Source organism: Lycium barbarum, chromosome 6 (genome assembly GCF_019175385.1).
Source record: "Lycium barbarum isolate Lr01 chromosome 6, ASM1917538v2, whole genome shotgun sequence".
Lineage (NCBI taxonomy): Eukaryota > Viridiplantae > Streptophyta > Magnoliopsida > Solanales > Solanaceae > Lycium > Lycium barbarum.
The window spans coordinates 1,085,037-1,145,183 of NC_083342.1; the positions used below are offsets into that span (position 1 = coordinate 1,085,037).

The 60,147-nt window shown below is 33.5% G+C and overlaps 5 protein-coding genes and 1 non-coding gene across 19 annotated transcripts in view; 2 read left to right on the forward strand and 4 right to left on the reverse strand.

The window, feature by feature from the left end:
- Positions 1-3,347, reverse strand: part of LOC132600382 (allene oxide synthase 2, chloroplastic-like) — a 3,734-nt gene extending 387 nt beyond the window's left edge. The window contains exons 1-3 of the mRNA XM_060313494.1: positions 2,581-3,347; positions 1,082-1,508; positions 1-245 (exon numbers count right to left, since the gene is read on the reverse strand). The exon at positions 1-245 is cut by the window's left edge and continues 387 nt beyond it. Coding sequence (XP_060169477.1) covers positions 1-245; positions 1,082-1,508; positions 2,581-3,307 — 1,399 coding nt within the window. The 5' untranslated portion in view covers positions 3,308-3,347. The remainder of the gene's footprint in view (positions 246-1,081; positions 1,509-2,580) is intronic.
- Positions 3,348-8,765: 5,418 nt separating this feature from the next.
- LOC132600383 (OVARIAN TUMOR DOMAIN-containing deubiquitinating enzyme 12-like) lies at positions 8,766-19,042 on the reverse strand. 14 transcript variants are annotated; one of them, XR_009567187.1, is made up of 14 exons: positions 18,656-18,755; positions 17,957-18,008; positions 15,380-15,720; positions 15,123-15,295; positions 14,797-14,870; positions 13,764-13,818; positions 12,720-12,794; positions 12,549-12,622; positions 12,419-12,467; positions 11,747-11,831; positions 10,989-11,045; positions 10,302-10,388; positions 10,149-10,202; positions 8,766-9,024 (listed from the first exon to the last, which is right to left on the reverse strand). XR_009567187.1 is itself a non-coding variant. In XM_060313500.1 (13 exons), exons 3-12 carry the CDS (start codon positions 15,705-15,707, stop codon positions 10,309-10,311), a joined length of 1,050 nt encoding a protein of 349 aa, XP_060169483.1. In that variant the 5' UTR covers positions 17,957-18,008; positions 18,890-19,042; the 3' UTR covers positions 9,701-10,202; positions 10,302-10,308. The 14 variants fall into 14 exon arrangements, 10 of the variants coding, with proteins under 10 accessions (XP_060169483.1, XP_060169486.1, XP_060169481.1 ...); XR_009567186.1 differs by having other exon boundaries at positions 8,766-9,065; XR_009567189.1 differs by having other exon boundaries at positions 10,149-10,205.
- A 6,387-nt stretch (positions 19,043-25,429) lies between these two features.
- LOC132600384 (ABC transporter G family member 28) lies at positions 25,430-38,873 on the forward strand. The gene is made up of 14 exons (XM_060313506.1): positions 25,430-26,132; positions 27,744-27,820; positions 28,175-28,441; positions 28,774-28,837; positions 28,934-29,080; positions 29,283-29,317; positions 29,999-30,072; positions 30,981-31,870; positions 32,312-32,608; positions 34,394-34,879; positions 35,447-35,595; positions 36,575-36,864; positions 36,949-37,079; positions 37,856-38,873. The coding sequence occupies exons 1-14, from the start codon at positions 25,915-25,917 to the stop codon at positions 38,010-38,012; spliced, it is 3,282 nt and encodes a 1,093-aa protein (XP_060169489.1). The 5' UTR covers positions 25,430-25,914; the 3' UTR covers positions 38,013-38,873.
- A 382-nt stretch (positions 38,874-39,255) lies between these two features.
- On the reverse strand, positions 39,256-45,024 carry LOC132600385 (ATPase GET3B-like). Its single transcript, XM_060313507.1, has 11 exons — positions 44,242-45,024; positions 42,986-43,197; positions 42,625-42,687; positions 42,419-42,529; positions 42,218-42,292; positions 42,029-42,097; positions 41,887-41,952; positions 41,288-41,365; positions 41,112-41,210; positions 40,120-40,254; positions 39,256-39,550 (listed from the first exon to the last, which is right to left on the reverse strand). The coding sequence occupies exons 1-11, from the start codon at positions 44,714-44,716 to the stop codon at positions 39,413-39,415; spliced, it is 1,521 nt and encodes a 506-aa protein (XP_060169490.1). The 5' UTR covers positions 44,717-45,024; the 3' UTR covers positions 39,256-39,412.
- Positions 45,025-51,076: 6,052 nt separating this feature from the next.
- LOC132600386 (uncharacterized) lies at positions 51,077-59,123 on the forward strand. Its single transcript, XM_060313508.1, has 10 exons — positions 51,077-51,479; positions 52,012-52,068; positions 52,387-52,503; positions 53,382-53,870; positions 54,850-55,307; positions 56,859-56,958; positions 57,067-57,132; positions 57,631-57,723; positions 57,834-57,953; positions 58,604-59,123. Exons 1-10 carry the CDS (start codon positions 51,435-51,437, stop codon positions 58,910-58,912), a joined length of 1,854 nt encoding a protein of 617 aa, XP_060169491.1. The 5' UTR covers positions 51,077-51,434; the 3' UTR covers positions 58,913-59,123.
- Positions 51,509-51,606, reverse strand: LOC132600915 (U6 spliceosomal RNA). Its single transcript, XR_009567375.1, has one exon. It is a non-coding gene; the product is annotated as a U6 spliceosomal RNA (small nuclear RNA).
- Positions 59,124-60,147: the final 1,024 nt, after the last annotated feature.

A 60,147-nucleotide genomic window follows, 5' to 3' on the forward strand; every position in this document is an offset into this window, starting at 1 on the left:
TCGGGTCCTTTGTAGCAAATGGTTGGTACCCGAATAACATTTCACCTTTTTTCACTTCAAAAACGGCGTCGTGTGATTCAATTGTTAAGTCGTGTTTGGCTCTTCCGTATTGTGAAGCTACGGGTGGATCAATTCGTAATGCCTCGTATACTACTGATTTCATTAACGGCATTTTCTCCATTGCTGACATCGTGATCTTCCCGCCCCTGGTGGATTTCAGGGCGGTTCGGATCTCTTTCCCTAACCTAAACAAAAATTAAAATAAGAAAATTGGAAACAGTTAGTGAAATTATTTGGTCATACAAATTATTTACTTTTTATCGAAATATATGTTCACTTTGTTTGAAAATTATTGTTTTGTCATGAAAATCTCAAATCCAACTTGAAGTTACATTTCAAATTTGAAAAACCGCTTATAACCAATTATCACTATTATTCCAAATAAAGTGCAACAATATTTGGAATCTATAGCCAAAAGCCTGCCAAATTTCCTGATCCAAATTTAGTGCCCGTTTGGCTATGGATAGTTTTCCTTTTTTTTTTTTTTTGTCTCGACAAAGGTGGGGGTAAGATCTGCGTACACTTTACCCTCCCCAGACCTCACGTTGTGGGATCTGGCAGGATATGTTGTTGTTGTTGTTGTTTGGACAAAGAATTGTTAATTTGGAATTTGAAAACCTCTAAAAAGTTGTCTTTGCAATTTTCATTCCAAATCACCACAAAAATTCAAAAACAACTCCAATGGCCTATATTCAAACATAATTTCAATTTTCAAATACCATTTTCAACTTGAAAACAAATAAGTACTACTTCCACCTTCCATTTTAATTTGTTTATTTGATTTTGACTTAACACATAATTTAAGATCGTAAATAACGTTTTTGAATTTTGTGCTCTTAAACTAAAGATATGTATAATGTACTAAAATATCTTTTAATTTTGTGATTTTAAACATGTCATATAGAAAGTTGAAACTAAAAAATTGCCAAAAAAAGAAAGACATTTTTTTAAAACGGACTAAAAAGAAAAGTAAGACAAACCAAATGAAACAACAGGAGTACTTAAATTTCGTAATTCTTACCGGGTATGGAGCTCCGACCCGCCTTTCGCAATCCATTTCAGCAAATTAGGAAAGAAAATCTTCATCCCACCAAATGAATTAAAACAAGTAGCAAATACAAGATTATGACAACTTTCTTCTCTTGAAATCCCAAGTTTTTCACCTTCATCAAGGACATTTTTGGAATTTTCATAGAAAAAATCATAAAGTCTTTGATAATCTTTTTTCACTAAACTTGGTGGTAATCTGAAATTATGAAGAATTAAATCATCTAATACACTTGGTAAACCAAGAGTAATTACTGGATGAAGATTAAATAAAACCCATTTTCCAATCAATTTTGGAGCATCCGACCCGAGTTTAGTATCAACTGGATTAACTCCGTATAATGATTTAGCTAAGAAATTAAATGCAGCTTCATCATTAGCTGAGTTTAAATCAGCTTTACCTATAAAAAAAAATAAAAAAAAATATCAGCTTAAATTTCAAGAATATACAACCCAACAAAAAATATAAAGTATTATGCCAAGTAGTCACATTTTCAATTTATAAAGTATTATACAACATTATAGCTAAGGAAAATGTTATACATAATATACCAACCTTATATAAAACTGTACAATAGTTTATAAATTTAATTTTACTTATTAAAAAAAAAATTACCTCTATCCCAATTTATGTGATAAGTCAAACTTTCCTATTTCGACTGTGAATTTGTACCTACAATCTTTTAAGTTTATGTTTTTTTTAAAAATAATTTACATATTTAAAAACTACATAAAAATTACTAATGAAGACCCATTTGGCCATGAGAATTATCCACTTTTTTCCCAAAAGAATTTTTCACTTTATTGTAAAACACTGATTGGCCATGAAAAACACTTACAGCCTCAGTTACTTGGACTCTTTGAAAGTGTTGCAGTATCCGTATCGGATCCTCTAAAAATACGCTATTTTTGAAGGACCCGACGCGCACTCGACGAAATTTTAGGAGAGTCCGAGTAACTTAGCTTACCGTCAAAGTACATTAAAACAATCAAATATTCTTTTAAAAAACTATAACCAAACACAACTCCAACTTCAAAAATTCCAAATAAAGTGAAAAATATTTTATTTTCATGGCAAAAAATCTATTAAATCACAGTAATTAACAATTCAAAATGTTTAAAGTGCATACAAGAATGAATCACGATCAAATATTTTTCTTGTTTGACTCTCAAAAAGCAAAAACTATCACATAAATCACAGTACTTTCTCCGTTCCATAATAAGCAGTGATTTAGGCTTTTCATTTTATGTTAGAATAAATAGTGCTCTAGAATTTCAAGAAATCACTTATTTACGTAATAAGAATCATTAAGTAGCCTTTTTCTTAGGCATTTATTAGGAGTAAGTTAGTCAAAACACGCATAATTTTTAAAAAATGAGTAATTTCTTAAGGGGCGTGCAGAAGCTAAAAGCAACGCTTATTATGAAACGGAGAGAGTAAAAAATATTAAAAAATAAAAAAATCAGCCTTACCTTTTTCAGAGATTTCCTTGTCCAGTGTATCAAATAGCTCTGTATAAGTCTCATGGAATTCAGGTATTACATAATCACGACGTGAAGAAAGTAAGAAAAATAGTAATCTTTTTAACTTTTCATGATTTGGTTCAGATGGGTCTAAATATGAAAGTACACGGTAACCACCGTTAAGTTCAGTTGACGGCATAAAAGTACCAGTAAAAAGATCTTTTTTTTCAACTTTAGAAACATCAAAAAGTGTTGGAAAACTTTTACCGTCAAGTAAAACAATAACGTTTGAGTTCGGTGAAATAAAAGGTCCAGGTGGCATATTGGTACGAAATATAGTGGATTTGTATTTTTGGATTCTTGATTTGAAGAATTCATTTTTACCTTGATTGTAAAAATAATCAAATCTGTCTTTTAATGGGCCGATTAATGGTAGCCCATAATCTCCGGGTATTTTTCGGGTTGGTTTTTTTGTGAGTTGGGTTATTGGGGTTTGTGATAAAGAAAGAGTAATGGGATTAAATGTTGAGTATTTTTTTGATGGAAATTGTTGTTGGTATAGAAGAGAAGGAGATGAAATTAATGTTGTTGCTGCCATTGTTGTGAAAAAGTTTGATTCTTGATTGAAGGTGGTGGAATTTAAGGAGTGGGGTATTATTGGGAGTGATGATATGATTGGTGGGAATAGTAAAAGGTTGATGTATATTTTGAATATTTGGACTGTGTGTATAAACATTATAATATAAACGCGTGTAATATAGAAAGAAAGCTCTCAATAAATTGTAGTACTTGTTACATAGTGCCCGTTTCGATGTGCTAATGTCTTTGGATTTATAAATTAAAAAATTTAGCTTATGATTTTTACATTATTTTTATCATTTTAACTTAAAAATAAGTTTTCTTTAAATATTATAAAAGTATTTAAAAATTATTTTGACTTAAAAGCACCTAAAATAAGTCAATTCAAACGGGCTCATAATGAGTGGTGTTTTTAGCTTATGCACACTTTTAAAAAATTGAAAGTATTTTTACTAACTTACTTCTAATTAAATTTTATCTCTTTTTAATGATTCTTCAATAACTTGAGGACTTTGTGTCCGGAATTGATTATATAGCTAAAGGTTTTTTTCACATGATCTCCTTTTATAGATAGACTAAAAAATCAAATAAAGTTGGAAGAATAAATTCTTGTTAAATTCTAAGGTACTATTTATTTTGAAATAAAATAAAAAGTCTTTACCATCATTTATTTGTTGAATATTCAAATGATAATGTTGGATGAAATAAAAGGTCCAGGTGGCATAATGGTGCGAAATATAATGGATTTGTATTTTTGGATTCTTGATTTGAAGTATTCGTTTTTACCTTGATTGTGAAAGTAATCAAATCGGCCTTTTAATGGGCCAATTAATGTTGCGGGTAGATAATTTTGTGAGTTGGCTTATGGTTTTTTTCTGATAAAGAAAGAGTAATTGGATGTAGTTTTAAGGTTTTTTATTTTTTATCGTTGTGGAAAAGTTTGATCATTGATGAGAAAAAAGAAGGTGGAATTTAAGGAGTGGGGCTACTGGGAGTGATGATGATATGTGTTTGATGGAATTTTGTATTTTATGTAGTAGTGGGATTAGTTAAAGATTGATGTGGATTTTTTTCTATTAGTGTGTATTTACATAAATTTCACGTGGATAATATAGAAAAGTTTTCAAGAAATTGTACATTTGTACTAGTTGAGGTGGAAAGTTAGATCTGATTCAAAGAATGCTGATAAAGTTGAGGTGGAAAGTTAGATCTGATGTCGGGGTTGAAAAAGTAGGGGGTGAAAGTTAATAATTTTAAATTTTAAACATAATAAATCAGACAATAAAAAAAAAAATATTAAAGACTTATAAAATTTTAATATAATTCGGTTAATTGACCTACATATTAAAAAAAAACTAATAAAAGAAAGCACAAGAACTATTGAGAGTAAATGTCACCCTAAACAAGACTCTCTAACTGACTATATTATAGATGATATTATATTTTGTCGTAGGAGAGAGATTCTTCAATATATAGAAGTCTAAAATCTTTTCATCAAAGAAAGAGGTTACCTAAATATGAAATATTAAAATTTTGCTTTTAGGAAAAATAAAATCAAATATGATAAGATAAGATCACAAGGCTAAATAACTCCCTCCGTTTCAATTTATTTACCCCCCCTTTTTTTTTTAACTTTCAATTTCAATTTATTTGTCTTGTTTTAACTTGACATGAAATTTTTAAAAAGTAAGACTTTTGAATATTAAGAAAGTAAAGGAAGAGACATTCTTTTAATCAAATTACAAAGGAAAGTAAGATAAATAAATTGAACATAGTACCTATATAGACACGTTAACTTGACTTCAAGTTCGCTTTGTAAACACATTTTTTTTTCTAGATGTGCATTCTCAAATTGTGCATTCGCAAAGTTAGAACGTTTACGAGACGGTTAAGATATCTAGATATACAATTTCAAATTTAGAATGTTTAGTTGCCAGTTCTTCATCAATACTCAATTCAAGTACGTATATTGAATTTCATTATGCACCTAGTGGGATGCCGAGCTACAATATCACGTAAGTAACTTGGTCGGAAATTTTTTAGAAAAGTTAAAAGGACCTTTTTCTGAAAAAAGAAAAAAAGAAAAGCTTATTTAAGAGGATCGGAGTTGGATTAATCAATCAAACTTTTTTCAGAAAATGATATAAGTACCTTTTTTCCAAAATATTTTGGGTCATGCACAAATTGTTGCTATAATATTGACAAAAATATTTTTCAAATTTGTTAGTCAAACACAAACTATTACTTTTCAAAATACCTTTTCGAAAAACATCTCCAACAAAAAAATGTTTTTCCAAATAAACAAATTTTGAAAGTTCAATCAAATAAGATATGTGTTCAAATGAATTCAGCAACTTTTGCTAATTTTTATTAATAAATTTATTGAATATATATAAATATTTAATTACATATCTAATAGCTAAATGAGTTATGAATTTGATAATAGTTCAAAATTCGTAAAATTTCAAATTGGGAGATCCACCTCTGCGACCTAGAGCCTGTTTGGATGGACTTATGCCTATAAGCTACAAACAACTTATAAGCTAAAAAAAATAAGTTGGGGTAGTCTAACTTATTTTTTTTGGCTTATAAGTTGCTTTAGATAAGCTAAGTCAAATGAGCTCAATTATTTTTTTGAGCTTATTTTAAGCACAAAATGACTTTAAGCTGGCCAGCCAAACACTCAAAAAAACTGAAAACAGCTTATAAGCAACTTATAAGCCAATCCAAACGGGCTCCTAGTTCAAAGATTTATTGAACTTTTTTTTCTTTTTCTTTGATTTTCTATCTCTTCTCTTTTCATATATATTACTACTATATATAAGGGATAATAAAAGGGCTTTTGTAGTCCTCACAAAACTTTTCCAAAAATTATTAAACTTTTCAATTAATTATTTCTAGGTCCTGATCTTATTTTTTAAAGTCAAATTTATTTTTTGTTCTTATGGTTTACTTTTTAAAAGTTGTCGAACAGTCTGCCTTATTTACCTGTTTTCTATCTGATGTCCTGTACCCGCATTAGAGCTCGCTTGATCTAGATTCGCGTCGCATAGGGCCCAATTTGGGGAAGCGCTCCCTATCAAGAATTTTTTCATACCTAGGATCGAACCCGAGACCCCTAGTTAAGGGAGGAACAACCCCATCTGCTGCACTTTATTTTCCTTGTTGCTCTCTTCTATTGATCTTAGCTATTAACCGAAAAAAATAGTCATTTCTTCGCTAGATATTCTTGCTCTTTGTTTTTTTTTTTTTTTTTCATTTGTTGCTTATTATAGATTTTTACATGTAAGCATTTCTTTTACTTTATATTTGTATAATGAAATTTGAGAATTTCTGAAAATTCTTTCTTTTACTCATATGTAGGCATTTTTTTACTTTATATTTATAATACTTTAATGAGCTCATATGTGTTTACCAATAATAGTACAAAAATGATTTTCAGATAGTTTTAAAAATTATTAAATGATGTCATATAATGTTGAAAATGAAGACAATATTATCGATCAAAATCGGGTTTTCTTTAAAATCTCTGGTTTGGTTAACTAAAATTAATCTTTTAAACACAAAATGAGTTTGAAGTAGGGTGGAATTAGAGTGTGAGCTACCGATTTGATCGGATTCGGTAGGAAGTTGATTCAAATTTTGTATTTGTCTTAAAAGTTCATTAAATATGTATAAATTATTAATTTAGAACTAAATAACTTAAAAAATTAGGATTCGAAACTCATATATTTCAAAATATGGCTCCGCATTTAATTTGAAGTAAATAATTTCATCAAAATGAAAGTTGAGATATTAAAGGAGTGAAATGAAATTTTTGCTTTTATAAATTGAAAATATACTTATTTGAAGTTTAATTATTACCAACATAAATTATATTTTTTTAATTAAAATATTACTTTTTATATCTGGAGTTGGGCCCGAGCTTAGCACGGGCCTCGTGAAACTAGTTATATATAAGCAGGGGTGGATTTAAAGAGGGCCGAGGGCGGCATAAACTTACAATATATAATAAGGTAGATTTTCTGTGTTTATGCACATATATTAACCTTTAAACACCCTAAATAAAAGTAAAATGTTAGCTCAATTGGTCTAGGGTGTTCAAAATTGTCTCTAGCATCCTGGGTTCGATTTTCATTGAATCCACCACTATAAATAAGGATCTGAATCTTTCCTCAGGAAGAAAATCTATCTGTATGGTTCTCAGATGAGATGCTAAGATCTATAAATTAACATATACAATCCAAAATAATAGTAGTAAATAATAAAAACAACGTGCAAGCAATCCAATCTTTAAGAATCTTGAATACAGAAGAAAATCAATAAGATAACCTCTTTATATTTGTTTATTTATTATTTTATAAGTCTATAAGATGATTATTCTTCTTGCAAATGTAATCGAGTTGGTACTGATATAAATTTATGTCAAGGAAGAATTACATTGTATATAAGTATATCATTATATAATGCAAGTATATTTTATTTTTTGAAACCAATATAATTATAAATGAAATGTTGACTCCACTTGAATCGAGGTGAATGGTCTAAGCCGACGTGGGTTCAATTTTCTTTTTGTAGGAGTTTGATGAGTTCAAAACCACTCAACAGCATATGTACCTTTTTCCTATATACAATACGTACAACATAGTATTTTTTTTATTTAGGAAAGCTTCCACTATATGCATATAATATAGGAAAAAATTGTATTATTTTGATCTCTTTGTGTATTTACTGTAATGTTGAATTTGTGCGGTGTAGATTCTGAATTCGCCACAGATTAAGTAAAAATTATGAGTCCATTACTAATGATGATGAAGATAACAAATACTCCATATCCACTAAATTAGTTGTATGTACACAAATTAACTTGAACACCATTTCCATTTGGATTTTCTAGTGTTTTATTTTATATAGATATCATAAGAACCATTAGTAGTGCGCACATGTTTAAAGTATCCACTATGGTAGGCCCTAAAGTTATGGGTCAATTTTGCTATTATGGTGCCCCTCACTGCCCTTTGATTATTACCTTTTTAACTACTTTAAATAATGACTGCTTTTGTGTGTACGTGTGTGTGTTTTATTTTCCTCTTTTTCTATTCAGCATGTGACTTTTGTGCTCTTCCAGTGCAGCATTATTGGAAGATTGCCATTAAACCCAAGTACTCTACTGTTTTCTTGATATTATCCCCGTTTAATTTATGTGATACATTTTCTTTTATAGTTTATCTATAAAAGAATGATGCATTTTCATATTTAAAAATTATTAAGCTTAAAACTACTCCTTTTATTATTAATGGAATGATTTACAGCCACACAAATATCTATGACTTGTTTTAGATCACAAGTTTCCAATTTTTTTTTAAACTCCTTGCCTAGTCACATAAATTGGAAGGGAGGGAGTAGTAACTTTGCCATGGTTTATATCAACATGTGAGGTAGTTCGAGTTTTATAGACTACAATCAAGTAAGACATTCTTCAACAATAACAATACTAAGTTATTTCCATTTATCAATATAAGATTTGGTGGGTAGAAGTACCTGTATTGTTGAAAGGCAACAAGTATTTGATAAAATAAATGAAATGCGCGAAATTTGATCCGAACACAAAAAAGAAAGAAAGAAAGAAATTTTTTAGTATAATATACAAATAAAGTAAAACAAAAAGCGATATATAATTTGAGTTGTACGGGAGTACAAATTTCTTTAGAGTAAAACAAGATTTTTTTTTTTGTCTTTCTCTTGATATGCTAAAGTGACAAACTAAAAGTGAAAAATTATTTTTAGTATAACATACAAATAAAATAAAATAAAAAGCGACACATAATTTGAGACGTATGGGAGTACAAATTTCTTTCCTTCCTCCACCTCGTGCTGCAGAAAGAGTATAGGCATGAGGATTTAATGGAAGATCCCTGCTGCACCAAATGGTGAAATTAAAAACTTCCACCCTATTCCTTTTATTATAAAAAATAAGCACATATAGCATTTTATTGGTTCAAATTTCTGTCCATATATATGCTTCGTGTTACACGAAGAGTTGCATGACATTTAAGCAAAAGACTTTTTTAAGCACCAAACAGAGAAAATTCAACGGACTTCAAGCCTTTCTTTGAAAAGTTGATGCGGACTTCTATACTTTCATCGTTTCATTAGGAAAAAGTCCAAATTTGCTATTGGATTTTCAGAAATGCTCCAAATTTACGATTCACTAATAAATGGGGCCAAAGAAACTTTTGTCGTTAAAAGATTGGTCCAAGTAATACCCTTATTCACCAAGGGCGGAAGCTCTCCAACACATGGACGTTTTCTAAAAGGGTCAAATTTTCCAATGAACTATAATAAGGGGGTCATTAATCATGCGATAACATGTTTTCTTCAACACTTAGAACCTTAACGACATTGTCTCTATCCTGCAAGTTCAAATTAACCACCCTCAAGGCTCAAATTAACTTTTCTCAAATACTACTTGGATTTTTTCATCTACTATCACTATGATAGTACATGAATCAAATTAACATCATATAAATTGGAAGGGAGAGTAATGATAAGCGCTGTTAACTTAAATCAGATAAATATAATACTTCCAGAAATCAGATTATTCACCTGTACATCTGACTGGTCTGGTCACTGGTCACTACCCAGTGTAATCCCACAATAGTGGGGTCTGGGGAGGGTAAGATGTACGCAGCCTTACCCCTACCTGGGTAGGGAGGCTGTTTCCGATTGACCCTCGGCAACCCTCCTCCTTTATCCGGGCTTGGGACCGGCAATGTGAGCAAGCTCACACAGGCGGAGTTCCCTGTACATCTGACTATTAAAGATAATTTGCATCTGAGTATTTATTGCAGATGCATTCAAGGTAGACATACTGAAGGTAAGAAATATGAAAAATAATGTTAGACTTGCTGCTGGATTAACAAAGATGAATAGTGCAAGTTCAACCCCAAACCAAATATTACTCTTGGGAAAGAATGTCAAGAAAAAAATGGCTGCACCTGAGCTGGTTATTGCTAATTTGCAGATGCATTGCGGCAAACATCGTGTATTAGCTGCTAGAAAGGGAATAAACAAATTAGAGAAGTGCTTATAATTATTTAAGACTGAAAATGAGAAGAAGTTGAACAGATGTGTGAAGTGTCTAATAATACCAATCTATCATTGGTAACCGTCTTGAGATTCCAATTGTTCATCTGCAAGGGCCAAGTACTTCTTTTTCATCTCAACAGCTGTGATATCTGGAAGGCAGAAACAAACAAATTCAACTGTTACACGAAGACCTGACAGAACACTCACTCATCAAAGAATACGAAAATATGCAGAGAACAAGTTTGGATCACTTTTAAGGAAAAGAATGTGAAAAGAAAGGAATTATAACTTTGGAACTATGATTTCTTGATTCTGTTTGGATCAGTTAGGGTGAAGAAAAGAGTCAGAAAATGCCCATTGAACTAATGTACTATTTAAAATATCAACTTGAATCACTGTTGAAGAGCTAATGGGATAATCTTTGTATCATGTCAATCAACAGAACCACTTTGACTCGTTTAAGTTCCATCATATTAGCGGAAGCTTTTTTCCCTTTTTATTGCCTATATTGTAATCTGAAGATTCCTATACCAAATGATCATTATGAACTTGGACGGTCAGTCCTCTGCTAGACTATTTTGGCAGCAATTTCAGTGCAAAAGATTTTATGGTAGTGAAAATTGGCAAATTAATTATCAACTGGGAAATTGAAATCAATATAACTTTAAATGACAGAAAGATAAAACCAGAAAAATGAGGTGGAATTGAGAGACGATAACTAATTCAAAATTAGAACATTTTGATCTCACCTCGTTCAGGATATATTGAGTTGTAGTGAACCTCGGCCCAAAAGCTCAAGAAGATAACTGCAACAACCGGAGTTCATATACAAGAGTTATCCCAACTTCGTTAAAATTGTAGCGAAACAACAATTAAGACCAATCTCATATGACCTCCTTTTCATGGTTAATTGACTAAGCAATGATGATAAGGCTCACTCACAGAAAAGGATGATCTCCCTTTCAAATTGCACAACGGGAATAAATGACTCCACCCACCACCCAAAGGAGAACAGAAATATTTCTCTTCTTCATCAACAAGTTCCAGTGTAAATGTTCATTTGTTCTTAAAACTAAGCTTGAAATTAAAATCACAAGAAGAAAAAAGCCTAACGAAAACATAATATTTTGTTATTGTAGATACAAGTCTAGGGATTTATGCATTTACACTGGAGAAATTAGAGAAATTAGTGAAGTTTGAAAATAGGATTCAATAGTGTGATTAGTCTAAAGAATATATGTGCATTACAGAAGCAGATAAACGTGTAGAACTATACTGGGTATGTTGTTGTTGTTGTTGCTGAAAAGCAGATAACTGATAAATAAATCACTAGCTTTTCTAGACTGATTAATCGACTAGGTATGGTAGGAAAAGCAACACAAATTTAGAGTACTAGTGTGACTTCATAGGATTACTTAGATGATAAGTAATACGTTAAAAGCTGCAGCTAGATCTTGTAAAGCATAAGGAACAAAAACAAATGTTATGAACGAGAATACATCTGTACCTCGTTCAGACTTTTGAATGGTGGGAAGTATCTCAATGTAGCAGGTATCTCTGAAAGATGTTATGACGAATATTTTTACACCATACTGCAGTGAATAGTTGAGAAAGTCAGATTTTATAAATTTCTAGACTCTTCTAGCAAACTACAATCAAATACCGACTTTTGCATCAGAAAAAATAAACAAGCCCCAATAAATTGATTTCACTGAAGAAAATGGTGTTACAATATTAAGTTTGAGCAACACTAATAAACCACTAATAGTCTCCAATCACCTCTTTGCAACATCCTAAACTTATGTTCACAAAATGCTCCATAAATGCAAAAATTAAAGAAATTGTTCGAAACTTTCAACTGATATTTGATGATCATTTTCAGTTTGTTGATTAAACAAGAATGTGCCAATGGTGTTAAGAGGATATGCAGTTCTTGGTTCTTGGGATTGACACCAAAAGATATCCTCTTAGCTATTTTAATTTTTGGGAGCAAGTTTTTTGAACAGCTTCACCCCTTTGTGCTTAACCTCAGATATGATATGTCAGAATTTTAAAAGAGAAAGACGCTTATTGTGCCTCTCCTCCCCCCTCCAAATTCTCGCTCACCAGAGAATAAGAGAAAAAAGAAATAGAAAGAACGGAACAATGGAGTGGGAGAGAGCATAGGCCAGAAACTTACCGAATCAGAAGCTGCTTGTAGAGTTACATGATCACCCCACTCGCCGTCCCTGGTTTCATTTACATAAAAGTAGTCATTTACAAGCAACCCATGCAATGATATTTATTCGGAAACACAGTTGAAGAGATACTTTGACATCTTGTTCAGGTAATCATGATAGGCCATGGGAACATATCCGTCGTATATCTCTGGGCATGACTTGAGCTGATAATCCAAAAAAAGAAAGAAAAAGATATCATTATCGCGGAACAAGAACAATAAGGCGAGATTTGCTTATGTTATGATGTGAAGCTTTACAGACCTGATTCACAACTTGCTGTCTGACAAATTTGTGATGCTCAGGGGTGCGGTAAAATTGATCTGACAAAGCACGAAACTAGAACAATACATGTTCCATCAATCAGAAGTGAAAATGGCTCTTATATCAGAAGTAAATGAAACAGTTAGGTCGGAACAACACCGTGATTAAGATGATACCACTTCAATCCCAACTGAATTTCTTTAATACAATTTGAGATTCATATATAATACATTATGGAAAAAGTCCTTTAGAGGGTGTGGGTACTTGAGAAGAGAGGAATTCATATTAAACATATAGATGTTATTATAAAGAATATGAAAGAGGAAGCAGTCAACGTACAAGAATAGGATGAAATGAAAAGGAATTTTCTATAAATGTTGATTTACACCAGGTTTGCCTTCCTTTGTATTGTTTACCCTAATTATGTATGAGTCAACCAATAATACAGAAAGAATCACGCCTGTTATTTGCAGATGATATTGTCCATGAAACTATCGAGGGAGGCCATCAGAAGCTGGATTTATGGAGAAGCACTTTAGAGAGTAAATATTTAGGATAAATAGAAGAAAAGAGAATATGTATATAATTTAGCTCGTATAAGAGGGTGAAGGTTAAGTTAGAAATTTAGCTTCTAAATGCTGAACTAATAGCTAGACTGAATTTGCCAAGAAACGACACGATAGATACATGAGAGGAAAAAAGAAGATACATGACAGATGCAGGCGTGGCATGTAGAAACAAGTAGGATGTTTAAAATGGAGGATTGCAACCCGAGTATGTCCAACTTAGCTTCTAAATGCTGAACTGATAGCTAGACTGAACATACCAGGAAATGACATGATAGATGCAGATATGACCTATAGAATTAAAATAGGACATTTGAAATGGAGGGCTGAAATTCGAGTACTATATGATACAGAAATACTTATCAAAGTAAAGAATTGAATGATGAACGTAGTATTGGAAGTTCTTGTAAATAATTGTGCCGGGGAAGATTGTGACTTTCATTTGAAAAGAATTGAATGATAATGTAGGAGAGCTAACCTGACAATTCCCATCACCTTGAACTTTAAATTCGACTAGTTCATAAACCTGTAATCTGTAGAAATAAACAAACTTCTGCACCTTAAACAAAAGAATGACAAAAAAGAGAAACAAATAGGGAACACCCTCACAAATTCCTCATATGTACTCCCTCCATTTCGGTTTATGTGATATTATCAAACTGGACACGAAGTTTAAGATATTCATTTGATGTATATAATATATTATTGAATGATGGAAGAAAATATTAAGGTTGAGGTTGAAAAGAGAGCAAATATCACATCAAAATTACAGTATGAAGAGCTTAATAAATTTAGATTCTTGAAATTTGTGAAAGTTGTATAGAAATAAAAAGGTGCTAAAATTTTGGAACACTCAAAAACGGAAAAAGGGCCTTATAAATTGGTTTATAGTGAGTTAAAAGTTCCCCCTTTATCTAAAAAAGAATGAAGGAATACAGGGGTAAAACCATCTAAATTTCGGTCTCAATTGGAAAATCGAGTTCTTAATCCTTTTAAAATAAAATTTACACAATTAGGAACCGCATAAGTACTATAAATTACTGCTTTACATAATTTTAAATATCATTCAAGAATTATGAAAAAGTTAAGGTGAAAAAAAAGGTGCCTGAATTCCCAAATAATAATAGAGTCAGATGAAACGGAACAGAGGGAGTATTTCATTCCGATTTGTTCTTTTCCTATTATTTTCTCCTTTTTGATAGGTATTTACATTATTTAATTTGTTTAAACTTAACAATTGCAAGAATTATTCCTACCGTCAAATAAGACAGACTTAATTTTTCAAACAATAGAAAACATGCAAAAAGCAGTAAAATAATGATGAATCCTTAAAAAAAAACAATATGATATTTATGTTTTACCAAAATATAATTTGTTGATCAGTATCTTATCAAAAGTGGAGAGGTAAATTTAGAGCACAATAAAACAATTGCAAGGCTTATAGCCAGCACAAGGTTTATAGATATTTGAACTGGACATTCACATTTTCCATCAAAGAAATTGTATAATACCGGCCAAGAAGTCTTTGATGATCTAAGGTTGCCTCATCAATTGACGGTATTTCTCCATTGATTCTAGGAATGTGCTGCAAAAGCAAGTATAGAAGTTGCATGAGCATAAAGGCAAAGATTTCAATAGGCACAACTAGGTTAAAAGACATAAACAAGTATTTCTCAAGCGTCTAAAGAGAATGAAGATTAGTCACAACGAGACATGTCTCCAACTACTTCTGGCACATAAATCCCGATTTTTAGATGATTGTGGTGATCATGGAAAGGAGAACAATTTGAAAATCTTAGTTGCTAACTCATTATGCATATGAACATAGAATGCTTACGGGAATTGGAATCATCTGGTTCAGTCTTTTCCCTACTTCACCATCAAGATCGTATTCATCGGTCAATTCAAGCGAATACAACCAGTCCTCCCCCGTGTATGACTCTTCTCCTGGGCTAGAGCATGAAGTGGAAGCTCTATCATTAGTTTCTTCTTCATCGCAGTTCTCTTCTCCTGGAAATTATAATATGAATAGTCAGAATAAATTAATTCAAGAACTATAATTATAAGGTTGGAAAAAGCAAACACTTCCAATACCAATATTGTAGTTTCCCATAGGTTGACTAAACCAGTCTTGTGGATAAAAATGTGTTTGTGTATGTTCTGTCATTTGATGGAGAATTGAAGGCGGTTCAGCGACTGAAAGCTGAGCCAATTCTTCCTGGAGACACTGTGCATTGAAATTGTGATTTTCCTCATTGCTGGATTCCGTACTGAAATGATCACCTTTGAAGTAATGGTCCTGATAGTAATCTACACTGTTTTGGGGCATGGCACCACTATACGCACAGTTAGAGTAGGGATCACTGTCAAACAACTGGAGACCCCACCGGACAACGTCTGGATCTTGCTCGTGCGTAATCATCTGAGCTATTTTACTTTTTATCAGATAAAAGCGTGCAACAATGAATGCTGATGATTATTGCTGCCAGGCAGTTAAGAATGATAAAAAGAGAGAAAAAAAAAGAAGCTAATTAGCTGTACTACGAGAGAAGCAGAACATCTATTTCCCTCCAAACCAACTTTAGTACAAGAACGGTGCAAAGAACTAATACATCAGTATTTTCTTTTATGATAAGTAATAATATACTTGTGTTTTCTTTTTCAAATGATCTAAAATAGGATCAACTAAAGCTAAAAAGGGAACTCACACAATTGCTTACAAAAGCCTGAAGATTATAAAAGCAATAAGGTGTGACTTCATAGTTAGTTAGGTACAAAATGAGAATCCGTGTACAAGCTTTCTGAAGGGGCTGTGAACCATGAATTAGGTATACCTACTTTTTCTGCTGAACTCATGTGGGTCCCTCAACAACACTCTTTGGTAATGGTCATTCAAATCACAAGGGCAGACTCTCTTTGAAAATCATTCTGAGAACAGGACCACCTATAGATGACACCTTTGAAGAAAAGAGAAAATGGCATTTGGCATTAAAAAAATGCAATGCAAGGTGTTTCAGCGCACCTCGGCAAAATCCTTCCATGTTTATACTTTTAACCTAACAAACTTATGCAGACCTAAATTCAATAAACCAAAAGTGTCCCTCTATAACAGCTTAAAATTTTAAATAAGGCGGTCATGCAATTCAAATAAACTTCCTAAACCTCTCAACTAGCTTATTAAATTTAATGCCGAGGATATTAGTAAGTTAATTCCATTTTAGTCATTTAAACACATACAGACACACACAAAAATAGGCAGAGCAAGCTCCAGTTCACTGTACCATCATTTCTTTATCTTTCCCTTTGACACTATTTACTTCAGAATAGCTTTTCAATTATCAAGCGATCCAATGCAGAACATACGGAAAAAACATTGCATTTACAAAAATTTCATATGCAATTTTGTCTTTTCTCCAAAAGTATTGTCTATATGTGCTGGTTTTCTGAGATGATTTTCAAATAGAGTTTCCCCTTCTGTGTTGTATGACCATCATCAAAGAATGTTTTTGTAAATGCAATGCAAGGTATTTCAGGGCCCCTTGGAAAAATCCTTACATTTTTATAGTTTTAACCTAACAACTAGTGCAGACCTAAACTCAATAAACAAAAAGTGTCCCTCTTTAAGGGTTTAAACTTTTAGATGAGGCAGTCATGCAATTCAAATAAACTAACCAAACCTCTATACTAGCTTATGAATTCGGAGGACATTAATAATAGTTGATTCCATTTTTAGTCATTTAAACACACAACACACACAATTAGACTGAGCAAGCTCCAGTTCACTGTACCATCATTTCTTCCCTTTGATACTGACTCATAGTTACTACTATTACTTCAGGATAGCTTATCAATTATTCAGTGATCAAATGCAAAATACACGGATTTTTGGGATGAAATGCCAACGGATCTTTCAGATTATGCAGAAGAGAGAACTGAAAATAAGCAAATTAAAGATTAAACTAAAGCAAAAACAGCACATAACACCATCTCAATCAATCAAAACAAACAATGATCAACTCAGTCCATATTTCACCTACAAACAACCACTGGATTTTCTCTTTTCAGATTTGGCGATTACGCATTTCTACAGGAATCTGAGCAAAGCAACACAAACAGTACAAACACATACAGAGAGCAAAGCCGCAATCCGAATCAATCACAACGAAATTTGATCAACTCGATCCATTTCAAACAGATTTATCACTCAATTACACACTTCTACAACAAATTAACTAACTCAACACACACTGACACAAACACAAAGAAAATCACTCATACACATCGTTACTTCACCACAAACACACTAAGCAGCACTTGAAATGAAGCAGAAAAAACACTCAATTTCATCTATTCATAAAATCACAAAAATGCGCCGATCCTAATGCAACAGCTTGTTCTACTAAGCAATAATGCTATGAAAAAGGAAAAAAAAACAGTACATAGACATTGATCAAATTAAAGCGGCAATCTGAATCAATCACAGCGAAATTTGATCAACTCGATCCATTTCAAACAGATTCATGACCTGATCACACACTTCTACAACAAATTTAACAAAATCAACACTCATAATCATTTACTTCACCGAAAACACTTGAGCAGCACTCGGACTGAAGCACAAAAAAGCACTCATTTTCATCAAAATCACAAAAAAATGCGGGTTAAACTTACAGTTGATTCCAGCCGATCCAAATGCAACAGCTCGTTCTACTGAAGAAGAATGCTGTGAAAAAACAAAAACAAAAAGCCGCAATCTGAATTAATCTCAACAAATTTTGATCAACTTGATCAATTTCAAATAGATTTATCACCTAATGAACAAAAGCAAAACATACACACTGAGAACAAAATCAACACTCATAATCATTTACTTCTCCAAAATCACACTTGAGCAGCACTCGGAATGAAGCCAAAAAAAAAAAAAACACTTGTTTTCATCTATTCATAAAAAAAAATTAAAAACATTATAAACAGTTCCAAATGCAACAACTCGTTCTTATACGCTGTGGAAACAAAAAAAAAAAGTATTCGAGACGCCACAAATAATTTAGAAAATCACAAAAATGCGCTTAACTTGACTCATTTTCATCTATTCATACAAATCACATAAAATGCGGGTTAAACGTACAGTTGATTCTGTTCAATTCAAATGCAACAACTCGTTCTTATATGCTGTGAAAAAAAAAAAGTATCGGAGACGCCACAAATAATTTAGAAAATCAAAAAACATGTGCTTAACTTGACTCGTTTTTCATGTACTCATACAAATCAGAAAAATGCTTGTTAAACGTACAGTTGATTCCGTTCGATCCAAAAAACAAAAAAAAAAACGTATACGAGAAGCTACAAGTAATGAGTAATAATATATACTCCTATATGGATGTCGAAAATGTGTCGACGATTGAAGAAGCACAAAATCAAACAACACTGGAAATGAAGCAGAAACATCACTCATTTATCATCTATTCATATCAATTCGATCCATTTCATCACCTAAATTACACACTTGTACAACAGAGAGAGAGAGAGAGAGAGAAAATCAGTTGAGCACTAGGAATGAAGCAGAACTAAGAGTCGATTAATTGAGAAAAAAGAAGAGCGTACTCGAGAAGCCACAAATGATAGTACTATATGGATGCGTTGATGATTGGGGAAAGGACGGACGGATGTCACGAGGTGATAGAAAGAGGGCAGTAGAAATGGAATCAAAACTCCGTAAATGCACAACTCTTTCTGACTTTAACTGTCCTTCAGTCCCCTCTTGGAATTTTACGCCATACAACAACGCCGCTTCCTCCTCCCCCCCCCCCCCCCCCCCCCCGCCCCGGCCTTTTTTTTTTTTTTTTTTTAAATTCTCGAGTTTACTTATGTGTCATATACGGTAATTTTTTTATAAATTTGTCAAAAAAGGAGCATTATACTTTCATATATAGAAATACATAATTAATTTTAAATGTTTTTAGCTTATTCCTAATAAGATGATTTAAAATCACATAAAATATTTATTACTTGTCTTAGACATAAATTTTAAAATTAATGTTCAATCAAACAGCTTCGTATAAATTAAAGTGAAAAAGTACTTGTCATACCCCTATCAGGAGTATGACGGGCTCTGACCCGTAGGCCGAGAACCACCTGACTTATCCGTTACTTTGAACATTATAGACCATAACTCAAAGAACACCTGCACGCAGAAAAGGCCCAACATAGAAAAATCCGATCATTCAACACATATGTTCATATGCGGACCGACAAGGTCGCCACATCATAACGTATATCATAAAGCCGGCAAGGCTAACAGTAAAGTATCGAGAGCTCAAAATAAGGCCCGACAAGGCCACCAAAATATTATACAACAATATGAACCAATGGAGCTATAAAACATCTAACAGTACACACACGTCTACGAGCCTCTACATAGAATACAATGATCATAAGGACAATACCAAATAGACTGCCGCTCCGAAGTAAGTGGAGTGCTCATGAGAATCCGCTGATAGAACACCTACAGGTCTGATCCATCTCCCTACCTACCTGCGGGCATGAGCGCAGCGTCCACAAGAAAGGATGTCAGTACGAATAATGTACTGAGTATGTAAGGCATGAATAACAACATAATATAGATATGGAAGGTAACATGGAATAAGAGAGATAACCTGTACATCTGGATGCCTCATAAGGCGGATGTCATGCATGCTTAGCCTTTTAAAAAAAACATTTCTATACATATACATAGTACCATACCTGGCCATTAAGGCTCGGTGTTGTTATCATTAGCCCACGTCCGGGGCGATATCATAACATGCCCACGTCCGGGGCGATATCATAACATGCCCACTGCAGTGGTGTGCACGTCTACGTGCCATACCCGGCCGACTATAGCGCGGCGTGGTGTGAGAAAGTACATACATGCATATATATATATATATATATATATATATAAAGCATGCATGAGAGCCAAATAAAAGCTACGACTCTATCGGAGTGACGTAAGGTCGGTAACCTCCGATTTATATTATGAAGCAATCATCATCGCTATATCTCACCTTGAAGTAATAATTATTATAAGGTGAGGTCAACAACAATGAATAAAATCGAGAAAATCACGAAAATAACTCAACATTCTCATATTCACATTGAAATCATAAGCTTGAGACTTTTAAATATGAAATCATCATCATCATCGTAATCCTCATAGAAACATTCTCATCTTTTTCATCGTCATTCATATTGTAAAAACATCGTTGTTGTTGTTATCAGAAAAGCTTATAGAATCATAAATCTTTGACTCGGAAAATAGGGACATTTTGGAAAACATTTATGGATTATCAAGAAAGAAGTCATGCATTTGAATCATGAACTCTAACTTTTGGAAGTAAAGAGGTTATGAAACATATGTAGGGAATTATAACATACGAGTTTCTAGAAATAGGATCATCGTCATCATAAAACATGTTTATCTTTAGCATCATAAGAACTCTACGAATCATGAATCTCTAGCTTTTGAGAATAAGAATATTCTTGGAAAACATTTATGGAATCACATAAAGGGATCATGGGACATTTGGAAAACACCTATTGGATTCATAAGAAATGAATCATGCCTTTAGAAGAAAGGGACTAGCCTTAACATACCTGGAAGATAATTTCTCGACTTCCAACTTACTTCCTGTCTTGCAATTCACTTAAGATCATTCGTAGCCTCATAATCTACATATACGACCATTCATAATATTGTTAGGCTCATCATCATACACTCGTCTTAAACCCTTAATTTAAATCCATTTAGAATCTGTCGAAATTCGGGCAGCATCTCCCCTGTTTATATGCCTATCCCGAAATCACAATCCAATAACCAACAACAACAACAATACCAACATCACAACAACATTATCAAAGGTCCATAAAACATCTCACACGATGTTTTCCAAGTTTCTCAACTATCCAACTTATTATACGACTATGTAATCATTTTATCTCCGTAAATAAACTGAAATTAATATTAATAAGGAGAGATTCATACCTTATTCGTTCTAGAGCAGCAATATCTTCAATATTTACTTTGAATCCAAGCTAATTCCAACACAAGACAAAACTATAATCGTGACTACACGTTGTTCGGACCTCGATTAATACTCCGTAACTTGAAATCCCTCAAAATCCTTGCTTTTATGTTATATATATGCTCTCATATGTGGCTGAATTTTCTAGAGTATTTGGGAAATTTTTGTGAAGAAAAAATGGGGTTTTGCCCCTTATATAGGGTGCCAAAGTCGGCATCACTGTAGCACTGTAGCAGCGCGCCTTGCTCTGCCTGCCTAACTTGTAACGTCCATAATTCCCTATTCTGACGTCGTATCGATAAGCGGTTTGTTGCGTTCTAAACTAGACTCGACGAACTTCATTTTAAGCTTTTGAAACACCTTAAAACTCCCCATATACCTGGAGATATACCCCTCCAAAGTTGACCCAAAATTCTGTCCTTAATTCTGCCAACTTGTTCCAAATTTTCGACAAACTTATTTTCATTGATTTGCTTGGTCCCAAAATCTTCCGAAACTCTAATTACATGATATTTATCACTAATCATACTTGATAATGGTCATGTCCTTTGGTTCCAAGGCTGTCCTTGTCGGTTACGACTTACAAGATCATAATTCATCCTTTACTTAAACCATATACTTAATAATGTTACGTTCCTCACACTCCAAAATTATTTTACCTAGCCATAACTCAACATACTTACATTCAAATTTAACCAGTGCTTCTCCGAGGTACGGCGTGTAACACTACTTGAGTTAAAAGGGTGTTACACCGGTATGTTGTTGTTATTATATATATATATATGGCGTACTTTTACCTCTAGATTATATTGTTTACTTGCTAATTAATTTGTCCAACAAATGACATATTTTTATATTTAAAATAATTTCATTTGTTTACTCTTACTAGCATATTTTATATTTGCAGAAATCTCCTAACATATTTTAGAATCATAATTCAAAAGAATTTTTTTCTAAGTTTTGTTTGTTGTCAGTCAAGCTACGTTCCACACGGTGGTAATAATATAACAATTAAAAAAAAGCTACTAATTAATTCGTATAACTTACCACATTTATAAAAACATTAATATTGAGTAGTAGTAGTCTAGTACTATATACTTAAATCCTTTTTTGAAACTACATTAATTTCTTCTCTCTCTCTCTTCTGTTTTTCACTTTCTATTTACGGGTACGGATACCGTGTTTCATTAATGATGTTGTCGGATGGTGAAAAGAGCATGCTGAAGTTTCACAGTAACAGCTATAGTATCAAATTGATTTTGCATAATTTGTTTTGTTTAAACTTTAAATATTGTAATAACCGTATAAGCTTCGTTTGAGGATGACTTGAACCGGATATCAAGCAAAATGACATATACTAATTAATCAGATTATTTAATTGATTAACGTAGTCTTAGTCTTACGACTAGTTTAATAAGAATTTGTTGTTCATAATTTTACGCAAAAAAAAAAAAGTTAATCAATATGGTCATTATTTGGTTTGACCACTGTGATACACGGAATATAAATGGAATTTGTCATACATTCACTAAATTCCTTTTTGAATAGTTTATAGCAACAAAATTCTAAAACTTATTGGCCCAATAGATTCCTTTGTACGTGATCATATTTGGCTTCATGTGTCATTTTAAGTGTACTACTACGCCACGCAGTAGTGTGGGGTATGCCTCCTTTCACCCTTAATCATAGATCTTGAATTTGAGCTTTAAAAAAAAAAACACTCCGATAGAAAAGTTGTAATTTGAAAATCACAGGTTATTGATTCACGCTAGCTTTGCTGGATTCATTCGAAGCTTAAAGGGTTGCTCCATTGCAGGTTAACCTCCCACGGGATATTACATGTGCAAGCTGCAGTCAGCTACTATTATCAAAGGAACGATTGAAATAAAGAATGAAAATGACAGTCTAATTCTTTCAACCTTAATCAGATATTTTAACTTTGAGCTCGGATATCACAGAAACTTTGATACAAAGCACCTTTCACTTAAACAAGTCATACCTGACACAAATTAAATTAATCGAGTAAACGAATCTCAGATATTTGAATTATTAAAAAAAGGGTCCCAACGAAGTGTCACGTAAAGTTTGGGATCTAGTAGTAAACGTTAACAATTGCCTAAGTGGACCATCTCATGCTTGCCCAAACATGGACACTTCTCGACAAAAATACGTAAGTTGGTGACCAAGGAGCATCATCCTCTTTATGGAGTTTTTTTTTTTGGCCATAGGAGTGGTAAAAGAAGCTTCTTACTGTGGTAAAAATTTTGAAAATAAAAAATAGAGAAAATGCAGTTACCCTATTTAGCTTGATTAGTGTTCAGTTAAAGGAACCAAATTAATTTATTTGCAATTTCTTACTCAGGGAAACATTTTTGTCTCTCTGTTTAGCATAACTGAATAAATTATAACACAGAAAAGAAAAGAAGGGATAAACTTATTTACCATGAGAGGAGAGAAAAAGAATTTAACGATTTTCTTATACTAAGAAGATGATATTGGACTATTTGTAGAAACTTGAAACTAGTAGCTAAAGAACTAGCTCCCATAACACATGACTCAAGTAATTAAACTTGAAGAAAATTCTAAGAGATCATATTATATGTCTTATGCAGATCAATTTTAATGATCATACCTCCAGTCTGTTACTTCTTATGTCTCAAAAGATTAAGAATTTTTTTGGGTAATTATAATATTGTAAAAAGTAATTCTCCCTGAAATAAATCCAGCTTGATAAGGTTCAATAAAATCATGAATTGTGGGTTTGATTCTACCAACCATAATCTTATAAGAAACATTATCCAAACTAATAAGAATTGGCTAGAATTTCACTTACTAGTATCTTTTTGTAAAAGAAAGACCGAAGACCGTCTAGATACTTTAAAATCACCTATGCTTCTAACAATAGAGAAGAATAGAGTTGAGCTTATTGTGAGTATATGCTAACATAAGGAATATAGTGGAGATATATTTATCAATTTTCATTAGTAATGACAAAGTACATCAAATAATCGAGAGAAATAATCATTAATGAAGCATCCAAGGGCAAATTTCAATAATGTACAATTCAACCTACAAAATTTCATTCGCATAGTCATATTTTTAAATTATATCCTATAGCCACTTTTTTCACGGGATATAATAATATACAACAATATACAATTTTATACAGATACCGTAGACAATGTATAAACCTTGTATAAAGATGTATAAGAAGTGTTTATACACATTTTTATACTGATATACAATATTATACAAACTTATACAAGAGGTGTTTATCATACAAGGTGTTCATACACGCTTCTACATCTACATTGTATAAAATTGTACAATAAAGGAGATCCAGTGGAGATCTAGTGGTACAACATGGAGGAGAGTGAGAAGACAAAGTTCTGTAATAGAGTGAGAGAGAAGAGGGAAGTAGAAATTAAAATGCAAACGCAAATGTAAATGAAATTAAAATTGAAATGAAAATGATGTTGAAATGAATGCTGAATGAATTGAAGTGGAAATGAGAGTCAAATGAAATGGAAGTGAAATTTGAAAGTGAGGGTATAAATTAGGCCATATCGGATAAATATTTTTTCCACATAGACAGTGTGTTATTTTCCCAGCATGTTAGAAATGGAAGTTTTTGTCTATAATTTTTGTCCCTCATAACTGCGGTCCTTAATTTTTGCTCCGGCTGCTCATTTAATGAAAGTATCCAGACCTATTTCGCTCATCATAAGTTATGTAACATTTTTATCTTCGTAAACTAAACTTTTATCTCGTTCGGCACAAATTCTGTAGGAATTAAGTTGTGCAGTATAGGTTTTGTAGTATTTTTCAGATTATGTTTAATGTTGAAAGTCTTGCCTTTTCCGATATAACTTGTGAGATGTTTATGATACATATGTCGAGCTAAATGTAAACTTTGCCGCGAGCAAAATCTACACTATGCCACACCGAATGGTCTTTAATCATACTAATTCTAAGTTTTGACAATTACCATAATGGTCTTTAATCATACTAATTCTAAGTTTTAAGATAGTTTGAATACCGTTGGGTAAATCTAACGGTCCAAATACAAATCCATGCAATCTCTCTCACCACTTCTCCTACTTCCCCTCCCCGCCATTTCTTCCCTCCGTCAAATCACCATTCTTCTTCTTCCACCAAAAACTTCCCTTAATCACCTGCAAAATCCAACCCCTTGTTATGGTTCTTGATGAAAATAATGTGCATGCAAAAAAAATGGCACAAAAACAATGCCTTGCTTCAAGTCTTGTCCATTTTCTTGGTTTTCATCGTCTCAACGATAACAGATGCAAAGAAGAACAAAAGTCTTTGGACATGTAATGAATTTTGAAGTACTATTTCTGTATCTCTCTGACCAAATTCGCCTACATTAGGATTACTCAGACTTTGGATCTTAAAAATCGTGTTTTCTCCGTAGCACGGTTTAGCTCAGTTTTTCCTTAAACACCTCTTATACACTAGTCCCTCCGTACCAATTTAAGTTTCTTAGTTTGACTAGGCACCTCGGTTTAGCCTAGTGTTTCTCTCCTTTTTTCATAATCAAAAACAATGTGCATGCAAAAATGGCAGAAAAACAATGCCTTGGTTCAACTCTTCGCCATTTTTTTGGTTTTTATTGTTTTGACGAATCAAATCGCAGCGCAGCAGACCGGCAAACCCGAGTCGATACAGATGTTGACACAGGTCCTTTATAGCAGTTTTAGCAATTTCACATCCTTGTTTGATCCTGGCGTTACTGAGGAATTGAAGTTCTGCATCGAAGATGCGTAAGCTTATTTTCTCCATTTTTCTTCAGCATCCGTGTTTTTGTTGTTGTTGAGATAACGGTAAAAAATTACACCTGATCTATCACATTTTCACGAGTTTCGCACTCTAACTATCAGTTATTCCCATTTCCTACCTAAGTGTCACCATTTATGTGTATTAAAACACACCTAGTTGAGTAGATGGTGATAGTTCAGGCAGAAAAAGGGAATAACTGATAGTTGGGGTGTGATGCGAAAAAGTGATAGTTTAGGTGTGTTTTTTACGGCACTGGGGAATTACAGAGCAATTCACTCTATCTTTGAGCAGGTTACATAGTCTATCAGTTTCCAATACTGCAAAATCCTCTCTAGAAGACTAGAACAAACTCAAATAAGGAACATGCATTTATTTAATGAACATGTCTTTTAGTAGACTTATTCTAGGTCTAATGTTAGTTAGGAGTCTTTTAATCTAGTAATAATTGTTCTTTTTTATAATCAGTAGTGTCCGGTTATGCTCCCGTGCACCTCGAGTAATTCCACGGGGCACCTGCTATCTCCTACCAGCACAGGTACCGAGTAACCCTATCCACCAACGCTTAGGCTGATGGGAAGAAATCACCAATTGTTTTTGCCTCCATTGGGAATTGAACCTGGGACCTCAGGGTTCTCTACCCACTTCATTGTCCATTAGGCCACACCCTTGGGTGGTATCTTAGAAAGCAAAAGGTTGTATGCATCAGTTGGTGTTACATGTGTAAGGAGGTGGGCGAGGATGCGGACCATCTTTTCTTACATTGTGGGCTAACTAGGAGGTTATGGTGGAATACGCTTAGGTGGTTGACACTCCATGGGCAATGCAAAAAACTGTGAAAGATTTTCTATTTAGTTGGAAGAGTGGGAGACAAAGGGCTTGGAATGTGATTCCACTTTCTTTAATGTGGGGTAGTGTGGAGAGAGAGAAATAGGAGAGCATTTGAAGGTGTAGAGTCGAGTTTCTCTCAGTAGAGGAGTAGTCTCCGCTCTCTTATTTTCTTTTGGTCTAAATAGAAAGTCTCCATTCTTTGTTGTATAGATGATTGGGTGGATTTTGTAGAGAATGATATTTTGTAGATTCTTTGACTTTTGGCATACGCCTTGAATACGGCCAGCTTGGTCATTTATGTTATTAGAAAATGTAGAGAACTTTTAGTGTTAGAAAACCTAAATTATTGAATATTGCATTATAAGACGGGTTTAGCTAGAGTGACATGGATAGTGAAGATTCTTATAGTCAACCTAACTAGACTAAGATTTGATGCATAGGGAATCAGGGAAGGCGAATAGTAAGAATTGAACCCATGATAATTTCTACACGTACTATTGGACTGTAAGTCTTTGTGGTTGTATTCTTACTATCTTAGTAGTACTTTAATCTTAAATTGTTTCATAATTGAAGAATTGTCTTGAAAACCGTCTCTTATCTTGCTTTAGAAAAGGGCATACTTTTCAATTCCTCTGCCATTAAGTCAATTTGCGTAAGTTTTTCCAAAGTCTTATTTCGCTTTGGTTCTTATAGTATTTGGCTTTGACAATTCACCTAAAGAACTTTAAAAACTAACTTTCAGTTGATGAATTTTGATTGTGTTGTAGGGATGCTGAGTGGGAAGCGGCTTTTAATTTCACCGACAACACGGATTTTTTGAGAGAATGCGTTAAACTGACAAAAGGTACTAATTTGCTGGATAAGATTCTCTGAGAATGTATTTTTCTAGTTCAAAGTATGCTAGTCTACTTCATAATGTTCTATACATTGTGCATCATGAAAATTCAGGAACTAGTGAAAAGATGTAGTGTGTAGCCTTACTTTTTCTGACAAGATAATAATATGAGTTCCTTTGGTTGGTAAACATTTGAATAGCAAGTTCACTTTTGTGGTGATCAATGTTAATTTCCACAAGTACTGCATTTAAGATTTGGTTGATTGTAATACCAATGGCATGGTAAGATAACTCTGTGAAGCTATCTACTAATTGTTCTATTGTCTTTACTTTCATATTCACAACGTCTTCGTGGTTGAATAGGTGATGTACTAAAGCGCTTGTGTACAGCAGCGGAGGTAAAGTTCTATTCTCAACTTTTAACAAAAGGCGGTGGAAGAGGTAACCTGAAACCTAACAAGAATTGTAATCTATCATCATGGGCTCCTGGATGCGAGCCAGGATGGGCTTGTAGTGTTGGAGAAAATCTGGTTAACCTTAAAGATGCAAAGGAAATGCCACCTAGAATTCTTGATTGTCAACCTTGTTGTGAAGGTTTCTTCTGTCCTCGTGGTCTCACCTGCATGATACGTAAGTATCTACAAGAATATTAGTTTATAGTCATTGAAACCATGACCACTATCTGAAGTAGATGTGCTCAAACAATTTGGACCAAACAACATCTCAGAGTTGCTTACTATCAAGAGATAGTGTTTTCTAACATTTCAGAATTGCTTAATACCAAGACATTGTTTTTCTTTTTATTTTATTTTATCTTGAGGTGATCTTTATAAATTTTTGAAGTGATGAATTTGCTTCTCTAACAAACAATCATAAGTTGCACCTTTGGCATAATTTTATGGTTATTCTTTTCATTTGTATCTGTTTTATATTTGTTTATTCTCCCATTTTTCCGGTTGAAGCCTGCCCATTAGGTGCGTATTGCCCTCTTTCAAATCTCAATGACGACTCTGGTGCATGTGACCCGTGAGTTTCATACATCTTTTGGAGTTCTTCTTATTCTTACTTGACCAAATTCTTTTTGCATCCTTCAACTAATATTTCCTTCCTTAAAATATGAAGGTACCATTATCAACCTCCTCCGGGGCAGGCAAATCATAGTTGTGGTGGAGCAGATGTCTGGGCTGATGTTCAGAGTACTCCTGAACTGTTTTGTTCAGCGGGATTTTACTGTCCAACTACTGCCCTGAAGATTCCTTGCACTAAAGGGTATTTACATTTATCCCAAAACCGAGAACATGTATATATCTTACTGTGCCCCCCCCCCTCCCCCCCCCCCCCTCCCCCCCCCCCCCCCCCCCGCAGGCTTGTTTAGTAATGCTGCTTCTGTTTAATTTGGTTATCCTTTCTCATATTAGAAGATCATGCTAATCCATTCGCTTATCCTACTGTTTGTTTATGCTTTTTCCAGCCATTACTGTAGAACTGGTTCTACAACTCAATCAAGTAAGTCCTCATCTCATGTGACAGTCTGATTTGTTTATGTGTTGCTTCATTTCTTACTTTTGAATTTCAATAAAAGATCAATCTTGGCTTATTTTATCCTTTTAGTTATACAGTACTAGTAAAAATACCTGTTCGGTTCTGTTGTCTCACTTGTATCACACTTCAAAAGCAAAATACAAAGGGATAAAGAAAGACACACACACACTAAAAAAAATCCTTGGCATGTCTTAGCAGCTTCTCAGTTCCAAGTGAAATACAAAAAAGAATACTAGGATGCAAATCTGGCATGCTGTTATATTCAATTATCTTCTTTGCCTAGGCTAATAGTACTGTTGAAATATGTAAGATGGATATCCAATAATTATTACTAGAAATTAGCAGGACGTATCAAGATATGAGCATATTTTGCATCGACCTTATCAAGATTCTTATTTTGATTGTGGATGAACCTGTCGTTCTTCTCTACTAAAAGAAAGATTTCTTTGAGTTCTTTTTGATGAGGTGAGACATCTTATAATTGTCATGCTACAGAGTATGTGTTACTTGTAATACTACAAGATGAAAAGTTATATTAAGTTACAACTCATTGCATGTACTTCTCAATTTCTATTTCTGGAAATATTTTTTGGTCTGAACATTGCCATCATCATCAAGTATTTATCTATTATTATGGACACGCAGGCTGCTATAAATTAGCTATCTGTGAATCACAGAGCGAAAATCAAAATATCACAGCTTATGGTGTTATGTTTTTTGTAAGTTATCTCCTCACTCCTAGTCTGTACAAATGTGGATTGTTTATATAAGGTTCTACTTTAGAAATAATGTCATAATGCTGTTGAGATGTTAGCTAGTATGTTCATGCATGTCTTAAATTTTTTGGCTTGAACTGGGAGAAGGAAAGTGAGAAATGCATACCAGAAAGAACAGAAATGAACCCGCAAAAGAAAATATCTGGCTTCAGCTAATGTCCGCTATTTCCTTATCAAAGGGGGAGGAAATGGGAGGGATTCATCTGGACATAACTTCTACTCCTCTTTTCCTAATAGCAGTAATAACATAACTGAACCCAAAAGAAGGACAGATCCCACAAGATATAACATTTTACATTTCCTTCTCGTCTGATTTTCATCTGTAACAAGTCACAACTTACAATTAACCAACAAGCTTCTCCTATAACTTGCTTTTCTTTTCATTTGAAGTTTTCTAATTTAATTAACTTCATTTCTCGGAGTTCCCACTTGATCTCTGAGGAGTCTGTTTGAGTTTGACATTGCTAATTATCAACAATGATGTAAAATCTTATATTTGTGTTTCCTTGTAATAATCAGATTCATGCTGCATTTGCTAAAACATGTGATATGTTTGCAATGGATGTCCGTTAGAGATTCAAAATGCGAAAGTTCTATAAGTATGTTAACTGACCTTTGACATGCTCTTAAGTAGTGAATTTACAAGTGCTCCTCTAATCTGAAAAGACATCCATCTGTCCTGATCCTGACTTTATACACTTGTTTTGTGTTTCAGAGAGGCATATAATAGATATGACTTCTGTAAACTTGTCATGCTTCAGCCTCAAACATGCATATTTTATTACGTAGTTGGGCTAATAATTATATTTTACGCTAGTGCGACATGTAACTGGCCTTTTCATTTCTAATAGGGTGGAATCACACTTATACTTCTTATTATATACAACTGTTCTGGCCAAGTGCTAAGCAGCAGAGAGAAAAAACAAGCAAAGTCCAGGGAACGTGCAGCAAAAAGTGCAAGAGAGACTGTACAGGCACGTGAGAAATGGAAATCTGCTAAAGAGATTGCTCGCAAGCATGCAACTGGTCTACAATCTCAATTGTCAAGGACATTCTCCCGGAAAAAATATGTAAGTCAACAGGACCCGCATAAGGTTCCTAGTCACGCTAGATCTCGTTCAGAAGCTGCTTTACCTCCCTTGCCCTTAGGTATGTCTCAGGCCAAAGCTAAAAAGCAAACGAACCTCACAAAGATGGTGCAAGAACTTGATGAAGATCCTGATAGTCATGAGGGTTTCAATATTGAGATTGGGGACAAAAATATAAAAAAGCCTAACGCTAAACAGTTGCAAACCAAGAGCCAAATCTTTAAATATGCATATGGTCAAATTGAGAAAGAAAAAGCTCTGCAGGAGCAGAATAAGAATTTGACATTTTCTGGTGTGATCTCAATGGCAAGTGATATTGAGATTAGAACTAGACCTCCCATTGAAGTGTGTTTCAAAGATTTGACACTTACTTTGAAGGGGAAAAACAAGCATTTATTGAGGTGTGTATCTGGGAAATTATCACCTGGCCGTATTTCTGCTGTTATGGGTCCATCTGGTGCTGGAAAAACAACGTTTCTTTCTGCATTGACTGGGAAGGCTGCTGGGTGTACCATGACCGGTGTGATTCTCATAAATGGGAAGCCTGAACCGATGCAGTCATACAAGAAAATTATTGGCTTTGTACCTCAAGATGACATTGTACACGGAAATTTAACTGTGGAGGAGAATCTTTGGTTTAGTGCTCGGTGCAGGTATGCTATTGTAGTTCTGTTCGTCCGAATCTATTCATTCATAAATCATCTCTTTTGCATGGTATTCTTTTTCTTCATAAGTTTCATGACTTCAACCATCAGTCTACGTTTTGGTGGTGACAGGTTCCAGTAGTTTGTTCTTTGGAAAGGTCATGCATTTCCTTTCCTTCTTATTCTGGAGTGCTACATGCCTACCCTTATTGTCAGAAACTACTGTCTGATAGTTATCAATGGATTTTCAAAGTATTCATGTGAGAGTCTGAAATCTATGTGCCATCTATTGTTGTCAAACACAAACTATGTAGAGATATGACCAGCTTATATTATCCAAAAGGAAATTAACTTTGCTTTTTACTACTGCTTCACTAGTTAACTTGCTGTTTTTTGATACTATATTCATCTGACGCTAGTCTACTCTTCTCTATTGAATCACTCTTCCAGGTTGGCATCTGATTTGCCTAAACCAGAAAAGGTTTTAGTTGTTGAAAGAGTCATAGAGTCCTTGGGATTGCAACCAGTGAGAGATTCTCTTGTCGGGACAGTGGAAAAGCGAGGCATCTCGGGGGGTCAGAGGAAGAGAGTCAATGTTGGGCTGGAAATGGTTATGGAACCTTCTTTGTTAATCTTAGATGAACCCACTTCTGGATTGGATAGCTCTTCATCTCAATTGTTGCTTAGAGCAACTCGTCGTGAAGCTCTTGAAGGAGTGAATATATGTATGGTGGTGCACCAACCAAGGTGATGTTGCTAATGATAGCCTCTAGTCTTTGGTCTTACTTTATTCATCTTCTTACATTTGCATTCCCTGGTGGTCATATTGACTTTTATCTATTGCAGTATCTTTTTTTTTTTTTTTTTTTAAATCCTCACACTCATTGAACGTATTGCAATCATAAAACATGTGGAATTATAACCATATAAATTTAATTAGTTTTTCCTCCAGCTTAATGGTGGTCTTTACTTTAATTTTGAACTACAGTGATGGAAGTCAAATTAGATGCTTGATGTACGTTTGGACTAATTGGACTAACATGTAGATAGTGAAGGAGGATATATCATATTGTTCTTAATATAAGCTGCAATTAGTGGCTCTTGGGACCAAGTTCATTGAAATATTTAGTTTATAATTGACAATGAGACTCAAAATCAGGACCTCTTCTTGCTTAGTCCACATAGCATCTTGTTTCAGAAAAACTTGACTCTGGTTCTCAGCTTCTGAAAATTCTCTGGTTTCTTGTCTGTGATAGGCTAGAAGTAACATAACTTCCTCTGTTTCCAATTTAGGTGTCTTACTTTCCTTTCTAGTATGTTTCAAAAAGAATGCCACCTTTCTTATTTGGTAAGCTTTGGAAGTTTTTAATCCTAATATTCTCATTTTATCCTTAATCACACTCCCTTAAAGGCATGACATGGCTTGTTTAATAACACAAGATTCAAACGGTACTTTCAGGCTTTGGCATGTTATACACACCTTTAAGATCACAAGATTCAAAAGTCTTCTTTACATTCTTAAATTTTGTGTCTAGTCAAACTAGATAAAATTTAATGGAGGGAGTAATACACTTTATAGCTAGATTTGTTGAAGATTGAAACTTGTATTGAAAGATTAAAAAAACTTCTGGGTTAAAATGTTTAAATATTTACCATTGCAAATGCATGAATTATTAGATACATGTTGAAGAATACATATGAATTCTTATGTATTATAGTTATTTTAAGTAAAAGGGTGTTTGGATTGGCTTATTAGGTGCTTTTTGGCTTTTAAGCTCTTTTTATACTGTTTGCGGTGTTTGACAAAAATAAAAAGTGTTTTTAAGAGCTTAGCTTTAGGCCAAAAAAGTACAAAAATAAGCTAAAAGCCAAAAGTTGGGTATTCCCAGCTTATGGCTTTTAGCTTATAAGCTATTTTTAAAAAGTCAATCCAACCACCCTCTAAGTCGAGAGATCCTTTTGAAAGATAAAAAAACATATGAGTGTCATGCCTTCAAATTCCTCAGGGAAACCTACCCCGTGTGAGAAGTGAAAATAAGAGCTTTATTCAACCTGCAGATTATAGCATGTGAGCAAGATAGGAAAAGCAATCTTGAGTTGCCTAAGAATCTGAGTGTTGCTCAAATTCAGATTTTTGTAGTAGAAAACAAGAAAAGAGCCAAGGCTCTTATACGCATGGATATGACAACGTTGAAAATGTAACATCAAGAGTCGGAAAAGACAAAACTATGAAAACCACTATCCTAAAGAGTCAAGTAGAGAACTTAACTTGGAGGAAACTAAAGTGAAAACATACTCAATCAAGTTGATGAAACTTGTAAATCAAATTCAAACCTTAGGACAGGATCTTCCAGAATAAAGGATTGTACCAAAGATTAGCTAAACCGAACAGACATGGAGGGAAAACAACCACAACTGGGATGATTTGAAAAAGTTTTGGTTCTATGTTCTTAAAGGAAAATTATCTTTTGTAGAATAACAAATTGAACGTTACCATTGACACCCTTTCTCAGTAATCACTTCCTTTTGCAGCTATACTTTGTTCAGGATGTTTGATGATTTGATACTTCTAGCCAAGGGTGGCCTTACAGTATATCATGGACCAGTAAAGACTGTTGAAGAGTACTTTGCAGGCATTGGAATAACTGTACCTGATCGCGTTAATCCTCCTGATCATTTCATTGATATTTTAGAAGGAATTGTTAAACTCCCGACCACAGGAGTGAGCTATAAAGATCTTCCTCTCAGATGGATGCTTCATAATGGTTACCCCGTACCACCAGACATGCTAGATTCTTCTGGATCAAGAACATCGTCGGTTGGAGAAAATTCAGCTGATGGAGGAGCAAGTCCTGCAACTGCTACCTCCGATCAATCTGGAGGAGACATGTGGTCAGATGTCAAGTCCAATGTTGCACAGAAGAAGGATCGCATGAAATTCAACTTTTTGGCATGGACGGACTTGTCCCATCGGAAAACCCCTGGTGTATTGCTTCAATATAAGTATTTCCTTGGAAGGTAATGATAAATTTCTCTCCTTTTCACTCCTGTACTTTCTAATTATTTTTCAAGATGCATGTGTATATATGAATATATAGGTTTCTCTCCTTTTCAGTTGTATACCCTCTAATTATTGTTCAAGCTCTATGTGTGTTTATTTTGTGCTTGCAGTCCTATATGCAAATGTTTGGAATTTCTATGCTGTACTTTTTCTATTATATAGTTAGACTATAGATGGGAGTAATTTTTTTTATTAGAACCAAGTAAAACAATAAACTTGCGCCGAGGGTCTACCGGAAGCAGCCTCTCTACCTCCCAAGGTAGGGGTAAGGTCTGCGTACACTCTCCTCTCTAGATTTCACTTGTGGGACTATACTGGGTATGCTATTGTTGTTGTTGCAAGTGGAACAATAAAGCAAGTAGATGGCATGACCAACTTAGAAGCTTCTACCGACGTTTAGTGGGAAGTATTCATGTGACAGTTCACGAGGAAAAATATCTACCAGTTCTTTTATTTGATTTACAAATGTTTTTGAGTTTGAATTTGTTTTTATGGTTGGAATCTATGATACTTCATATTGTCAGAGTTGGCAAGCAGCGATTGCGAGAAGCCAGGATACAAGCAGTTGATTTTCTTATTCTATTACTTGCTGGACTCTGTTTGGGAACACTTGCTGAAGTGAGTGATGAAACCTTTGGAGCAAATGGGTACCTTTACACCGTCATTGCAGTTCGTAAGTTCAAAACCTCGGAACAGTGTATATACTGAAGTTTTTTTTTTTTTTTTTTTTTTTTTTTTTTTTGAAAAATCTCTATTAAGAGTATTAATGACTTAAAACAGTTAATTATTTTTATGTGCAAATTTAGGAGAAAAAGTTTCTCAATATAAAATCAGATTTTGAACTTCTTTCCTGAGACATGCTAAAATAAGATCATGATTTATTTCATTCAGTTCATCTCTATGTTATCACTTGGTAATTCCACTTCTTTCTTAATGCTAACAATTTGTAAATGTTTGTACCGATAATGAGTAGCACAGATCTGAGATTAGCATAATGTTGATGTGATCATGTAAAACTTTCTGGTATGAACTGAAAAACTATTTTCAAGTAAAAACAAAGATATTAATTGCAGTTGTTATGTTTGGCCCTCCTTACTGTTAGTAGTCGTTCATTAAAGCAAGTAGAAATAATAAATCTCAAAGAAACAAAGCATCGAAAGGAGCCTTGGCGTAACTGGTAAAGTTGCTGCTATGTGACGATGAGGTCACGGGTTCGAGTTGTGGAAACAACCTCTTGCAAAAATGCAAGGTAAGACTGCGTACAATAGACCCTTGTGGTCCGTTCCTTCCCCGGATCCCATGCATAGCGGGAGCTTAGTGCACCGGATTGCCCTTTAAAGAAGCATAGCATCTCAGATAAGGAGATAGCACAACAGAAATGGAAAAGTTAAAGTAAAGAGAAGTTATAGCATTTTTCACACCCAGCCCAGAAATTCTCTTGCAAATTGTAAGTTTAGACCAAGAATATGAATTATGGATTTAGCATGGTTACCTTGGGAGAATAACATCTATTTCATAGAAAACTATGGAGATGTCAGAAAATATGTATTTTGGTACCTTATCTTTTGATGGCTCATATATATTCATTACTTTTTTTTCTTTTTCTTTTTTTAAACTTTACCTTAGTTCTAATCTTCCTAAATGTTTTCCAGCTCTTCTCACCAAGATTGCGGCTTTGAGATCATTTTCTCTAGATAAATTACACTACTGGAGAGAGAGTTCATCTGGCATGAGCGGTTTGGCGTACTTTATGGCTAAGGATACAGTTGACCATATCAATACAATTATAAAGCCAGCAGTTTATCTATCAATGTTCTACTTCTTCAACAATCCAAGATCTTCGATTTTGGATAATTATCTCGTCTTGCTTTGTGTTGTATATTGTGTTACTGGGATAGCTTATGCACTTGCCATCTACTTCGAACCAGGTCAAGCTCAACTGGTGTGTACTCGAAGCTTTGATCATGCGAAATACATTTCAACTCCATACCGTTATCCTCTACTGACAAACTAATCTGTCTTTCAGTGGTCTGTGTTGCTACCAGTTGTTTTGACTCTCATAGCAAGGCAGGACAATGGCTCATTCACAGGGAAATTAGGAAATTATATCTATACAAAGTGGGCTTTGGAAGCATTTATAATTGCGAATGCTAAAAGGTCTGGTGAATCCTTCTCTATTATATCTAAATTCTTCTTGCATTACAATTACCTTACTAACAGATACTTGCTGAAAGTTAAGAGTACTTCCAAAATCCGGGGCCTGCCCCTTGAGTCCTTGACTTTCATACCCCCAAAACTATTTACAGGGATGCCCCAAAACTATTTTGTATCTCTTATATACCATAATGGTATGAAAGAGGACTTCTTTCATTTCTTCAAAAACATTCATCAACCCTCTATGAAACCCATATGGTATATATAATATCAACCCTCTATGAAACCCATATGGTATATATAATATACTGACAGAGTATCATAGAGGATCATGTTCATTCATTCAAAAAACTCTTCATACTATCATATTATATATATATATATATATACATAGACTGAGATGGTATCATGGAGGACTGCTTCAGTCCTTCAATGAGAGACTCCTCAGTTCTCCATGATACCATCACGATATATACCACATACTGAGATGGTATCATAGAGGACTGCTTTAGTTCTTCAATGAGATAAATATGTATCATGGAGGTAAGGTTTGGGTGAGGGGGTACTCAGGTGGGTAGAAACGAAATTAGCTTTTTTTTTTTTTTTTTGGGGGGGGGGGGGGGGGGGGGGAGGGGTAAATATTTTGCCTTTTATAGGTATTTTGTGTTGTTTTCCCAATATTTTGGGATTTAAGAAGTCATATGTTGATCCATCCATTCCAGGGTAAATTTTAATTCTTTTTTTCTTTCTCCCTTTATTTTCAATTTTCCTGCCTTTAGGTACTCTGGGGTGTGGCTGATCACAAGATGTGGTGCACTAAGTAAAAAGGGCTTTGCCCTGGATCATTGGTACCCTTGCTTAATAAAACTCATCCTTCTTGGTGTTATCAGTCGCTGCGTAGCATTTCTGTTATTGATAACTTTCCAGAAAAAATAAGTCTTGTTTGTTGCTGTCTTGCTTCATCACTTGGTATACTAGCAAAAACAAGGAAGAATGCCAGTTTACAGACTCAAAACCACGACGAAAAATGTTGGGAAGCCTCATAAAGTTGGGTCCCTTGTGAAGATTACTGTACATAACCTTGATATGATTCTTGCCAAAAATGTAATTTACTCGAAACAAGAGTCGATTGAACAGGTTAAATGCTTCTTTCTTCTTTAGGTGAAAAATCAAGTGTGACATATGTGCTAATAGTAGTTTCTCTTGGAGATTGATGCTACCTGGTTCCTGAGCGTCATGATGTAGCTTTGAACCTCAAGAGAAATAACCAAGAATGTCGTTTCGTCTTCGTGAAGCAGACAAGGATATGGCTGAGAGCACATTTCAGAAATTGGAGGGTACAGTATATACCCAAAAGTTGATATAGATCAGGATATTAAGATCAAATTATGGAAATGGCTATGCAGCCAAATCACAAATGTGATAGTGCCTACTTGTTGACAGCATAAATTCAGTTTTGAGTAGATAGTATATCTTACTAACTTGTTATGCCCCAACAGTCACCACTGACTCATTTTTCTGTTCACAAATTATCTCATTTTTGGATAAGCAAAGAGAAAAAATAGTGCTGGTATTGCAAACTGTGTTCTGGATCAAAGGGAAATGTATTCCATTCATGAGAGATTGTGGTTGTGCGCACATATGCCTGTTGGTAAATAGAGAGTAAAATTGAAGAGAAAAGAAAGGTCTTTTTCTTTTCTCATGGGGGAAATAAGTTCAGCAAATCAAAAGAAATTGGATAACAATGATTTCATCTTCATATTCTTGTAATGTTTGCATGATGAAATTATATAGCGATGTAAGACCTTAATTCGTTTTAATACCTTTCTTATCTCTTCTAAGGATCTCACGCCATCCCTCCTCCTTATTTCTAGTAATCACAAAAGCCGTGCAGTAGAATAGTTGAGTTAGACGAATTAGGCCTTACACGTGTGTTCAGAAACACAAGAAAGACACTCAAAAGAATTAGTTAGACAAATCAAGAAGACACTAGAAACTAAAAGGATACACAAACCAACCGACTTGGTGGATTGCCGAGCTACAAGTCCTACGACACAGGAGCAAAATTCTCTAAAAAGCCAAGGTCGTGGGTGCCCAAGAGGGCGGACTTTGAGACTTGGGATCTCAGCAGGAAATGCGAAGGCTGCTTAAAGTCGGCTACCCAAAGAGAATCAACTAGTTTAGTTCTAATCTAAGTAAATTTCTCTTAACTCAAAACAATAGCATCTTCTTAGATAATGGTAAATGTCTACATTTTGAAGGTAGAAGGCTACCATTTGGCACAGAGAAATCACAAAGCACTGCTAACATTATTCTACATGATTGTTGAAACAATTTTATTTCCAAACCATATCCCCCATGAATTTTAATCCAGCGATGCCCCTTATTTCCACATCAACCAATGGTGCTTGGATTAACTTTAAACTTGCTAATTCTGGATCTTTACTGATCATGTCAAGAGCGCGCATCTGATCCTGAAATATGTAAAACAATAGAGACCTCAGCAAAAATATGCAAGCAAGGATCAGGGAATTTGGAGACTGAGAGGACAATTCGATTTTTACCACTGTTTAGATAAGATGGTTAATTATTTAAAAGTTTAAGGTCTTGAATCTGCACTTAAGCAAGTAAATAGCATTAACTTTCCATAGCTAGAAAGGGGACACAGAAATCCTAGCAATTTTTCTCTCTTACATCACTCGTTTTACACTCTATATAGCGATATACAGCATCATTGCCACTTCTTTCATCAACGACACCTAGTAAATTCTCATTTTTGAATCTCTATTCTGCCATCCTAGTAAGTCTTTTATTGCGTACAAACTCTCAATGTTCTCTTGCTAAATCAAGCATGCACAATATTCTTTCATCTACCTTAGGTTTCTATTTCACAAAAAAAAACTACTCGTTTAGCAGTATAAATGTGAAAGGATCAACTTAAAAGAGAGAATAATTTGGACAAGAATCAACCATTCACATAATTTGGAAACAGGATGAATTGGAATATCTTTCCCTAGGCAGAATTTGACGAGTCAACTCTTACCTTTCTTCTCATCATACAGAACTTGCATTCTGATGCAGATGGAGGTAGGACTTGGTTAACAATAAGCTTTCTTACTGGGATAGTTTCCTTCTTCAAGGATGCACAGAGCCGTGAAGACTCATTGACCGCCATCACCTATAGAGAATGTATTTGTCACAAAGAGGTAACTCAATAAGTCCTCAAGAAGAACTTGCAAGCATATTGCTCAGTTGAGCATAAGTAGCACATGGAGATATTTGAGGCAAATGTATTTAACTGAGAAAGGAAATCCTAATAATAGTACTTGAAAGGGAAATATAATAGGAACAGCACTGGCTTCTGAGATGATCAAAATAAGCATGAAACAATATCACAGGGCAGCATTCTTGATTAATTATTTCCCCATATATATATATATTATGAAAAGCACTCAAAAGGACGTGAAAGATCAGCACTGAAAGATAAGCAGCATTCATCTTATGTCAGATAGAAAGCTATATAATATCATCTTGCCACCACGTGATATGGGAGGACTATGATGAATGCACAAGAATAATGGAGGCCTCTTTCCTTTTTAAAAATGGAAGATTAAGTGGGAAAAAAGAAGAAACATAAAGAAGAAAAATGTAACTTTATCAAACACTGAAGGTACAAAATTTGCAACATCTTTCCAGAGTCATTGTAGGCATGCTATTTCTTATTCTTTATTTTTCTAATATGCATTTCCTACGTTTAGCAAAATCTTGCAACCCTAACGGAAATACTTTGTAGAGACCTCTATATGATGAATAAAATTGGTCTGCCGGTATTACAATATATTGGATCTCAAACCTCTCTCACTTCGTTATAACAGCTCAACTATAAGGAGCACGAACTACAGGAAAGGAAAAGGCGAGGTGGCAAAAAAATATGCTATTTATGATTGGAACTAACGAAGTGACAAGAGAGTTCTGTTGCAAACTAATGCTCCAGAGTTGTTAGATTATAATACGAAGGCAGAATTTGTGCATTACAGTGGGGATTGTCACAACGATAAACTCTGTAGTTGCTGAATCACGGAACAGATCCCGAACTTTTGCCATCCTCTCCCTTAATTGCTCTAGCTTGTCAGTCTGCAGTGAAAGGACATAATGCTCAACGCAAAGAAATAGCACAGCAAGAAAGCTAATAGTGCAAGTTCAGTGCTTACAGCATCATCTCGTTGTGGCTCCTCTTTGTTGAACATGGATTTTAAAGCTGAAGTAGCTGATGATATTTTCTTTTTAAGCTGTGACACATGAAATAGTACTTATAAAGCCGAAGTAAGTGATAATAGGACTTTGGTAGACGAACTTGCAATAAAAATACATGGCCACACAGTCTCAGATTTAAACATGCTAAAACCACTCTAATAATAGCCTGTTTGGCCAATCAATTTGAAAAGCACCTTTGAGCAGCAATTAGTGTTTGCCCTAGCTTTTAAAAAGTACTTCTAAGTATATTTTGTCAAAAGTGCTTTTCACTTTTTGGGGAGAAGCTACTTTTTCAGCTTCTCAAAAATAGCTTCTGCTTCTACTCAAAAACACGTTTTCTTCACCTAAAAGCTTGGCCAAACACCTCAACTACAAAAGAAAAACACTTTTTTGATAGAGAAAAAAAAAAGCACCTTTGGCCTTGCAGAAGCTTGGCCAAACAGGCTATAATTTTCGGGTAAGGAGAAGAAACATATGGGTTGAGGGTTCTAAATTGGAAGCAATTTGATGGAAGAAATGATCCATAATGTCCTTCCAGTAGTATGACAGTAGTTACCTTCATCATCTTGCCTATTGATGCATCCAAGAAATCTGGGAGTGATAAAAGTCTAAGTGTGTGGCCCTTCAAAATCAACAGGTAAATACAAACATTAAGCTCAAAGAACAAGTTTTACAGTAACTGGTTTCTTTCAACTCACCGTTGGTGCTGTATCAAAAACTATACGAGAAAAGGCGCTATAGTTTGTTGATTCAAGAAATTGCATGACCTGCAGAACCATCCAATGGTCAAAGAGATTGGAATAAGACAAACAATAAGGACAGTGGTTTATGTAGGGTACCGATAACCATCTAACTGAAAAACAGTACTGAACAATCATTATACGTGCCTTAGAAATTGCTATAGCCTCATCTAGACCAGGTGGAGGAGTGTCCAATAGCTCTCCAAGTTTCAGTTCTCCCAGCTATCACAAGTTAATAATAGCAGAGTCAGATACCAAGACTAGGCATGCACAGTTAAAGCCATACAAAGAGAGGGATTTATTTGGAAAAGAAAAAAGAACTACGAAACATTTTGCTTCTGCAATCACCTGATCAGCAAGCATTCCGAGGCCCATGCTGCCCATAAAATCTTTGACACCACTACCACCATTTAGTTGGCTCGTTGCACGGAACTCTTCCCTAGTTTTCTCAGGATTTATCTATTTGAATATCAGTTTATTATGATTGATTATTTGTCCTAAACACGTAGATACTGCACTTCAGTACCAACATCGAAATATTAAGAACAAGATACCTCTAGTGCATATAATGGAGAATCCACTCCCTGAACCGGAACAAGTGCTCCTCCAGTCAAATCCTACAGAAAGCACAAAACATTACATAAATTATTTCTCCGGAAAAGGGCTGAAATTGCCCCTGTACTTTCACAGAGGGGCACTTTTCCCCTCCATTAATAGTTGGGATGTTTTTTGCCCCTCCCGTTAACAAAAGTTGACAGTTTTGCCCTTTCAGCTAATGGAATCTTTAAAAGAAAATCTAATAATTCATATGGAGGGCAAAAAGTTCCCCTTGGCAGAAAGTACAGGGGCAATTTTGGCTCTTTTCTGTTATTTCTCTTTTGACAGAATTTACGAAGAGAAGTTTGCAGTAGGTACCTGATCAAAAGAATCACTCAAAGAGTGAGCAGGGTCAGTTGAAACAACAAGAGTCGGATGACCGTGATTTGCAAATTTTACTGCTAGAGAAGCAGCACAGCTAGTCTTCCCAACGCCTCCTTTCCCTCCCAACATGTAATACTTCCGTTGGGTCCCACTAACCATCTCATTGAATCCAACAAAAGCTTCAGTAGGAGTAGTAACTGACCTCACTACAAAGATGAGAGGAACTTAAATAATCCCAAAATTTGTTCTTTATAAGACTTCTTAGAATTGTTCTGTGTAATGTCAATAACATGGACTCATGTCTTTTTTTTTTCAATCGATTCGAGTTGGCATTTACTGTTATATGCAAAAGCAGAATTGACAGGATTTTAGAGCAAGTTAAAAAAGCATGGTATCAAATGGTGATTGGCATTAAATTCTGGATATGGTTTCTAAAAATCTAGTGCAGTTTTATCGCATTCCTCCACTATTAGTCTCAAATAACACCTAACTAGAACCAGGATTATTGGCCTCTCTTTTGAAAGAAGAACAAACAGGCATAGTTGAATCACTCACTACTTGGAATTTGTTTTTCTCAAGTCTGAATTCATTATGGTACAAAGGTCTAATCTTTATGTTCTTAACATGGAAAATCACTTGCATTTATTGGCACAAACTGCTGTGCAGCCTTTTCTTTCTTTTTTTCAACCGTGGTGTCCAGACCAACCTGCAGGCCCCTCAACTAATTTCATGGGGTGCCTAATATACCGGGTAACTTTGTCTACCAAGACTATAATAGATGAGATAAAATCACCTAATACTTTTGCCTCCACTAGAATTTCAACTGGAGACCGCATGGTTCTCAACTAGTTCATTGACCACTAGACCATACCCTTAGGGGTCGTTTGGTTGTCGGATAGAGTTACGCATGTATTAGTAATGTTGAGATAAGTTATGCAAGTTTTAGTTATGCAGGGTTCAGTTATTCATGTATTAGTTATTCCATCTTCTATTCTGCATAAACAATACATTGATTTCCTCATAACCTATACATGTATTAGTTATGCGGGATTGTAATCTGGTAACCAAACGCCATAATTGATGTGCTGAATTTTATATAGCAACTAAAATGAGTTTTAATACATGAATAATTAGCTTCCTAACCAGCAACTAAACAACCCCTTAGTGCCCTATGCAGCCTTCTTCATCAAAGAAACTGTTTTTACGCCTCGAACCCGTGACATTCCATACAAATATACTCATTAACTCACCCGTAAAGAACTGAGGAAACTTGACAGGCAAAATAACAGCTTCCTGCAAAGCTTGTTTAGCACTTTCCAAACCAGCAACATCATTCCATTTAATATTAGGCTTTTCCCTAACAATAGCGGAATTAAGGCCAGCCCTTAACTTAGACTGTTCAGGATCTTCCCCATCTTCACCATCTTTGGGCTTGGTCTTCATTTTGGGCCGGGTTTCCACAGCAGCATCACCTCCATTTTGAGCCGGCCCAGTTCCACCTTCATCCAATACAGCCCGGATCTCTTCAACCCGGCGTAAATACTCGGTGAATTTCTGAGTAATCGCTTCCTTAATCTTAGGGTTTTTTTCGTACTTTAAATGAGTTTTGAAATTCTCTAAAGCGTTCATGTAAAGAGGAAATGCTTTAGCATAGTTACCAGCGTTGTCTTCTTGTACAGCTTGACGTACATATTCGATTGCTTGTTCTTTATAATTGCTATACATCTTTCGATCATGTATTCAATTTACAGACCCAATTCCAAATATTAAGTACTTCTAATTATATTTTGTCAAAAGTGCTTTTCACTTTTTGGGGGCAGAAGCTACTTTTTCTGCTTCTACTCAAAAACACGTCTTCTTCCGTATAAAAGCTTGACCAAACACCTTAACTACGAAAGAAAAACACTTTTTTGATAGAGAAAAAAAAATCTTTGGCCTCGCAGAAGCTTGACCAAACAGGCTATAATTTTCGGGTAAGGAGAAGAAACATATGGGTTGAGGGTTCTAAATTGGAAGCAATTTGATGGAAGAAATGATCCATAATGTCCTTCCAGTAGTATGACAGTAGTTACCTTCATCATCTTGCCTATTGATGCATCCAAGAAATCTGGGAGTGATAAAAGTCTTAAGTCTGTGGCCCTTCAAAATCAACAGGCCGGAATTGATGTGCTGAATTTTATATAGCAATTAAAATGCTACCCAACGTAGTATATGCTAATTTTAATACATGAATAATTAGCTTCCTAAACGACCCTTAGTGCCCTATGCAGCCTTCTTCATCAAAGAAACTGTTTTTACGCCTAGAACCCGTGACATCAGCCTAAAAACAAATATACACAACTTAAAATACCCAAGTCCGAAAAATATTAATAAAGTCCGAAAATTGCAGAAGTATATACACATATATTAGAAAAAAACTGTTAAAAGGAATTAAAAATACCAACTTTATAATCCATTTTTCCCCAGAATGAAGTATATACACATATATTAGAAAAAAACTGTTAAAAGGAATTAAAAATACCAACTTTATAATCCATTTTTCCAAGAATGAAGATATATATATACATATATAATGAAGGGTTTACCTTGAAATGGCACTGTGTAAGTTATTGAATTGAAATTTGTTGAAAAAGAACTAAAGCTTCTTTTGGTGACATTTATTAAAGAAAAATAAAAATGGGTTTTTGAAGTTTGACGAAAAAGAGAAGCCATGGCCATTGTTATGGTGATATTTTGTTTCAGGTTAGTGGACGGAAAGTGAGGGAATTTTTGTTAGTTGGGGTGTTTTGGAGACTTCGAAAAGAAGATAGGGTCACAATTGCAATTTTTGATTTTGTGGTATGTGCGACTTTGGTCTTCAAAGATATTTGGATGTTAACATTGGTATCCTAAGTTGTCTATTGAGAAAATAAGCCCCCCTATAAGGGTAGTTTGAAATCGCTATTTTCCATTATTTTTAGTTTAGTTCAATATTTTTTTTTTGTTATTGTTCATAATAAGTGGTGTTTTTATTTTTTATTTTGCTTAAAATAAGTGGTTTCGCAAAATCAAGCAGACATTGATTTTTATCTTTCAATTTTGCCCTTATTTAAATAAAAAAAAAATTACATACTATGAAATCATTAAAGAGCTACTTCTTTTTCACATATACTGGAGGTTTACTTTGAAATGGCGCTGCAAAAGTAAGTGACATTTAACTTATTGAGAAAGAGTTAAAGCTTCTTCTAGTGACATTTAACAACGAAAAATTGAAATGGGTTTTCGACGTTTGATGAAAAAGAAATGCCATAGCCATTGTTATGCTGATTTTTGTTTCTGAGTTAAAGCTTATTTTGGGGGTTGATGGAGGGAAAGTGAGAAAATTTTGTTTTTGGGGTGTTTTGGAGACTTGGAAAAGAAGATAGGGTAACAATTATAATTTTTGATTTTATGGGATGTGCAACTTTGGTCTTAAAAGATATTTGGATGTTAACATTGGTATCCTAAGTTGTTAATTGGGCAAATAAAACCCACAAATAAGGTAATTTCCATTATTCTGATTTTATTTTAATTTTTTTCTTTGTTAGTAGTATTCTCCGACTCATTTTATGTGACATTTCTCATTTTCGAGATTCAAATAATATATATTTTGACCGACAATTTTTTAATAAATTTTTCATCATATTAATATGAGAAAAAATGCAACTTATATTGTTTTTAATATAATTTTTGGATATCTAACTTTTCATGGAATAAAAATGCAAATTTATTAGTAATTTTTTTCCAGAATGAAGAAATATATACACATATAATTAAAGGTTAACCTTGAAATGACGGTGCAAAAGTTCTTGAATTGAAATTTGATCGGAAAGAGCTAAAGCTTCTTCTAGTGACACTCAGCAAAGAAAACTAGAAATAGGTTTTCGAAGTTTGATGGGAAAACAACGCCATAGCCATTGCTACAGCGATTTTGTTTCAGGTTAAAGCTTGTTTTTGAGGTTGATAGATGAAAAGTGAGGAAAGTTTGTTTTGGGGGGGTGTTTTGGAGACTTGGAAAAGAAGATACGGTCAATTTATTTTTATTTTTTTAATTTTGTGGGATGAGCAACTTTGGTCTTAAAACATGTTTGGATGTTAACATTGGTATCCTAATTTGTTAATTGAGCAAATAAACCCTTCAGTTAGTGTAATAGTCTGATTTTAGTTTATTTTTTTCTTTGTTATATTCCATGCATAAGTTTATTACATTATAGGTAGTGTGTGTCTGGGATATTTTTCCATTGATGATATAGCGAAACAATGTTATAGAGAATTTATATATAATATAAAGTTAAACATTAGAGAAGTGATAGTGTCACCTCTCTTTGGCCATGAATCCTATATATCCTTTCTCTTATTTTTTTGGAAGATTTTCCTTACATTTCTATTTACTTATTATTCAATTACTACTTCTCTATTAATTCTTATTCTTTAATGTTTATACTTTAATGATCAAAAATTACTACTTCATTCATTCTTTATCAATATTTTACTTTTTCTTCCATCACCACTTTAAGACCTTACAAAAAGTAACTACCTTATTAGTTAGATTTATTTGAAGCATTATTCCAACATGCCTAACATGGTGATCATAGAGGAATAAAACGGTAGACACACTTTTAATTGTAATAAACTCATTAAGGGGTTGTGAAGTTGGAAAGTTGGGAATTATAGCTATATATAATTTGTAGTTGTTGGGTCATCACCAATTGCATCCATGAAAATCCTCAAGATTCAATCGTAAAGAATAGAAAAGCAGAGAAACGAAGTAAAGGGAGCACATAAATTTCCTGGATATGCTGCTTGATAATGAGTTTAGAGATGATTCGGCGATAATCAACAATCTATTTGTGGTATTTTTATTTTCTCAATATCTTTCTATTTGTATTATCGCAATATAATTTCTTCTGCTCAGATTTCTGCTATTATCTGTTATTTCCTGTGCTTTGATTATCCTGTGTTATTTGTGTCGCTTGCATTATTTCATTTCATATCGCTTTGATTCTCTTAACCTTATCTGACTTCTTTTTATGCTTTTATTGAGCCGAGGGTCTTTCGGAAATAGCCGTACATCCTACCTTGGTAGGAGTAAGGTCTGCGTACATTCTACCCCCAGACCCCACGATGTGGGATCACTGGGTTGTTGTTGTTGTTGTTGTTGTTGTTTCTATTTGTAGACTTATCTTATTTTTCATATTTTCTATTCATTATTTTTATCCTGAAAAAGACTATCACCTAACCAAGAAATTATAGTTCCAACTTACTGAAAGTTAAATATTGTTGTTACTCCCTGCAAACTTAGGTCAAAGACAGTGGGTCGCTATGATTTGGCTTAGACAAGATTAGCATACAATGACAGTAAAGCAACTTGGCTATGATATTTTGCTATAGGATCAAGTCTAACTAGCAATTTTAGAAGCACATGTCTTTTAAAGAGCATAACAAATACATATTACTTCCATATAGGTGTATCATATGATTAGAAAGATTTTCTGCTTATCATGGCACATTAAAATTCAAAAAATGAGGTTTAAATATCTGAAAAACAAATATTTTTTTTGTTTTATGTTTTACTCCCTGCTAACTTATATAGGTCAAAGATAGTGATTGGCTATGATTTAGCTTAGACAAGATTATCATACAATGACAGTAAAGCTACTATGCTTTGAAATTTTGCTATAAGATCAAGTCTAACGAGCAATTTTAGAAGCACGTGTCTTTTCAAAAGCATAACAAATACATATTACTTCCATATAGGTGTATCATATGATTAGGAAGGTTTTCTGCTTAATATGGAACATTAAAATTCAAAAAAAGAGGTTTAGATATCAGAAAAAAGAATAATAAATCTTGAGAAAACATTTATTTCAAAGTGTAATTGATAGTTATGACAGAAAAATATGCTAACATCATAATTGGTCAAACAGCATCACCTCTGCCATCATAACTTGGAGGTCTCGCAAATTAATATACGACACACAATTTTTTGTATAATTTACTTTTTATTGTATAACATATGTAATTCAAATATAAATTTGGTGATATTTTTATCATCGCGCGAAACGCGACCACATTTACTAGTATATAATATAACACAATTACAATGAACTCTAAAGTCATTGCTATGTTATAGAGAGTATTATTATGGGATTCTCCTCCCTGTGAGAACTCTAAAGTCAAAAAATACAAGTGCATAGACATTAGTAAGGGAACTAATACAATTATGTCCAGAAGTATAATAGTACATAGTAGTATTGTTAAAAACTCGCTTAAACCATAAAACTTGGTGAAACTTACGTTAATCTTCACCAGCTTGCTTAATTAATGGCACTTTAGTATAGGCATGAAGCTGCTACAATAGTTTAAGGGCACATCCATATTAATAGTTTATTATAATTTTTTTATTCTTTTGTTGAGATAATTATTGTGTGTAGTTATAGTTACATTCTACCATTTTTTTTTCTTCGTTCGCCATTTTTCTTTGCTAAAGCTATGCTTTGCACTTAAAGCTCCAAATATCCAAGAAATTTATTTTAACGTTTTCTTTTAAGCTTTTTGATTTTGACCAATCTGGATTGTGTAGTCTACTTCCCGTTTTAGCTAGTCCTCCACCTTTAGATGTAGGAGATTTTTTATTTTATTTTCACTCACAGTATTAGTCATCAACCACCAGCAGTCATCATAAATAATGTTAGAACGTACCACATTACTTATAGGAGGCTGCTGCGAATTAACGAGTAAATGAGATCTCTTGCTCTTTTACAATTTGAATAGAAAAAAAATGACCTTTTATAATTTGAATAGAAGAAAATGACCTTTTCAGATCTTTTATGTGTAGCTGCGAATTAACGAGAAAATGAGATCTTTTGTTCTTTTACAATTTGAATAGAAAAAAAATGACCTTTTACAATTTGAATAGAAGAAAATGACATTTTTAGATCTCTTATGTGTAGAAAATAAACATCACCAGAAAGGTCATAATTTTTTTAAAAAAAAGTTTATAAAGGGCTCCCGAATTAATGTTGATTTTCAAGTAAGAGTTTTCTTTATTTAGCAATTATGAGTCCATGTAAGGCCATAATTCAACTATTGTGCGGTGTTTGAGAGATATTGGAAGAAATTCATAATTAATAATTCATTCCCCTTTATTGCACAGTCCTCTTATCCGACCTTTTTCATCATTTTTTAGAATCTTAGAAGCCCAGCTAAGTTTTTACCATCAATTTGTATTATAATAGCTTTTCGCAGCTTGAAGTGAGGACACATATTAATTTAACAATGATTATAAAATTAAGATGCATATTATATATGTTATGCAGTCGATGCAAAAATTAGCTATAAATAAATTTATTTTCTATTGTTTGCGTAGTAAAATGATGAGAGTAATTAATTGTATTGTGTTGTTAATTTAAATATAATGTTTGTTTTGATTGTTACTTAAATTTTTACTGTATCACATTATTAAATCCATCGTTATGTAACGACGAAAAGTCTAGTTTTGTGTAACAATTGATTTGGTGTGATTGTGTCATTACCTTAATTTTTTTTTCTTATTTTGCGTTTTCTTATTGTCTAATAATCTTATTTTATCATTTACTCTACTTTTTTACAGTAGCTCTACCTCGTACACTACTTTTCTTGTAATTTTATCCGTTAAATAGCCAATGCGTGATATTATGTAATGACGGAAAACGATACAAGTTATTCAAACGTTATATTTATCAAAATATTACGATTCAATTAACAACAATCCAACAGAGTGTAAATGTGACGAGGTATTCAACTCACCTTTATGATTAGAATGAATTATAACACTTTTATTATTGTTTCATCAGTAAAGGAAGTAAACTACTAATTATTATTTTATTTAAAAAAAGAGAACATTTTGCTTCTCCCTTTTTTCTTCCATGAGATGATCATTACTTCTTAATTCACACGCCTTAATTTCCTGCAAAATATCCAAACTATTTTTATACCAAAAAAGTACAAATACCTTAGTCTTTAAGTCCTATAAATTCTGCAAGTGCAAGCTACGCCAAAATTTTACTATATTTTTTTGTTTTTGTTTTTCTTTTTTAAAAACTATCTCCTCTCTTTTGCATGATCTCCCATTCCCCTAATATTTCTACAACTATACTATCATTTTGATAGCTCCCTTTTATCATGATCTTCTCATCAAAGTTTCAACACATACATACACTTCATTTTCTCAGTATATTCAAATTCCAAATTGTCAACAACTTCAACAATATAATCACAACCACCACAAAAAATGTATACCATACAATTCCTTGCTTCTAGTCCAAGTTTTTTAACTTGATCATCATCAATAATAATAATAGCCCTACACAGTTCTACTAATGAATACCTCATGATCACCCTTTTTCTTTGGATCAACAAAAAGGCTTTGAGGGTTTTCTAGCTCATGGCAAACAATCAAGATTTATTGGCAGTTCATTTTCCAGCACTTGTAAGTTTGTCTTATATTTTTTAGGGGTCTTTTTTTTTAAACATTTCTCGGATTGTGCATGTTGGTACAAAGGTCATGCTAATGTTCTCTATATTGTTTCAATTTTCTCAGATGTTCCCAAAAGGACATAGTATTTTCTAAGGGACTTAATTACATGGGATTTCAAGTTCTTTCATGGTTTTGTGATTTTGTTTGGTTTTTGGGCTTTGGTGGTACTTTTTTCTCTATATCGTTCCAATTTTATCATATGTCCGCGAATGGATATAATTTTAACGGTCTTAGATGGGATTTTCAAATTCTTTCTTGGTTTTGTGATTTTGTTTGATCCTTAGCTTGAACCTTTGAGGTACTATTGTTAGTGGCAGATTCAGAATTTAGCATCAGTGGATTCTGTTCTTTATTTATACGTACATATTCTTATTTTTTCATCTCGCACGCACAAAAATAGGTTCAACCTAACTCACTATGTCTACTCTAGATCCGCCATTAATTTTGTTTTTCAGTGTTGATATGTTCTTGGTTTATGTTTTAGAGAAAGAAGAAGAGTAGTACTGGTGGACAACAGAAGAAAGAGGAACTTGAAAAAGAGGTATGGGAGTGAGCTTTTGTATGTACCTTTCTTGATGGATTTAATTTATTTTGCATGGTAATTAAATCGTTATGAAAAACATGACCAAAAAGATACAAAGTACTTGGCATGTATAGGTTATGGTCCATGTACCTCCGGCCTATATATCTCTTTTAGAAAATTAGTCATATACATATGAATGTTACTAAATTTACAAATTGGGATCCAAAGATATAAAGTTAAAAAATAATTAGCAGGGATTTTCTACCGCTATTACTAATTTGGATCCTATATAAGGAGTAGTTGAAATCTTTTTTTATTTTGATCTTATAATATTAGGTTGCCGAGCTTCGAAAAATGTTGAATCATGAACAAAAAGTGCATGAATTTCTGGATAAGGTGTATCAAAGAAAGGATGATTCATCTTTCAGCATTCCAAATTATCTTCCTCCTAAGGTAATTTAATATTTTAATTCTTAGTGAATTTTGTTTCTGAAATTAGCGTTTGTGCTATATAGATTAATTATCATAAGCTTAGGACAAAAGTATAGAAAGTAAGATTTTCTTCAACGATATAGTTACAAGTGGAATTAATATTAGTATGTAATTTTTTTTTTTTTTGGAATTATATATTAGTACTAAATTAATGCTAATCCTAGCTGCTTTGAGATTTATTTTGAGAATGCACCTTTTTTTTTCTGAAGTAAATTTTTGAATATGAAGGAACAACCTTTTGTCATCAAATTGGATCTGATGTTTACTTTCAAGCTAAGCTTGATTCAACCAACGCATCCATATGTACCTACTAAAGCTAAATGAAATATAATTATTTATTTTTTTCAAAAATATTGCGAACAAATTTAGGTCTATAACATGCCAGTTTTATAGCCGGTGAAATATAATGATCAATTTCTTCTCTCCATATATATTAATAGCTTTAACTTGATAGTAGTATAAATAAAACTTTAAGTGCACTTTACCCTTATGTAGAAGGTTATTTTGTCTTATTTTTTAGGTTACTACCTCCACTTATGAAGAGTAAGGGTAGTTGCTTTTAATTATTGTTTAAGTGATCTAATAGTGTAAAACAATATGATCACTGCAGTATTGCATATATATAAACCCGGTATCGATGTAAGAATTATCTTAGATCATCGGGTCACCTTTACCATGTTGTAGGTACTAGGTAGCATGTCTTACTTTCACAATTACAAAGCTCACACTTTAAGGAGGTTAATTTACCTGTAGATTACCTTATTCAATTCTAAAGTATTTTTTATATTGTTAATGCGTAGTTAAACTCATGTATTAATTAGCACTAGCAATTTCTGTAGATGAAGGAATTGTTAACAGAGCTATCCATGGTTGAGAGTGAAATAGCTAAGTTGGAAGGCCAAATCAGTCAGATTCAATGTGATGTGAACAAGGAGAAAGAAATGAACAATACTGATCAAGCCAATAAGTCCAACCAAGGACTTAACAATAAGATGAAAATACAATGGCAACAACAACATAATGTATCTTCATCACTTCCACCAAATCCAAACAAATTCAAAGGGCTAAATGATCAAAAAGTGCCATTTGAGACAAAGGCATTGCATTTCATTAGCAAAGCCATAAAAGGTGATTATGGTCTTAATGACTTCAGAATAAACAATGAGAAATTTATACAACCAATGAAGTCATCAAACGTTATTGCTGATCAAGAAGGTGAAAATCAGTTTCATCAACAAGTTAGAACATTTGGAGAGAGGATTTCAAGGAAAAGTGGGATGATCAAAACTCCCTCACCTTTAAGAGAACCAAGAAATCCAACACCTAGGGTAAGTCCTTTATTTTTAATATTCTTATTCTAAGTAATTCTGGTACTATGTTGTCTGAACTCTTCAAAAATGTTCCTGGACGCGTGTCAAATCCTCTAAAAGAAGTACAGAATATGATACCGGTGCGATAACATTATTTGAAAAGTCCAAGCAACATAAATGTAACACCAGGGAAGTCATTTTGCATATAGCATTTGCATCATAGGCTTGAGATGGGTTTAACTAGAGTATTTACATGATTAGTGAAAATTCATATAGCCAAACCCCAACTTGATTGGAATTGAAGCATAGTTTTTGTTATTGAGGGAAGTCATTTTTCGTAGAAAATATTTTTTTTTTAAAATGTTTTTTATAAAAAAAAACATTTTCATGAAAAAATCGGTGTTTAATGGTGAGTAGAGAATATTCTTTTGAAAAAATACATATGTTACAAATTAATAATAGTAGTATTAGCAAAGTGATTTGGTGAAGCTTTTGAGCACTATATATTAACATTAATGTGTAAAAATTTGTTGGAGTAAATAATGAGAATTGAGAAGTATGAAGTTAACAAATAAGATAGTTGTAACGAAAATTACTTCCATCCATGAGTGAGGTGAGTTATATATTTTCTCCTTTCTGAAAAAAGTTTTTCTTGAAAAAAATATTTACTATAGTACTTAAACACCATAAGAGGACTTTCTCTCGTGGCAACGTAATATTACTGATGTAACTATGATTGAAAGTTATAGACAATTAGAATTTGCAGTTCCTTCCTACTTCTTAGCTTTGCTTTAATTCACTTCCAATTACATAAATAGGTCTCTTCTTAAATTTTGACTTTAGATCACCAGTTCTATTGAACCGCCGCCAATTTTTTCATGAAAAATATTTTTTCTCTAAAAATGACTTCTGTCATACCAAACACCACCGTTTTTTCAAGATAAATTTGTATTATTTTCTTGATTCTAATTTTTTATTTATTTATTTAATCTTTCAGAGAGAAAGAAATGCAGAGATCCCCAAATTTATGTCTACTCCAATGCATGAAATTCAACCAAAAGTTATGCAAAGTCCAATCCCCACAGAAGAAGACACAATTCATAGATGGCCACCAAATAAATTATCAGAAAACATTATGAAATGTTTGATTTTCATTTTTATAAGGTTGCTTCGAACATCACGTGCAATGGAGTTAGAAAAATCAGGCCCAATTGCTAGATCAAACAATTTCTCATTGAGTTTTAGGGCCCATGAGCCCAGTTTTATGAACTCAAAAACTGGTCAATTGATACAAAAAGATTCAAGGCAACAAGATCCATATGGTATTTTTGATTCAGAAGAGTCAATTCCAAGAGATATTGGGCCTTACAAGAATTTGGTTAGATTTGCATCAACCTCTATGGAGCCCAAATGCATCTCCAACTCTAACTCCATCCCTCTATTCCAAAAGCTCAAGTATGTTGTCAAAACCTTTCAATATTTTATTTTAATTTTCTTACATGCAAATTGAATATGAGTTTAGTTTCTATATGTTGACAGTATAAAAAGAATTTTAATACTATTTAGTCATCTAAAAGATAACAATAGATAATGCCTATGACTTCTAGGCAAATTAATTGCACATCGGCAAAACACACGAGAAAGATGTAAGATATATAGGGAAGCGAATCTTAGATCCTAGTGTCGCACTTTAAAGTCATCTGACCATAAGTTCAGAGCTAAACATATCACTAGTAAGTTGGGCTGTTAGAGATGGTATATCATAGTCACTCTGTGTGCAACCTTAGGTGATGGTGGAGCAAACCTGAGTGTTCAAAGAAGTTTAGGCGAATCCCACATCTTTGGGATAATGGCGGGGGAAAAACTCAGTGAGGATGGTGAAGGGAGTGTACACTTAGGCAAATCCTACATTAGCAAAATACGGAAGAGATGTTTAGTTGAGTGTAAATTGAGGAAGCAAACCTTAGACCCTAGGCGTACTGGCTTATGTCTAAAGTGAACAATATCAATAATGATTTTTTTTTTTTTTTAAAATCAAACTAGGACTCCATTGATCATTGATGAGCAAAAGTGGATTAGATTGTTGCATTGCCCCATAATTAGTGGAACTAGTTGTCTGCAAAATAAAGCGGGAAAATACATTAAACCCCTCCCCCCAACGTATAGCTGGATTAATTATGACGCACCCAACCTTTGCGGGCAACCTATTACCCCCAGTCTTAATTTTTCAGTATTTTAGTAGCATTTTCGGCTGATGTAGCAAAAAAATAAATAAATTTGGCGAGTGAAAATGAACCAAATGTGATATTTTAATAAAAATTAATCTTTAAAAAATTATTTATATTAAAATATCTCACCCACCCACCCCCACCCTCCCTCTCTTTCTTCTTCTTTCTCCTCAACCACCGCTGCCGCCGCCACACCACCGCAACAACAATGGGCGGAGACGTGGCGGTGGGGGTGGGTGAGCTATTATTAATGTGTTATTTTAATGTTAATTTAATTATTAAGGTGTTATTTTAATTATTAATGTGTTAATTTAATTATTAATGTGTTATTTTCAATTTTCAATTATTAATTTGTTAATTTAATTATTAATTTGTTAATTTAATTATTAATGTGTTATTTTAATTATTAATGTGTTAATTTAATTATTAATGTGTTATTTTATTTTTAATTATTAAATGAAAAAAATGGCAGTGACGTGGTGGAGAGTGTGCAACACTCTCCACTGTGCAATTGAGATTCATTTTTTTTTTGCCACGTCAGCCAAAAAATGCTACTAAAATACTGAAAAATTAAGACGGGAGGGGGGGGGGGGGGGGGGAGGGGGAGGGGGGGACGTTGGAGGGTTTTAATGTATTTTCCCAAATAAAGCAGACGACTCGCAATAACATTTCTAGTAGTGTAAAATCCTTTAATTATGTAGCTTAATTGCAACATATATTTGCTCTTCTTAATGTGATCAGGAGTAAAATTTTCCTGTATTCTTTGAAAATTGTGCAGGCTTATGATGAACAGTCTACAGAATGTAGATTTAAGATTGCTGAATTACCAACAGAAGCTAGCATTCTGGATCAACATGTACAACGCTTGTATCATGCATGTACATTGAATTTAACTTTTTTTTTTTTAATAATTCCTTTATAAATCTCAATATCCATAGCTTAATTTAGTTATAAAGCATATATTTTAATTTAAATTCTTATTCCAGGGGTTTCTTCAACATGGACTTCCTTCTAGTTCTACTCCGGAAAAATTGTTGACACTTATGAACAAGGTATTTACTTTTACAATTTAATTCCATATATACTTCTGTTCTGGAATTAAAGTTTCCTGATTAACCCAAATATGGAGGCAGATCTAGAATTTGAATTTTATGGGCTTTGAATTGTAAGACAGTGTCCTCAAATGTGAGCAACTGAGTTTTAAATTTAATTTTTGTTCGTATATAGTTAAATTCTTTAACACATATATAAGATATGAGACAATGCTACTGGTTCACTTATGCCAAACCAGTCACATCAGCCTACATATCCATATATGTAGTAATAGCACGGGTTAATTACTCTTTAGCCGTGTAATTGATAAATGTCAGTCATGTCATGGAGTTTGAAATCGATGACAAAGCAATGGAGTTTTATCTTTAAAATTTCAAATTTCATGACGGTGACTAGTTTTCAATTACGTAAGCTGAAATGTGATTATTTGCAAATTTTATACACTAAATATTAGGGTAGTGGCAATTTTAATTTATACATATGTGATCTAATTTCAGGCAACTCTAAACATTGGTGGCAATACTATTAATGCACATGCCATTGAACATTTTATCTTGAGAAAACCAGTAAATTCACCTGCAAAAGATCAGGTAATTACCTCTTCACATCTCTTATTAAAAAAAGTATATTTTTCTAAATATTAATTTGTTGCATGTAATTATATGTATGTTCTCTTACATTTGTATGACTAAATATATAGGTCAATCGAAAAGGTGAAAAGAATGATAAAGAAAGTATAGTTCGTCAGCTGCATGGACTTGAATCATTCGATCCAAATATCATGTTTGCCTTATGTTGTGGCACACGTTCTTCTCCAGCAGTAAGTTAATACTACTATATACTATATTACTGTTGCTGCTTAATTTGTCTCAAATTAATTATATTAGCATTGCAGTTTCCGAAAGTAAATTTGTTTGATGCATTTTTTTTTTATATAGTTTTGTTGAGCTTATTACATCGTTGATTACAAGTTTATATAAAGGAGGAGGGTAGCTAGCAAACTAGCCTGAAGTTAGACAGATAATTATGATAAATTCTCACAATACATGCTTTCTATGTAACAATAAATTGAGATGAGTTTTAAATAAAGTAACATAAAAAATTAAAGTTTATATAGTCGATCCTGCTTGGAATTGAGGCTAGTTATTATTTTCAATCCTTCATTGTAGTTCTTAGATCTTTAAACATTAATTTCAGAGGACAAATTTATCCACAATTCGTTATATTTTGGAACTTGATCAGGTTGATGGCTTCAAAATATATTAAGGGGACAATGATTTTGGTCCTAGTTAAATAATCCCCAAGCTTCAAAAATCTTTCTTTCTTTCTTAGATTCCACATTCAGTTAAATACCGCCACATAAATTGGAATAGCAAGAGTACTACTAAAATCATGTGCATAAACTATTTTTTTACCTTAATTAAGTGAATGTTAGCTTGTTAATTAATTACAATTGAAATGACTATGCAGGTGAAGATATACACAGGTGATGGAGTTGTAGCTGAGTTAGAAAAATCAAAATTGGAATACTTACAAGCTTCACTAATTGTAACAAGCACCAAGAAGATAGCCATGCCAGAGCTATTGCTAAGAAACATGCATGATTTTGCCCAAGATTTGGATTCATTAGTAGAGTGGATTTGCCAACAATTGCCCACATCAGGTTCATTGAGGAAATCCATTGTTGATTGCTTTAGAGGACTTCATGGGGGCAAAGTGTCCACCGTTGTTGAGAAAATACCTTATGATTTCGAATTTCAGTATTTGTTGACTGTATAAAAATATATCGTAAGTCAGAATTTGAATCGATAAAGATTTTTTTCAATTGTATGAATCAATATTATTTCATGTCGTATTCTTAATTCTTGATACCTCTTGAGAAAATTTGTCTACTTATACATATGTGAATAACAATAAGTGGTGAAAAGAAAGGTGATCACTTGTTGATAGTGGTATTTTGGAGAACCCTGAATATGTTTCTAATTGGCCATTTACTTTCTTTCTTTTTCCATTCTTGATTGCTTTAGAGGGCTTCATAAAATACCTTATGACTGAATTTCAATATTTGTTGTACGTATAAAAATATCTTGTAGGTATCGTGCTTAATCAATAGAGTATTTTTTCTTCTGTATAAATTGGTATTATTTCAGTTTCCAAATCCTTCCTTATACCTTTTAAAGAACAATCTTGGATTATGCATATGTAAATTATAGTAAGTGGTGAAAAGAAAGGTATCACTTGTTGATAGTGTTATTTTTTAGGACCCTAAAGTCCTATGTTTCTTTTCTCGGCTTCAATATTTGTTGTACGTATAAAAATATCTTGTAGGTATCGTGCTTAATCAATAGAGTATCTTTTCTTCTGTATAAATTGGTATTATTTCAGTTTCCAAATCCTTCCTTATACCTTTTAAAGAACAATCTTGGATTATGCATATGTAAATTACAGTAAGTGGTGAAAAGAAAGGTATCACTTGTTGATAGTGTTATTTTTTAGGACCCTAAAGTCTTATGTTTCTTTTCTCGGCCATTTACTTTGTTTTCTTTTCTCAATAAAAGTAAATAATTGCGATTAGATAAAGAAAAGTTAAATTTTGTTTCTTAAATATATTTTGAACTAGAGTTGGAACATCCTATTAAAATAAATAATCAGTCTTTAAAAAGGTAGACGTGCCCAAAAAGAATCAGTTCACCTTAAAATTGATAAGGTATCATCGATATACTCCATCCAAATAGGTGTTACCTTAAAAAAAAAAATGTGTCCCAAAATAATTGTCGAATTCAAGACAAAGAATGACAAATATTTTCAATTATATCCTTAACATTGAAGAAGTAATCCCCGATCTTTAATATTATAGAATTCTGAAAAAAAAATCTAATAAATAGGATAATTTAGTAAATTTTAGGGAAAATGACTAAAATACACCCCACCTTTGCCCGAATTTGCTGTAACACACCTAACCTTTACGGTGGTCCTATTACCTCCTGAATATATTTTTAAAGCATTTCTTTGGC

Coding starts and splice junctions, on each gene's coding strand:
- LOC132600386 (XM_060313508.1), top strand. CDS start 51,435: ATGGCAAACAATCAAGATTTATTGGCAGTTCATTTTCCAGCACTT. Junction 52,069..52,386: donor AAGAGGAACTTGAAAAAGAG/GTATGGGAGTGA, acceptor TTATAATATTAG/GTTGCCGAGCTTCGAAAAAT. Junction 57,724..57,833: donor ATTCACCTGCAAAAGATCAG/GTAATTACCTCT, acceptor CTAAATATATAG/GTCAATCGAAAAGGTGAAAA.
- LOC132600383 (XM_060313495.1), bottom strand. CDS start 18,740: ATGAGTGATGTTTCTGCTTCATTTCCAGTGTTGTTTGATTTTGTGCTT. Junction 18,009..18,655: donor TTTTCGACATCCATATAGGA/GTATATATTATT, acceptor GTTTTTTCACAG/CATTCTTCTTCAGTAGAACG. Junction 15,296..15,379: donor TATGGGAAACTACAATATTG/GTATTGGAAGTG, acceptor TATAATTTCCAG/GAGAAGAGAACTGCGATGAA.
- LOC132600384 (XM_060313506.1), top strand. CDS start 25,915: ATGTGCATGCAAAAATGGCAGAAAAACAATGCCTTGGTTCAACTCTTC. Junction 30,073..30,980: donor CTTATGGTGTTATGTTTTTT/GTAAGTTATCTC, acceptor CATTTCTAATAG/GGTGGAATCACACTTATACT. Junction 31,871..32,311: donor TGGTTTAGTGCTCGGTGCAG/GTATGCTATTGT, acceptor TCACTCTTCCAG/GTTGGCATCTGATTTGCCTA.
- LOC132600385 (XM_060313507.1), bottom strand. CDS start 44,716: ATGTATAGCAATTATAAAGAACAAGCAATCGAATATGTACGTCAAGCT. Junction 42,530..42,624: donor CTCCATTATATGCACTAGAG/GTATCTTGTTCT, acceptor ATATTCAAATAG/ATAAATCCTGAGAAAACTAG. Junction 42,098..42,217: donor AGGCTATAGCAATTTCTAAG/GCACGTATAATG, acceptor ATGGTTCTGCAG/GTCATGCAATTTCTTGAATC.